The sequence below is a fragment of the Lepidochelys kempii genome, chromosome 8, assembly GCF_965140265.1.
Source record: "Lepidochelys kempii isolate rLepKem1 chromosome 8, rLepKem1.hap2, whole genome shotgun sequence".
NCBI classification, from domain to species: Eukaryota; Metazoa; Chordata; order Testudines; family Cheloniidae; genus Lepidochelys; species Lepidochelys kempii.
Window position 1 is genome coordinate 100,611,831 of NC_133263.1, and position 72,089 is coordinate 100,683,919.

At 41.5% G+C, this 72,089-nt stretch overlaps 1 protein-coding gene across 5 annotated transcripts; it reads left to right on the forward strand.

Annotated features, from left to right (window-relative positions):
* The first annotated feature begins 1,830 nt into the window (after positions 1 to 1,830).
* On the forward strand, positions 1,831 to 59,757 carry SPATA6 (spermatogenesis associated 6). Of its 5 annotated transcripts, XM_073357774.1 has the most exons (14): positions 1,925 to 2,009; positions 3,146 to 3,342; positions 6,728 to 6,865; positions 8,643 to 8,691; positions 10,177 to 10,218; positions 11,493 to 11,617; positions 15,966 to 16,046; positions 21,124 to 21,402; positions 26,414 to 26,501; positions 29,408 to 29,448; positions 32,219 to 32,400; positions 47,573 to 47,672; positions 54,820 to 54,908; positions 58,912 to 59,757. In XM_073357774.1, exons 2-14 carry the CDS (start codon positions 3,340 to 3,342, stop codon positions 59,189 to 59,191), a joined length of 1,497 nt encoding a protein of 498 aa, XP_073213875.1. In that variant the 5' UTR covers positions 1,925 to 2,009; positions 3,146 to 3,339; the 3' UTR covers positions 59,192 to 59,757. The 5 variants fall into 5 exon arrangements, with proteins under 5 accessions (XP_073213872.1, XP_073213873.1, XP_073213875.1 ...); XM_073357771.1 differs by lacking the exon at positions 3,146 to 3,342 and having other exon boundaries at positions 1,831 to 2,009; XM_073357772.1 differs by lacking the exon at positions 3,146 to 3,342 and having other exon boundaries at positions 1,831 to 2,009; positions 58,944 to 59,196.
* The last annotated feature ends 12,332 nt before the right edge of the window (positions 59,758 to 72,089 follow it).

The window sequence follows — 72,089 nt, forward strand, 5'->3', positions numbered from 1 at the left end:
TTTTCACTTTCTCTGTACATTGCCCAAATAGGGGGAGCAGCAGCAGAAGGTGCTTTGGGTTCTTGATCATTTAGATGGAGTTGAGTGTGAAAAATTAATATTATGCAAGGCAGCCACCCAGACATCTTTATTCACCTCCATACAACTGAGTGGAAATAATGCTAAGAGAAGATTTATGTCTGCAGAAGCAAAGGAATTCAGAGTTGAAGGGGCACTTCCACACTAGGGGAAAGCTTATGTCCTTTTAAACCTTGAATCCTTGAAACTAGCATGTGTTTCTTGTACTTCTGGTCACCAGTGTGGCTAATGAGTAAATGTTTGTGCTGATATAGGGGTTTCCTTCCCTAAAAGCCCATCTATTAGAGCTGCTTGGGTCTATAGTACAGTCATTGGACCAGACCATGACTGAAAGATCCAAATGGCTCTCATCCCTCCAACTAAATGGGATGAGGACTCAGATCCCCGTAGGGTATGGCAGTGGGGACTTTACAGGCTGAGACAGGGTTGGAGCAGTGTGCGGGTGCAGGATGGGAATTGCAGCAGCGAGGTGCAGGGTGGTGAGGGGCTGTGTGTGGACTGGAGGTGGGAAGGGGTGTGTGTGGGTAGTGAAGTGCTGCAGGATGGGGATCACAGCTGTGGGGTGCAGGATTGGGAGGGGCGGTTGGTGGGCAGGGAGGTGCAGGCGGGTTGGGGCGCTGTGTGGGTACACGGCGGGGATTGCAGCAGTGAGGTGCAGGGCCGGGGTGAGGGGCTGTGCAGGAACGGAGGGGCAGAGTGCGAGGGGCTCGCAGCACTGGAGCGATGGGTGGGTGGAGGGAGCAGGGAGGGGATGTTAAGAATCAAAAAGCAAACGGGATGTTAGGAATCATTAAAAAAGGGATAGAGAATATCTTATTGCCCTTATATAAATCCGTGGTATGCTCACATCTTGAATACCGCTTACAGATATGGTCCCCTCATCTCAAAAAAGATATACTGGCATTAGAAAAGGTTCAGAAAAGGGCAACTAAAATGATTAGGAGTTTGGAACGGGTCCCATATGAGGAGAGATTAAAGAGGCTAGGGCTTTTCAGCTTGGAAAAGAGGAGACTAAGGGGGGATATGATGGAGGTCTATAAAATCATGAGTGGTGTGGAGAAAGTGAATAAGGAAAAGTTATTTACTTGTTCCCATAATATAAGAACTAGGGAGCCACCAAATGAAATTAATGGGCAGCAGGTTTAAAACAAATAAAAGGAAGTTTTTCTTCACTCAGCGCACAGTCAACCTGTGGAACTCCTTGCCGGAGGAGGTTGTGAAGGCTAGGACTATAACAAGGTTTAAAAGAGAACTGGATAAATTCGTGAAGGTTAAGTCCAATAATGGCTATTAGCCAGGATGGGTCAGGAACGGTGGCCCTCGCCTCTGTTTGGCAGAGGGTGGAGATGAATGGCAGGCGAGCCACCACTGATCACCACCTGTTACGTTCACTCCCTCCGGGGCACCTGGCACGGGCCACTGTCCGCGGCCAGGATACTGGGCTGGCAGGACCTTTGCTCTGACCCATTGTGGCCACTCTTATGTTCTTATCCCGCCAGCGGCACCTGCAGCCAGGGCTGGGTGGCTGGTGCCGGGGGGATGCAGGGAGCGCAGCGTGGCCCCGCCCCCGCTCCACAGAGCTCCGCCCCCTCCTGCTCTGTTCTCTTTGCCCCTCCAGTGAGCGCAGCCGGACTCAGCCTTCCGCGCATGCGCACAGCAGCCGAGGGCGTCGCTCGGGCTAACCCGGCTCATGGCGCTAACGTCATTCCATTAGCCCCGCCCACATGGTAGCGTCCGGAAACGTTCCGGTTGCCACGACGACGGCGTTGTTCCCTGCGGGCGGGGCCGAGCGAGCGCCGCATCCTGTGCGGGCCCGGAGCTGCCCTTCCCCCTCCGGCCAGGGCCCCGGGCAGCCCCCCGCCCGGCCCGGCCCGGCCCCCCCGATGCCGCGGAAGGCGCTGGTCTGCGCCCTGGAGCTGGAGCTCCGCTCGGTGAGTGGCCGGGCCGGGCCGGGCGCCCCCAGCGGGACCCCGCGCTGCCGCCGCCGCCGCCTCCCCCCGGGCTGTGACAGGGCGTGGCGGGCTCCTGGCTTCTCTGTCCCGCTCCCGCCAGCGCTCGGGGAGGAGATCGCTGCCCGGCGGGGAAACTGAGGCACGGGAAGGCCGCGGCCGCACCCGCCGGGAGATGGAGTCCGGCGCCCGCAGCGCTCTGCCCCCCCCCCCCGCCCTGCGGGCAGCCCCTGGGCCGCCGGGTTAAAAGGCCTCGGGTCCCTCTTCTGCCCCGCGGCCAGGGGCTGCGGGGCCGTTACTCTCGGCCTCCTCCGCTGGCCGCGCTCGCCTTGCCCGGCCCCTGCGGGCTGAGCGCAGGGCCCCGGGGTCAGAGCCTTCCTAGGGGGTGAAACCCGCGCGGACAGGGGGGCGGCTGGAGAGCTGGGCACGGGGGGGGGTTAATTAATTTAGTCTGCTGGTAGTTCTCGTGGCTACAGATGGCACGGGGGAGACCAGCGTTTCTCAAATTGCAGGTCCTGGCCCAAAAGGGCATTGCGGGGGGGGGGGGGATCACAAGGTTATTTTAGGGGCTCATGGGATTGCCACCCCTCCTTCTGCGCTGACTTCAAAGCTGGGTGGCTGGAGGTCGGCCTCTGAAGGCAGCGCCCTGCCAGCAGCAGCGGGGAAGTGAGGGGAGCAATACCACAACCGCCCCCCTACAAACACACCCTTCCCCCAACTCCTTTTTGGGTCAGGACCCCTACAGTTTCAACACCATGACAGTTCAGATTTAAATAGCTGAGGTCGTGACATTTATGATTTTTTTAAAAATCCTATGACCGTGAGTTTGGTAGTGCCTTCCTCATGGCAATCATGCAAGAGAAGCGATCAGTTCTTCCTGGCAGAAGTTCCTACCCTGCAGTTTCTCCTTGGGACTAAAATGTTTTAGGTAAAAGAGGAGGAGTGGAGACTGCTATATTTTACCCTAGACTTGCCTGGAGACAAATGTCGGTAGCAGTGTAAATGGTGATGTTTTCACTTTCATCAGCTGCAAATAGTGTCATCTGATTCAATTGTGTGCAGTGCAGGACATGCAAGGGCTGAATACGATTGGAATTGAAACCCATCTATTTTTCCAGGTGACTACTGTGAATTGAAATGTCATGGAAGAGTCACGTGACCTCACCTGTGACCGCTCAAAGTAGCATACCTATATTCTGATTTATTCAACATAACGGTCTCTTCCCACGATCCCCCACCATAATTTTTAGACCTTCGGAGACACCTTGCATGCCAGCTGGCAAAATGAGGTTGGGATTATGGTTGACTTTGCATGGTCAGTGCTCGCTTTGATCTATTGGTTATATTGGCCCACTGGTTCCTGAATGCACTTTGCACAAAGAAAAATCCTGGATGCCATCTAAAATATGAAAATGCATTGTCCTCACATTGCCAGCGAGAGGCTATGATGGAAATGGAGCTGGTGTTTTTGGTTTCTGATTTGTTCCTACTGCTGGTAATTGCACGTTTGCTCTAAAACAGCCACATGACCATGTATTTGTTATGAGATGAAAGATATGGAGGGTACCAGCTTTCCTACAGTTGTTCAGGGATGGCAGCTTGGTAGGTTTCCATATTAGCCTCTATCTATGGCTGTCTGATGAAATATGACCTTCTTCCCCTCTTCTCCCCAAAAAGCCCTTTTTGGCTGCTGGAAAGAAGAACTAGTATTTTCTCTTGGTTCCCCCTTGCACCCCAGGTTTTGGGTGCTGAATGGGGTGTGGGGACAGGTAGCCCCTACTCCCTTGCCTCTGGCGCTGCAATTAGGGATATTTGCTACCCTTCCCACCCTCAAGATTCCAGGTTGCAATCAAAGGAGGCTTTTCAGTTATGTCCACCAGCGTCCGTTCTGAATGCGCCTTCCTAGAGAATAGCTCAAGTGCTTGTCTTTGATGCTGCCTGTACCTCTCACCTGCTTCTTCATTTCACTGCCAGCTAGAGACTTCTTACCTGCAGCAACATGCTGAATGACTAAAACTGTGTGTCTGCAGGCTAAGGAAGTTAGTGTTGCACCTGTTTACATTCCATTTACATTTGAAGGTTACCTTTGCAACCATATTGGCTAACGCCTTATTGTAAGTGAAAACTCTGTAGGAGTTAATGGGCATTGTTTGTCCTTGATACTGAGAGTGTCTTATTTGTTAGCAGAGAGTAGGCAAGTGGATTTTTGAAGCTCCGTGTCTGGAGTTAGTTAAATACACACGCATCACAGGCCTAAAACTGCATGTAAAATCAGACCGTGGGACTCCCCTTGAAAGGAGATCATGGTTCATTATAATATGCTGTCCCCTTATGTGAAATGAGTTTGGTGGGTCTCATTCCTTATTGGATACTTATTACATCACAAGACCACGATGACCACACATTTTTGGGAAGCTTGGATCAGAAGACACAAATTGAATGAGTATGGATGCTGATCCAGTTTGTTACTGTATCTTTACTGTAAGTCCCTTCAGGTCTGTTCTGAGATCAGTTTGGGGATACCACTGTCGCTCCCCTAACTGTACTTGTCTTAGGGATAATATTAACATATTTTTACATAGCACGTAACAAAGCATAGAGCAAAACTGTCCATTGTACTTATCAAATAGGGGCTTCAGCTTAGTTGCCAAAGTCTGTGCAGCTCCATGTGACATTTATGGAAATTATTTAGTGAGTTAAAATTGTATATTTGTAATTCACTGGTATATACCCATAAATTGGCTTTAAAAATTGTAGATTTATGCTTTTGCAGCTCTGCTAAATGAAGCCCTCAGTTTGTCTACAGGGCAGCAGAAGTGCAAACTTCCAGCATACCTGAACCCTGATCTGGGAAGAAGTTCATTTTTCTGGCAAGGCAAAATGGGAAACTGGATGAAACTTGGGTCTGTCGGATTGGAGACTTGCCTTCAGTGACCTCCTTCAAGCTTTCATTTTTCTTATCTGTAAAATGGGGGAATGCTAGCTGCATCCTCTAAGGTAAAGATATGAGGCCTTGGTTATTAAGGGCTGTGAAGTGCACAGAAATATTAACAGCATTCAGTTGAAGAGCTGAGACAAACACATTGTCTCAGTTTGTAGCTCAAAGAATCTTCCCCTAGGTGACAAGGTGCTGCATGGGGAAGTCTCTCTCGCATTCATACTTATGTATGCATGAGTTTCATGCAAAGTGTAATACTTGGCAGGTGTGCTTCAATCTTTAGGACTGTTAACCTGGTGCCTTTCATCAGAGATAATAGCTCTTGGAGGGGGAAACCTTTTGCTTAGTTAATATATGTTTTAACAGACTTTCTTGTTTAGACCACAGGTCCCCATTAAATTCCACAAATCCAGTGCTTAATTTGTGCCAGGGCTGAGTCCTGGCACCTTTAGGGTTGGCCCTTCATAGCCCCAGCACATCTGAGCTTGCTGCATCAGTTATGAATGTAAAATTTTCTTTTTTTTTTTGCTTGAGCCCCGGCACCTTTTTCATTACAAATTGAGCACTGCGCAAATCCATCGGATTTAGGCTCCATAACTTCTTTCATTCAAGGATTATTTTTCTGTGATATATGAAGAATCTTTAGGTCCAGCAGGTATTCCTCATGTTCATCTGAGAGAAGAACTGTAGCAAACGTACCTCACTTAATTCCTGTCACTCTGCTCCCTTTCTCCTCTAGCTGGCAATTGAAAATCTGAGCACTGCTTCTCCTGCAACCTTGTGTTGCAAGAGGCAACCTCACATTTATAATACTGTGATAATATGAGAGCAGCATAAACTGAAGTGAAAGGTGACTGGGAATTCTCTAGCTGGATCACACAGCAGAACCATCAGAATGGGAGAAAATAACATGTAGTTGTGGGGAAGAGATTTGTGTGTGTTCTTAATGTGAGAGAATAGCTGAGAATTGTGTGATGTACATCACAGCTTGAAAAAATGTATGAGATGCTCACTAGCCAGAGGACTAAACCTATGAGTTAGAAATAGATGTGAAAGACAATGCAGTGGCCACCCACCAGCAGTGTCCAGAGTATCACTGTAGTAAAAAAAAGTCCAGTCTCCCTTTGGTACTCCTCTGCAGTACCCAAACTTTGCAACATCAGGAATTGCATTGGCAACTTTCTGGGAACCCAAGAGCTACACCTGATTCCCACATACATTTACATAAACTTTAAAAAAAAAATCCAACCCTAAAACAAATCTACCTTTCTTAGGCAGATTGAATTTGTTCACAAGCAATAAAACCTACCAGTGCATCAGCTGAATCCTCATTGCCGGGAGGCTACGTTTCAGGACGTGGACAGCTTTTGGCTCTTGGGGCATGTTTTGGATATCTCATGAGTCATTGTTTGCTCTGTATAACCCTTAGTGATTAAATGATGTGGATCGTGAACACCAGCAGCTATTATAAAGTGTGACCTTAAGACTGGGGAGTCTGGCTGAAGTTAATGGAGCTGTGACTGCTTACACTAGGGGAGAACTTAGTCCTAAATATTTTAAAACTATAAGTATTTGCCTTACTGTAAGTAAGTATAGCTAGAATTACTTTAGAAAAGGAGGGTTTGCCACTGAGCTATGTTACCATATGGGTCCCCAGCAAACAACTATTTTCATCTTAGTTAATTCTGTTTTTTCTCCCAAATATAACCAATAATTCTAATGCTGAAGCTCAGTTTGTATAATAAATATGTTGTTCTTCCAGATAACTTGCCCTGGAGTGTTGCTGAAAGACAAAAGTGAGCTCTATCTCAGCGCCTGTGTATTTGGACAGTACAAAAGGACTCAATGTGTCCCTGCAGCATTTCCACTCTTCTTAGAAGAGAAACTAGTATTTGAAAAGGTACGATCATAACATCGGACATGAACATGTAAAAAACAAAGAACCAGAATCCCCAAACACAAATGATCACACCGAAAATGGTATTGTTTTACTACTAATTTCTGCAGCTCTTCAACACAAAAGACATTTGTTTTTTCATTATATAGTAATTCAAAAATAAATTTGTGAGCATATGACCAAAGTATATCATGAGGATTTTTAGGTTTTTGTTCTTTCTTCTTTTATGAAATGACCTTTTTTCCCAGTAGCTCCTCTTAGTTCCTGCCAAGTGTTATGCTCCTTAAATATAGGTCAAAATGGAAAATACAAGTAGGGAATAGGGAGAAGAATGAAAATGAAAAATCACAAAGTAAGATTATAAAAACAGTCTGTAGCAAAAAGGTGGAATATGAGCTTGGGCTTTCTGGTGACAGCTCTCTGCTCTTTCCTGGTTTGATGTCGCAAGAGCCCCCTTGATGGCACTATAGCCTTGTATTTTACCGTTGCCTATCACCTCTTCCGTGTCCCTACTAGTTTCATTGTGAGTGCCATAGGAATAATGAAATTCTGTACCTTACAAACATGATTCTGTTTTTTGACTACTCATGAATAACAATACTTTGCACGTCTCTAATGCTTTTCATCCAAGTATCCCAAAGCACTTTCAAAGACTGACTAATTAAGCCTCAACAACACCTTTGTGAGATAGGTAAGACATGAAGAGGGATAATTTCACCCACCACTGAAAGGCAGGGTGGAAATGGAACATAGCAGCTATTTAACAGGGCACAACCAGACTACAAAGCAACTTAGGACCGGAAGTGCTGATTACTGTATTCAACTGAAACTGAGGGAGAAATCTAGGTGCATTTATAGAGTGCAATTTCTTAAGTCGGAATTTAGTCAGAGCACTGGGAAGAACATCCATGCTCTTACAAAGTGTCATTTAATAGCTTGTGGTGTTCAGGCTCTCTACTTTTACATCCTCAAAAGTTTGGTACCTCCAGCAACAGGATGCCTCGCAACATCATGCTGAGGCAGTGGCTCAGTATTGAATCAGAGAGAAGATTACTACACCACTGTCCCCTAGAAATTATAACAACAAACTAGTCAGTATTTCTTCAGGACTTGCAAAAATGTTGTAGAGAGCTGCCCTTTCTGGCTTTACAGCAGTCATTAGTGAATGAACGGTATTCCCAGGTGCTGACATGATCAGTAATAGTTATGCACAAACAAGAACATAATGGAAATGTGCCATGTTATTTTCAGGTCAGTCACAAGTGCCAGAAGAATTATCAACATTATACAAATGGAAATAAGAAAAAACAAAAGGGAGAATAATTCTATTTTCAAATATCTAAAAAGATTGTGGGATCGCTCAGTGTAGAAAACCCAATAATTAAAAAAGGTGCCGACATTGTCCCTTTAATCTTTTTCAGTTACAGATGAAAGATGAATTTTTCTAACAAGATCAGCTATTTGTCTTTTATATTGCTGAAATTTGCATGTTCATGTGATTGGCTCTTTATCTATGGTAGCTCACATAATTTAGATAGAGAGGAAGAATCTTGAAATGGTTAGAAATCAGATGACCAAAAGTGCTGTCTTTCTAAGAAATATATTCTGTCTCGGTGCCAGGTTATAATTTCAGTTTTCTGTTGTTCCCCCCTCACTCCCTCCTTGAGGAATAGTACTGTTTGCAATAATCGGAATCAAAGGGAAACTTTAGTTTTCTTTAAGCACATCTGTATTTCTGATCAAATGTGTCCATTACATTTTTTTAAATCTTTTGTTTTAGGTATTTACTGATGTAGTTGATCCTGGAGAACTTGTTGAGCTACTTGAATGTAGGTTTTGCTTTTTATATACATTATATTGTATGCACCTAGGTCTAGATCCTCAGAAAGAGAGCATAGGCTCAGCTTTGTAGTGCCTAATATGTAGGCATTCTGCTGCCCATGAATTTGGCGCTTAGACTCTGTATACAATGCAGTGGGGAGTTAAATCCCTTCAAAATAGTCATGGGGCAAAAGAAAAAGAGAGAGACTCTGTCTCCTAGTGGTTAGTGCTCTTTCCTGGGAGACTCTGGTCCAGTACCTGCTTCAAGGAATATTTAAGTATTTCATACAAAGTAAAACAGCTTTAACAGAAGAGTTTAATTCCTGCGTGAGCTGGGTTCCGAGCTGCTCAGCGACTTAAACAGTTTTGCTTATGCCCACAGTCACGAATTTAGATGCTTTTCTTTACCAGTGAAAACGTAGGGGTCTGGGTAATTTAGGTTCCTATAGGATTATGTGGCCACTGAGCAGGGGTTTAGAGGCACTAAAGTTTGAAACCTAAGTGCCTAAAGTGGCGTTTAGCACCTGAATCCCTTTGTGGATTTAGCCCTTGGTGGCTAATATCATATTAATAATATGGAATCTAAAGATATTTTTGAGAGTTGAGGGGTTAGATTGGGAACAGGAAAACATTCTTACTATCTCTTTGAAACATTCGTGCCTGAAGAATGATCAGTATTCCATCTGCTAGAAATATGTGTGACCATTAAATGAAATAGTCATTGCTCAAAGAGCGATCCTTCAAATGTGAGCCTAGGAATGTTTTAGAGGATGTGATGGCTTCTTTTGATAGTAATAACTTACCAGGAATACAGATAAATAGGCACTTCCAGAAATCTCTAAATTATACATTTCTTCTAGTGTATTCAATAGAGTGAAATTTAAAACAGTTAAAAACATACCTTGTTCATATACAAAGACTTAATGAACTCAACAAACTGACCACATATAGCAAGCTATTTTCAAATACTTTGAACTTCAGTGAGGGTTTTACTTTGTCAAATGACTGTGATTTTTTTTTAAACAGAGTGACTCCACAATGAACAATGCTGCCATACATTGAGCATGACGAATCCTATTAAAATAGTATTGTGCCTGAACTAAAACTCCAAATTTAGGTCCCCTCAAACATTGTGAGAATTACAGTCCAAAACAGGATCCAAACTTCATGGCTTCTCTGTAGTCTCTTCAAAGGATTGACTCCATCTGCTGCCGAACTTGACAGTGTCCGTTACAAGCTTGAGCCAATAATTTATTATTTGTATTATGGTAGTGCCTGAGGACGCCATTGTGTTAGCCTAGATTTGTAGTATTCATATAAAGTGTTCATAATCTGCTTTTATTATTGGTACATCATAATTGAACTTATTACATTAGCGCATACATTGTTGAGAGGGTTAAATCAGGGAAGGGGTGCTCTTTTACTTTGCATATTAAAATTACTTCTGATCATAGTTTATTTTTTGACTTTTGAAAACTTTTTTTCCTTTCTAGTTGACACAGCAGTGCTTGAACTAATACAGCTTGTTCCTCCAGGTATTGTATCAATCTCTTCATAAATCAGGCAGTTTAATCGGTGAATTTCCATGAGGACACACAATCATTTTTCTCAACATACAAACCATGTAGAAAGCTCTTCAACAAATAGTCCCCTGAATATAAAATGTTAATAGATCAAGAGGATCTCATTTTTGAAAGAGAATAAAGCTAATATTGAAATGTTCTATTCTCAGGCTTACGAAAGTGATAATACTTTAAAAATTGAAAATAAACTGAACTCACACAATGCATACTTATTAAAGGCCTCAAAATTCACTTGTGGTCTGCCTGTGAGGTTTCAAAGTGTATAATCTTGTTCTCAAAATGACACTTTTCTTTTAATGGTGACCGCTGGGGAAAACCCTTATCCACGCTATAAATATTTCTGGTCTCTGGGGAGAGGTGAAGATAATAAATAACGATTTGTCATATTTCTGTTATAGGTTTGTGTGATTATAAAAAAATCTATCTTAATGAAATTCAAATATTCCCATGGATAATATAAATCTGCATTTTATTGGAAATAAAATAGAGTTTGAAGGAGGACTTGATTGAGAACTGTGGAATTAAAAGCATCCATAGTTACAGGTCCTTAATAACACCACAGCAAGCAAGAAAATACCTGTTTCTCTCAGTGGCTTCCTGGGATATTTACACAAAGAAAGAAACTGAGTGTGGATTTTGTTGTTGTGGGAGTGTAGGAGATTTTAGAAGGAGAGAGAGCTTATAGTGGACGCTTGGCAAAGTGACTGTGGTAGAACAACTTGAAAGTTTTATATAATCGATCTTGGTTTTTTTCCTTAAAGAAAATAAAACAAGATTTGAGGATCTTGAAATACTCTTTTTGATTGTACCTAAATTCCTTTCTGACAGCTGACTAAATCTCTGATTAACAACCATAATTGTTCTGTAATACAGAATAACAGATGTGAACTTTGCTACTGTTAGAAAACCATTGGCTGTACATAGGAGAGGAAGAAGGGAAGAAATGTCGTAGGAAAACCTTTTACATGTCTCTTAGTGCAACAAAGGCAGTCTGCTTTACATAAATTTGATAGTTTTCAATAAAAGGTGCTTAAGGGCCCAATCCTGTGCATTCTTACTATCGGGCATAGTCCCACTTTAGTCAGTCGTCTTATGGTCTAGTGTAGTAAGAGTTTACTCTTAATTTTTAAAGGTAAAACATTGTACTCATTTCGGCATAGTCTCGTGCATGTGTGTCTACACTGTACAACTGTTTCCCAATACATTAGTACATATTTCCTTTTTAGTGGGAGAAATTCTAGCCACTTATGAAGAAAATACAAGAGATTTCCTGTTCCCTGACCCTAAGCTTACTCGTGGACACCATGGTTCAGATCGCGAAGTTTTAATGAAGAGGTCTTCTAGTTTTACAGTAAGTGCATATCTGTGTATTGTACTTATGATACAGTATGTTTCACAGGAACAGCTTCGTGAACTATCTCAAGCCAAAAGTGATTACTTTTGACAGATAATTCAATACCTGAAATGGCAAGTACTAATCCAAGGCTGAACTTTGTGAAGATAGAATATGTCTGCTGGAAATGTTATTTTAACTTGATGTGCGAACTGTACTTGTATAATGTGAACAAGTTAGTATCTAGATTGATTTGATATATAGTACCATGGCCTTTATATCTTCTTTTCACCCATCCACTGGGTGTGAAGCTAGATTTACTGCCAACAGGAACCATCAAATTGTACAGCAGTTGAACTATGTAACAGGACAATCTTATTTTTGTAACACTCTCCCACACTTACTCTTTTGGTTGCATTTTGTCTCCAGTTACATCGGAAACCCTCTGGGTCAAGGTCTGTTGATCCATCTGTTTGTACCACACTGTGTGCAGTGCTTCTCCAGCACTCACTGGAGCTTGAGGGAATCTCACATAATAAGAATGAATAATCATCATCATCTGTATTTAAACTTGATTCAGACACCGATAGCTTTGATTTTCCCTTCTAGAACTTGTTTGTCAAACTCTCGTTAGCCTCTGTTCATACTGACTGGCCAAGCCATTTTAGAAACTAGCCACATTTAGGCTTTCAAAAAAGCCATAATTGCTGAGGAGTGATTGGAAAAATGAATAGAATGAATTAGCATTGGTCTTTTGTAGCTGCAGGCTCAAATGTACACTAAATGAAAATAAGTTTGATCTCAGCCTGCACCTTCGTAGGTGTTTAAAGCTGACAATTCTCAGATGGGAACGGGATAGTCCTGAAAGCAACTTTAAAGAAAAAAACACAGTTCCCAAAGGTATTTCCTTAATTTGATATAATTGTATCATTAAAGTGACAGTACACTGAGATTGGGATGATTTGGGACTCAATTACTACTAGATTCCTTAAATTGATGATTAAAGGTCAAAAATGGCTTGCAGCTGGTACACTGTGCCTCAGAAGGGCAACCTGAAAAATCACCCTGTCAGTTACAAGCAGAGGTGCTAATTTGATGGTTAGAGGTAGCATACTTCATTTGAATGACCTGAGTAGCAGAGATGGGCTTATGATGATATGTTTTATTTGAATGAACTTTGTTTAAATGAAAGCTTTGAGTGAGTTGGAATCCAAATACGTTGTGTTTAAGTGATTTCTCCTGTACCACAAAATTGTAACATCATGTGATGCAATTGGAAGCCTGCTTATAACCAATCCAGATCTGGACCAGGAGTGTTTTTATGTCAAAATTCAATACACAGGTGCACCTTCTTTTGGAAGATTCCACAATAACTGCTTTATACAAACCATTTTTTTAGCATCCTATCTGCATGTTATCAAATATATTTAGCCTGATGATAGATACAGTATGATTTATTTTTATATTGTATTAGGTTAACTTCTAATATTAGTAGGAAGGTTTTTCCCCAAATGAAAATGTAGTCCTATTACACATTACAGTTTGGGACTTAAGGTATATATTTGACAGTTGAGGAGTATTAAATATGAAGCTTATTATAATTTTTTTAAATTAAATTTAGAATTCTTTAAATCTGTTGAAAAACTAGTTCATGTCTCCCAAAGTTCTTTATGGTAAATCAAATACATTTGCATTTGAATTCATTCTGAAAGGCTGTCTACCTCTTTGAGATACAAGTGTCCAGATAGTTGGCTTTTTGCAATAATCACTGTAGTAAACCATGGTAGTTCAGCGGTGCTTTAGGGCCTTTCATTCTTGTTGAGGTGTTGAGCAGAGCCAGCTGGGGCATCGGCAAGTGCATAATGAAGCTGTAGCAGCCCTAAAATGACTGGAATGATGGAATGGAAAAAGGTACTCCAGTCTCTCTCATCCCCAGGAAAGTATGTGGAGCAGTTTAGATGGTGAAATCTGTTCCTGCAGAAGCATGTGTGTCTCCTCCCTCCCTCCCAGAAACATGGAATGGCTTAGAAGGGGTAGTGGGTAATGACAGTAGCCCCAGAATAATATAGACAATTTGTGGGGGAGAGAGGGATGTGGAATGGAGGATTTGCAACTCCTTTCTCTAGATCAGTGGTACTCCACGGTGGTCCGTGGATCTGTGCCGGTCCGCGAGCCATGTACATTTTATTGCAAATGGTAAAATGTTAATCATGATCTTGAGAACCAAAACCACTCATCTTATTTCAGCACTGGTCAGTTGAGTTCTTCCCACAAGAAAAGTTATAACAAGCTGCCATAATAAGTATATTTGACTGACAGCTGTGCTACAGTAGTGCTTTGATGCCCAGTAACTTTTTCTTGTGTTAAAACTAAAGGTAGCAAAAGCAAGGTTACTGTTCTGGACTTCAGCTAGGCAGTGACAAGCAGTGTCTGATTAGCACTGCTAATCTGCCAGTTGGAAAGAATTCCAAGATTAGAATATCAGAACTCCTCCAGAAAGCTGGCACTTGGCTGATAATGTCTCTGGCTAAATGTCTTACAAGGCTCACAACACACAATAAGAATATAAGGCATCCTGGAGTTCTCTCAGAACAATTTTATTTCTTTTTTCCTGCTCTGGTGTTGTCCTACTGATGCTTTTGCTGACTCTTCAACATTTCTGTGCAGATCTCACCTCTAAGAACATGATTAACCTGCTCTGATTGTGACAGCTTATATAATGTACAGTCTTCTCTCTCTGTGCAATATTTGCAGCATCACTTAAACAGACCTTTTTTCCCCTCCAGTATCTTTCATTAGAGTCCCAATTAGGGAGCTGTTCGTTTTTTTTTTTTTTTTTAAAACACAGACTCTCAAGAAACTGGTTTCAGAGTAACAGCCGTGTTAGTCTGTATTCGCAAAAAGAAAAGGAGTACTTGTGGCACCTTAGAGACTAACCAATTTTGAAATTGGTTAGTCTCTAAGGTGCCACAAGTACTCCTTTTCTTCTCAAGAAACTGTTTCTCTGTTGAACAAACTTCTAAAGTTTCTGTAATAATTCCTGGTCTCTTTAAGAACAGTAGGCACTCTACTGAGGCTTTTCATAGCAGATGTATTAATTCTAATTTTCTCCTTTTTAGACAGTTGATAATTCATGTAGATAATAAAAATGAGTGCTGATTAAAGAAGGTCAGCTTTAAGATGTGTTTATACCCTGTGGTTTGACTTTTTTACAAAAAATTAACCACTAGATTGAATTTGTCACCATCCGGGGCCCTGATGATTGTCAAGGCTAAAGGTAACGAAAATCATGGTTGGCATTTTTGTCTCTTACACTTCTGATTTTAGTATTCTAGCATGGGGCCAGATCATGCCACCTCATGGGGCGTGGGGAAATCAATGGTGTAGGCGTGGGGAAAGGAGGGGCAGAGAAGGGTCTCCCTCATGGAGTTCCCCCCAGGTGACGGAAGCAGGGTTCACAATGGAAGAAGGCTACCCTGAAATCTCTGATCTTGGAGATCTACTGGAGACATGAGAGCCACTAGTGCGGAGGTCCTTTGCCTCCACACTGAATCCAAAGCCCCTCTGTCTTCTCTACCACTTGTGACAGTGCCCAGGACCCCCAGGCTGTATCAACTGTCCTGCAGAATGTCCCAGCCCTCACCCCTCCTGTCTACCCCTATCCCCTTTTCCATGTTCAGATCCCTAGACCCTAGTGTCCTCTGTGGGTCTAGGGATCTGCACATGGATAGATGTGTGGTGCTTGGAGGGGGTGGGGGATGAGGTTCCCTAGGGATAGCCGACCCCTATCTCTCTTCTGCACATCTGAGAAAGATGCATGTGTAGATGGGTCCCTCTGTTCCTTGATCTGCAGAACATGGTAGGCCCTTAATGCTGTATACTTTTTTCCTAACATTCTACACAATCAGTGAATACCAAAAGTTTACATATAAGTAAATAGAAAAGCATTAGTTTAGCATAAGCTACAGAAACCACAAGCAATAAAGTGTTTATAAACAAGTTTGCAAAGTCAGTAGGAATGAAACTTGCAAAGCTTTACTTGAATTTTTATTGATGCTGTAACATGACTTGAAAAATCTTTAAAACTGCTTTTGACAAAGAAATGTATTGAAATAAAAGTCAGACCTTAATTGTTGTACAAAAGCAATGTAATCATCTGTAATTGAATTGTCAGAAATGCAAATGTTATCTTCTTGACATTTACCATTGCTGTTCTGTCTTTTCTAATTATCTTTATTAAAGGCTGAAATTAACAAAGGAAATGGTTTAAAATTAGGAATGGTTTGTTACGTTAGGTGACATTTATTTCTTTGATACCCTTTATCTTTAGTTGGAGCTTGATGTTCAATTATTGTCTCTCTTCTAGGGAATTGCACCAAAATTGAGATTTTCTACCAGCTCCCTTATTACAGAAAGCCTGTTAAGTTCAGGAAGGATTCATGTACAGGTTAGCATAATTTAACTGTTTGTGATTTAATTTCTAGATTTAAACTGACAGCTGTGCTGTCAAATGTTTGCATGTGCTACTCCCTACAAACTTTTTTCTTCCTTTTGTTTGGGTAAAGCAGTTGTCAGAGGTGCTTGACAACTTGATTAAATTTTTAATCAAGCAGGAGTAAAGAGAAGGCTAGGTGCTTGACAGTAGGTGCTGAGAGTTCCTCGAATACAAAACAATTAACAACTGCCATATCCTGTGATCAGCAGAGGTGCGTGTCCCTGGTGTGTGTGGAGTTGGGAAGATGCCTTCTCATCATTATCTAACAGTAGCTGGGTGAACCTGGAGATGACAAATTATTAAAACCAAACCAATACATAAAGTATAACTGTAATTATCTTGAGAAATTATTTTTGTAATGGATATGAAGACTTCATTTTAAAAGGCAACCATCAACTTGTCAATCAAATATCCACCTGGAAATTATGAAACAATGATTAGTAACACTTTAGATGAACTAACTGAAGGAAACTCTTTTTCTGCCATTTGTTTACTTTGTGTTTGACAGCATTTTGTGTATAGTCAGTTTTACCGTTTTGAGCCTCTGTTGGGCTTCCTGTCCTATACACTTATATGATGACATCACTTTTCCATATTGTTCAAAATGGTGTTTATTAGTAATAGCAACAGCAGAACTGAAAAGGAACAGGCGGCAGGCAGGAATGTGCACAGACAGAGACTGGGTAGCCTGTGAATGTTTGGGGGGTGGTGGTGATGTTGGGTCTATCCTTAAGCAGGGGAGCAAATAAAAAAAGCCTTATCAACATTTTTAAAGGAGGATTTTTTTGTAAAAAGGCACATTCTATTGGAAAACTGAATGTTTCTAAACTGATAAACATTAAAAAAAAAAAAGTTGACATTGTCACTTTAAAGAGATGCAATCATATTGGTGTTTTTCTAAAGTGTACATAGCATGTACTTGAGATTTTTAATGTACTAAAAGGTACCTGAGTAACAGCCGTGTTAGTCTGTATTCGCAAAAAGAAAAGGAGGACTTGTGGCACCTTAGAGACTAACCAATTTATTAGAGCATAAGCTTTCGTGAGCTACAGCTCACTTCCTCAGATGCATATCGTGGAAACTGCAGCAGGCTTTATATATACACAGAGAATATGAAACAATACCTATTCCCACCCCACTGTCCTGCTGGTAATAGCTTATCTAAAGTGATTTCCAGCACAAATCCAAGTTTTCTCACCCTCCACCCCCCCACACAAATTCACTCTCCTGCTGGTGATAGCCCATCCAAAGTGACAACTCTTTACACAATGTGCATGACAATCAAGCTGGGCTATTTCCTGCATAAATCCAGGTTCTTACATCCCCCCCACCCCCATACACACACAAACTCACTCTCCTGCTGGTAATAGCTCATCCAAACTGACCACTCTTCAAGTTAAAATCCAAGTTAAACCAGAACATCTGGGGGGGGGTAGGAAAAAACAAGAGGAAACAGGCTACCTTGCATAATGACTTAGCCACTCCAAGTCTCTATTTAAGCCTAAATTAATAGTATCCAATTTGCAAATGAATTCCAATTCAGCAGTTTCTCGCTGGAGTCTGGATTTGAAGTTTTTTTGTTTTAAGATAGCGACCTTCATGTCTGTGATCGCGTGACCAGAGAGATTGAAGTGTTCTCCGACTGGTTTATGAATGTTATAATTCTTGACATCTGATTTGTGTCCATTTATTCTTTTACGTAGAGACTGTCCAGTTTGACCAATGTACATGGCAGAGGGGCATTGCTGGCACATGATGGCATATATCACATTGGTGGATGTGCAGGTGAACGAGCCTCTGATAGTGTGGCTGATGTTATTAGGCCCTGTGATGGTGTCCCCTGAATAGATATGTGGGCACAGTTGGCAACGGGCTTTGTTGCAAGGATAAGTTCCTGGGTTAGTGGTTCTGTTGTGTGGTATGTGGTTGTTGGTGAGTATTTGCTTCAGGTTGCGGGGCTGTCTGTAGGCAAGGACTGGCCTGTCTCCCAAGATTTGTGAGAGTGTTGGGTCATCCTTTAGGATAGGTTGTAGATCCTTAATAATGCGTTGGAGGGGTTTTAGTTGGGGGCTGAAGGTGACGGCTAGTGGCGTTCTGTTATTTTCTTTGTTAGGCCTGTCCTGTAGTAGGTAACTTCTGGGAACTCTTCTGGCTCTATCAATCTGTTTCTTTACTTCTGCAGGTGGGTATTGTAGTTGTAAGAAAGCTTGACAGAGATCTTGTAGGTGTTTGTCTCTGTCTGAGGGGTTGGAGCAAATGCGGTTGTATCGCAGAGCTTGGCTGTAGACGATGGATCAATATGCGATACAACCGCATTTGCTCCAACCCCTCAGACAGAGACAAACACCTACAAGATCTCTGTCAAGCTTTCTTACAACTACAATACCCACCTGCAGAAGTAAAGAAACAGATTGATAGAGCCAGAAGAGTTCCCAGAAGTTACCTACTACAGGACAGGCCTAACAAAGAAAATAACAGAACGCCACTAGCCGTCACCTTCAGCCCCCAACTAAAACCCCTCCAACGCATTATTAAGGATCTACAACCTATCCTAAAGGATGACCCAACACTCTCACAAATCTTGGGAGACAGGCCAGTCCTTGCCTACAGACAGCCCCGCAACCTGAAGCAAATACTCACCAACAACCACATACCACACAACAGAACCACTAACCCAGGAACTTATCCTTGCAACAAAGCCCGTTGCCAACTGTGCCCACATATCTATTCAGGGGACACCATCACAGGGCCTAATAACATCAGCCACACTATCAGAGGCTCGTTCACCTGCACATCCACCAATGTGATATATGCCATCATGTGCCAGCAATGCCCCTCTGCCATGTACATTGGTCAAACTGGACAGTCTCTACGTAAAAGAATAAATGGACACAAATCAGATGTCAAGAATTATAACATTCATAAACCAGTCGGAGAACACTTCAATCTCTCTGGTCACGCGATCACAGACATGAAGGTCGCTATCTTAAAACAAAAAAACTTCAAATCCAGACTCCAGCGAGAAACTGCTGAATTGGAATTCATTTGCAAATTGGATACTATTAATTTAGGCTTAAATAGAGACTTGGAGTGGCTAAGTCATTATGCAAGGTAGCCTGTTTCCTCTTGTTTTTTCCTACCCCCCCCCCCCCAGATGTTCTGGTTTAACTTGGATTTTAACTTGAAGAGTGGTCAGTTTGGATGAGCTATTACCAGCAGGAGAGTGAGTTTGTGTGTGTATGGGGGTGGGGGGGGTGTAAGAACCTGGATTTATGCAGGAAATAGCCCAGCTTGATTGTCATGCACATTGTGTAAAGAGTTGTCACTTTGGATGGGCTATCACCAGCAGGAGAGTGAATTTGTGTGGGGGGGTGGAGGGTGAGAAAACTTGGATTTGTGCTGGAAATCACTTTAGATAAGCTATTACCAGCAGGACAGTGGGGTGGGAATAGGTATTGTTTCATATTCTCTGTGTATATATAAAGCCTGCTGCAGTTTCCACGATATGCATCTGAGGAAGTGAGCTGTAGCTCACGAAAGCTTATGCTCTAATAAATTGGTTAGTCTCTAAGGTGCCACAAGTCCTCCTTTTCTTTTTTTTAAAAGGTACCTGAGATTCTTAACATACCACTCTGAAACCAGTCTTAAACATGTAACTCACCGTGTGTGCAGATGGAAAGGCAAGCAATAAACAGTGAATACCGCTCAGTTAGTCTGTAGTCCATTTCTGTTTCAGTTCTCATGCACTGATGTAGTGCGGTTGCATTGTATATGCACCAGAATGATGTCTGTCATCTCTTTTTATTTTAAAAGGAAAAGTAATTCCCAAACGAAAGTCATAAAAAATATACAAAATTAAATACCAATAAAAATTAGGTTTAATAAAATGGGAATTTGGAACCAAACTTTACCTGAAATTCCAGTTCATTATACTGTGACATCAAAGCCAAAATGTTCAACTGAGAAAGCGTTCAAAGCATAGCCTTTTTTCTAGCGTGTCACCAACTATAAAGCTTGTAGAGGCAGCTGAAAGATGATTTTGTGCTGAAATTACAGAAGAGTGATAATGTATTTCAAATTAAACTTCAGTACTGAAAGTATTACTCTTGACAGTTGATTTTTAAACTAGTCAGTGAAGAAGTTAATAGTTAGGGCTGGCACTTTTCTTAATAACTGTTAGTTTGGTGTTGCTGGTTACAAAAGAATTGTGGTTTGTTAATATACCATGCGTGTGCACAATGTGGTATTTTTAAAGCTTGTGTCAACTCTGAGCTAGACCCCTATGCTGGCATTTTAAATGGTCTCCAAACTTTGCCTCCAAACCCTGTATTTGTGGATGCAAAAAATGCCATTTTTACAGGCAAATGTTTAGGTTTTGTATTTGCATTATATTATTGGCATAACTTAAGAGGAACATTGGAAAGTGGGTCCTTAAGGTTATATTATTATAGCTTTTTGGTAATAACCTTGTCTTTAAAAAAAATACCCCAGTAAATTTGGTCAGCTTCTAAAATGCACATAATTTAACCATAAACAAGAGTTCAGTCTGTTGCCATCCACTCTTTAAAATAATTTAACCTTACACTCGGAACAGTAAACACTTTAAAAGATTTTACAAAAAAAGATGTTAGCCAGTTGAGCAAATATTTTCAAATCTGTAAACTTTTAATCATATATGCTAGGCAGAGTTGTCATTAAATGAACTAAAGTGACATAATTCAACTTAATTTTATATAGTGTCTTTAGCACCAACTGTGTGAGCAAGCTAATTGGATAAGTATCAGGCACTTAACCTTAAAGTCTGACATTTAACAATGTGCATTTTATTCTCCTCCTGGTTTTAAACGCATTATTTTTTTCTAAATTGCTGCGTGATTATAGTTTTCTTAGGGTAACTTGCACTGACGTACGTCTATTTCTGTAGGAGGTATTGGTTCCCCTTTTGCAGATGATTTTTTTTTTTTTTATCATCACTAGCAATCTTTGCTCGGCATGCTGTCAAACCAGATAATTTCTCTTTTCGCTTTAGGATAATTTGGATTGGGTGCATCATTCAACAGCAAATGGAAGATTACAAACAAGGTCACCAAAGAAAAACACCCCTTCACCTGAGAAAAACAGGCACTGTTTAGCAACAAAGAACTATGAGCAGCCCACAATAGCTTCTAAATCACGATCTCCATCTCCATACACAAAAAGACGAATGTGTGAGCTATCAGAAGAAGCCAGACAACGGCTGGCCCATTTAAACCTGGGGCCTTTTGAATTCAGAAGAGAAACTGATAAACCTCCATTTGTAATTAGACGTGTATGTATTCTCTGCAAAGTGTTTCCAATTTAAGCTCAGCTCAAACATTATTCTTTTGCTAAATATTACTCCCCAAATCCTAGTTTAAATGAAAAACCTTTTTTTCTCCTGAACAGCCTGCTACATAGTGATTTAAATGTAAAATTAACAAGAATAAAAGTCCTTTTGTCAGCACTGGTAACTGACAAGGCTCAAACTCTTTCATGAATACCATATTTAAATTCTGAGTGTCCATTCTTTTTCTTCTAGCACACTGGACAGCATAACAGGTGCATAATTCAAGTTGGAAGTAATTGGTATCAGTATTAAAAGTGGCTGAATAGGATTTGAAAAGAGTGCAGTGACTTTATGAAGAGTCAGAATTCCTCCTTTGTACCTTTCTTTACATTATCACCTTGTCTTTGAAATTGTCCCTTTTCTAAAATATAAACTTAATCCTTCAAGTTCCTGAGCATTCTGACCCCAACCTAGCAAAGCACTTATGCACATGCTTAACTTTAAGTATGTGAGTCATCCTGCTGAAGTCAACAGGACTACTCTTGCTTAAAGCTAAGCATGTTCTTAAGTACTTTGCTGGATTGGGGCCAGAGTGCTTTGCATCTTGGAGGATCATATTGAATCATAGAATCATAGAATATCAGGGTTGGAAGGGACCCCAGAAGGTCATCTAGTCCAACCCCCTGCTCAAAGCAGGACCAATTCCCAGTTAAATCATCCCAGCCAGGGCTTTGTCAAGCCTGACCTTAAAAACCTCTAAGGAAGGAGATTCTACCACCTCCCTAGGTAACGCATTCCAGTGTTTCACCACCCTCTTAGTGAAAAAGTTTTTCCTAATATCCAATCTAAACCTCCCCCACTGCAACTTGAGACCATTACTCCTCGTTCTGTCATCTGCTACCATTGAGAACAGTCTAGAGCCATCCTCTTTGGAACCCCCTTTCAGGTAGTTGAAAGCAGCTATCAAATCCCCCCTCATTCTTCTCTTCTGCAGGCTAAACAATCCCAGCTCCCTCAGCCTCTCCTCATAACTCATGTGTTCCAGTCCCCTAATCATTTTTGTTGCCCTTCGCTGGACTCTCTCCAATTTATCCACATCCTTCTTGTAGTGTGGGGCCCAAAACTGGACACAGTACTCCAGATGAGGCCTCACCAATGTCGAATAGAGGGGAACGATCACGTCCCTCGATCTGCTCGCTATGCCCCTACTTATACATCCCAAAATGCCATTGGCCTTCTTGGCAACAAGGGCACACTGCTGACTCATATCCAGCTTCTCGTCCACTGTCACCCCTAGGTCCTTTTCTGCAGAACTGCTGCCTAGCCATTCGGTCCCTAGTCTGTAGCTGTGCATTGGGTTCTTCCGTCCTAAGTGCAGGACCCTGCACTTATCCTTATTGAACCTCATCAGATTCCTTTTGGCCCAATCTTCCAATTGGTCTAGGTCCTTCTGTATCCTATCCCTCCCCTCCAGCGTATCTACCACTCCTCCCAGTTTAGTATCATCCGCAAATTTGCTGAGAGTGCAATCCACACCATCCTCCAGATCATTTATGAAGATATTGAATAAAACCGGCCCCAGGACCGACCCCTGGGGCACTCCACTTGATACTGGCTGCCAACTAGACATGGAGCCATTGATCACTACCCGTTGAGCCCGACAATTTAGCCAGCTTTCTACCCACCTTATGGTGCATTCATCCAGCCCATACTTCCTTAACTTGCTGACAAGAATACTATGGGAGACCGTGTCAAAAGCTTTGCTAAAGTCAAGAAACAATACATCCACTGCTTTCCCTTCATCCACAGAACCAGTAATCTCATCATAAAAGGCGATTAGATTAGTCAGGCATGACCTTCCCTTGGTGAATCCATGCTGGCTGTTCCTGATCACTTTCCTCTCATGCAAGTGCTTCAGGATTGATTCTTTGAGGACCTGCTCCATGATTTTTCCAGGGACTGAGGTGAGGCTGACTGGCCTGTAGTTCCCAGGATCTTCCTTCTTCCCTTTTTTAAAGATTGGCACTACATTAGCCTTTTTCCAGTCATCCGGGACTTCCCCGGTTCGCCACGAGTTTTCAAAGATAATGGCCAGTGGCTCTGCAATCACAGCCGCCAATTCCTTCAGCACTCTCGGATGCAACTCGTCCGGCCCCATGGACTTGTGCACGTCCAGCTTTTCTAAATAGTCCCTAACCGCCTCTATCTCCACAGAGGGCTGGCCATCTCTTCCGCATTTTGTGATGCCCAGCGCAGCAGTCTGGGAGCTGACCTTGTTAGTGAAAACAGAGGCAAAAAAAGCATTGAGTACATTAGCTTTTTCCACATCCTCTGTCACTAGGTTGCCTCCCTCATTCAGTAAGGGGCCCACACATTCCTTGGCTTTCTTCTTGTTGCCAACATACCTGAAGAAACCCTTCTTGTTACTCTTGACATCTCTGGCTAGCTGCAGCTCCAGGTGCGATTTGGCCCTCCTGATAACATTCCTACATGCCCGAGCAATATTTTTATACTCTTCCCTGGTCATATGTCCAACCTTCCACTTCTTGTAAGCTTCTTTTTTATGTTTAAGATCCGCTAGGATTTCACCATTAAGCCAAGTTGGTCGCCTGCCATATTTACTATTCTTTCGACTCATCGGGATGGTTTGTCCCTGTAACCTCAACAGGGATTCCTTGAAATACAGCCAGCTCTCCTGGACTCCTTTCCCCTTCAAGTTAGTCCCCCAGGGGATCCTGGCCATCCGTTCCCTGAGGGAGTCGAAGTCTGCTTTCCTGAAGTCCAGGGTCCGTATCCTGCTGCTTACCTTTGTTCCCTGCGTCAGGATCCTGAACTCAACCAACTCATGGTCACTGCCTCCCAGATTCCCATCCACTTTTGCTTCCCCCACTAATTCTACCCGGTTTGTGAGCAGCAGGTCAAGAAAAGCACCCCCCCTAGTTGGCTCCTCTAGCACTTGCGCCAGGAAATTGTCCCCTACGCTTTCCAAAAACTTCCTGGATTGTCTATGCACCGCTGTATTGCTCTCCCAGCAGATATCAGGAAAATTAAAGTCACCCATGAGAATCAGGGCATGCGATCTAGTAGCTTCCGTGAGCTGCCGGAAGAAAGCCTCATCCACCTCATCCCCCTGGTCCGGTGGTCTATAGCAGACTCCCACCACTACATCACTCTTGTTGCACACACTTCTAAACTTAATCCAGAGACACTCAGGTTTTTCTGCAGTTTCGTACCGGAGCTCTGAGCAGTCATACTGCTCCCTTACATACAGTGCTACTCCCCCACCTTTTCTGCCCTGCCTGTCCTTCCTGAACAGTTTATAACCATCCATGACAGTACTCCAGTCATATGAGTTATCCCACCAAGTCTCTGTTATTCCGATCACGTCATAGTTCCTTGACATCACCAGGACCTCCAGTTCTCCCTGCTTGTTTCCAAGGCTTTGTGCATTTGTATATAAGCACTTGAGATAACCTGTTGATCGCCCCTCATTGCCATTATGAGGCAGGAGCCCTCCCCTCACAGACATTCCTGCCTGTGCTTCCTCCTGGTATCCCGCTTTCCCACTTACCTCAGGGCTTTGGTCTCCTTCCCCCGGTGAACCTAGTTTAAAGCCCTCCTCACTAGGTTAGCCAGCCTGCTGGCAAAGATGCTCTTCCCTCTCTTCGTAAGATGGAGCCCGTCTCTACCCAGCACTCCTCCTTCATGGAACACCATCCCATGGTCAAAGATTGTTCAATATGTACTTTAATGTTAGTTTTCTTTTTTCTTAATATTTCCCATGATCACTATAAACATCTACCTTCAGAATCCAACCTTGAAAGATTGCAGAGAGAAGGAGAAATGGGGCTCTTTTGTTTCTGTGCTATGATATCAGGCCCTGCGTGCAATTTCAGCGATCTTATCTGCCACGTTACCTGATTATCTTAGTTACTTCTCTGATTATTCCTTTTTTTAGCTGATTACTAATTAATTCATTAGCATATGTTATTAAACTCTGGAATTCACTAACAAGTTTTCTTTTACTCCTAGATACCCTTTAGAAATTCAGATGAGCCTTAAGCAACCATTAATCTTCATCCTACTGCTTATCGTACTCCCATGGATATTATTTTTTCTTTTAACTCAGATTAGTCAATTCTTCTGTTTCTGATCTATAGGTGATGTTCACAGTGTAATTACAGCACCTTTACATGACAATTGCTGACTGATTACTTTGACTACTTTTGTGCCTCTTCTACAAGAAGAAAATGTGTATCTGCTGTATTCTTTTAATGTACCATATCCAGTCTTTCATTGCCTTTCTGATCTTCAGGGTGTCTTTAACGCTGAGGTCTTCTTGGACTGGGAGTACTATGTGTTACATTAAGATCAAAATTTGAACTTGCTAAAACATTATCCTTTAATTAGGAAGAAGAGCAGTGCTTTAAATATCTTGGTGAGATCTGAACTATTTCTGGTAAATATTAGATAACTATTCCGTAGCTTTTCCTTTTTTCCTGTTATGTAACTGGTGCCGTAGTAGACTATGTATAACAAAGCTGTAAGCAGGGCTTTGGAGCTGGGCTCCGGCTCTGCTCTAGCTCCAGGCAAAAACCTGCAGCTCCACTGCTCCGCACTCCAGCTCCGGGCTCCACTCCAAAGCCCTGGCTGTAAGAAGGTTCTAGTGGATCTGCATTAATATATAAGACAATAAGTTACATCTTGTTCTGCTGCTTGTCACCCTCTCGCCTCCTTTCTGGTTTGATTTATAATTTCTAATCTAAGGGTTTTTGTAACTGTTCTTACATTATCGTCTGTGTATACGTAATAATACTATATTTACACAGACAAAATACTGAGAATAGCTTCCTTAACATTATCATCAAAAATCTTAGATTTATAAATTGAACCAGAAAGAAGCAGAGGTGGACTTACAGGAGAAGGAAAGGTAATTTAATTTATTTGTGTGTTTGTGGTCATATAAAAAGTTTATCTCCACACACTAAATGTTTTAACAATGTTTTGGCTCCAGGTTGAACATCCGAGCCCCACTGTTGATGTTCATACTTGGCGTCCCACCAGAGACAGTGGACGAGAAGCTTGGTCCAGGGTATCTTATGGTACGTATTGACTTGTGTATCTCGTTTTAGATACTCCCGTTCCATACAACTGGTTAGGCTTTTTAACCCCTTCGTGTAGAAAGACTGTCCTTTCTTCCGAGGATTTAGGCAGGATGCTGGGATGAATGAACCTACTGTTTTAAAAAAAAAAACAAACAGACAAAAAATGTTGCTTAGGATATTTAATTAGTCCAATGATTGGGTCCTTAGTTCTGTGTCATCTGAAAACAGAGTGTCTCCAAACACAGGTTGGTGCACTGGTAAAGTCAGCCTGTGCTGGCAAGGAGCCAGTGCAGAGACACCTGGTGAGAGAGACTGACTAACCGTGGCCTATTTGGACGAACAAAGATGACACTGGAGAGGGCACTCCAAGCACTAAGCCTGAGGATCCCTGACAACCCAAACAAAAAACCCTATTATTCACTTTGAAATATAACTATTTTAAGACTCTGTACCTAAGATATCTGCAACCTTTCTCTTTCCTGCCAGCCAAAGTAAAATACCCTTTCACTTACCCATGTGTCTGATTGGTTATTGGGGCCCACCAGGGCTAGCCCCTACAAGGCCTAGCTTCTGAAGCCCCTAAAATGCTTGCCTCTGAATTTCAGTACACTTGGCATGCTACTGTTAGCCTACAGGGTTCGTGTACTGAGTTGGGACAATAATTACGTATCTTTATATGAACTGAAAAATACAGGTCTTCCTACAGTGGTTATGCTTTGCCATTTTATTTAGCTTCTGATCTCTTATTTCCCATATGCACGACATGGATTATTTGCTTTGTTACTTCCAGTAATCCATGGATTAAAGTTAGAATCCTTTAGTGGAGAGCTAAATTGAAAACAATCCTTCTCCATATAGTATATTTCCACAGACTTGGAGATTCCCTGTCTGTCTCAGGTAAAATTAGGGAAGGCGGTACTTTAAAACATGGTTTTTCTTCAGTATTCCTCATGTATGATAGTATGAAGTCTAGTGAACTTTGTCAGTATTTATGTGTACTTCTATTCACATTTTATTGTGACTCCTCACTAGTAATACCTTCGCTGCAATTCACCATGAATTAAAGGTACTTTGCAGTTTGCCCATAGTGGAAGGACTGGAGGCTCCAGATGTAGACATTGGGATGCAAAGCCTTTCACCTCAGGGTCATAAACTTGAATCTTTTGCAGTTTGGTAATATCAGAGCCACATTACCACCTGATAGGCATTAAGCACGTATATGAAATGAGTTAGAGGTCTTGGGCCAGTCACTAGGGGTCTGAAATCTACCTCAGAAAAGAGTTGTCACTTCTAACAGTCACAAGATTCATTGGTAGAGAGCCACCCCCCTGCCTATGTTCTGGGGTGTAATGGTTATAAGGATCAGACTTCTGAAAAATACAGGTGTTCTAATCCTAGAAATGACAGCTCAGTACTCTTTCATCCTTCTGGAGGTAGCTTACTGAGTCCATGCAGTTTACTGCATGTATATATTGATCTTTTGGATGAGACTAAAAATATGGAGGTCCTGTCTGCTTTCTGTGGAGAGGATTTACAAATTTGGTTACTTGGTTGCACCCCCAAATTAGATACTAAATTTCATCATTTTGTGCCTGTAAAATCAGAGGCAGTTATTGAAAATTTGACTCTACAGATACTATGGTGCTTTTCATTAAAGAAGGGTTTGCCCCAGTGCTTTAGAGGGAAGCTTTCATCCTGATAGTTCCAAATATATGGCCCCTCTTAGATATAAGCACATTTTATCGAAACTTGGGAGGCATTGATATTGGTGGGATTTCTGTACATGTATCTGTAGATAGAATTGTAGCCCCTGTCTGGTTGCCATGCACTCTGGATATCTACAGTTGCACAGAAGAACTAAGCATTAGATACTATTAGGTGAGCTCACTCTCACCTTGAAGATACTATCCACCAAACTGATTTGAGGCATAGCAGCATAGAGTGAGAATAGTTGAGACATTTCCAGTCCTGTGGATATACAGTGGGCTTCTCTTTTAGGATGGAAATTTGACTTCCTTTACAAAGTGGCTTACTATAGTGTAGTAGATAATATGGTCCATATTCTGGTATAGTTTTACTTTACATTGGTTTAAGCAATGAATAACCATATAAGTCACTTCGGTCCACTCACAAAATTGTACTCATCCTCTGTGATGAGTTCCCGTTCACTTAGACCATGTCTACCCTACCATTTATGTTGGCAAAACTTATGTCACTCGGGGGGGGGGGGTGAAAAACCACCCCTTTGAGCGACATAAATTTCTCCGGCATAAATGGTAGTGTGCACAGCACTATGTCAGCGGGAGAGCTTCTCCCGCTGGCATAGCTACCACCACTCTCTACCGTAGCTACCACTGCAGGTGGTTTAGTTATGTCTACAGGAGAGCTCTCTCCCGTTGGCAGAGAGCAGCTACGTGAGAAATTTTACAGCAGTGCAGCTGCATCTGTACAGCTGTGCCACTGTAAGGTCTCTAGTGTAGACATAACCTTAGTGCTGCAGCCAAACTAAAGTTATTGTTGTCAGATGAAGAAACTGAAACCCTAACGCACTAATGGCCATGACGTTATTGTGAATTACACAATGTATCATGTGTCAGAGGCGTAGTCGTGTTAGTCTGTATCCACAAAAACAATGAGGAGTCCGCTGGCACCTTAAAGACTAACAGATCTATTTGGGCATAAGCTTTCGTGGGTAAAAAACCCACTTCTTCAGATGAATGTAAATTGCATCTGAAGAATGTAAATGTATAACAGTAAATTGCTTTGGCTGCTGTTTTGAAAGGTGAGTTGTAAGTGATTTTTGGGAAAGACTTTTTTTTAAAATGCCCTAAACTGCATGTGGATTCTAGACTTATAGTCTCAAAACTTGTTTAAAAATTCTGTTGGGGTACATTTTTTTCCAGATCCTTCTCTTCTTGGCAGCTATAGACCCAAGCATACTAAAGTAAGTAATGCAAATAAAATTGCATGTAAATTTTCCTATGTTTTGGAGTATGTGGAATAGAAAAGCATGTGGGATTTTTGTTGAAGGTGCCTGAGTGAAATCAAGTATACAACTTCTTCATCTTGTTGTTTGATGCTGTATATGCACTGTTACCTGAATATAGATATTGTTTTATTGTACTATAAAGCGTTCTCAAAACATTCTGCGGACACAAACTGTTAACACTATGGACATAAACTCATAGTGAATAATCCTATTCTGCAGTTACAGAACCTAATTTTTATTTACAGTAAAGTAACTTTCACTTTATGATGCCAGGGTGAGTAAAGGCACCTTAAAGTGGGTGTGAAATTACATTTACAGCCACTTCAAGAGGATCTCTTGTATCACCAGAGCATTGGTGTAAATGACAGCTGGATCCACAGTGTTTTATTTTTGTTTTGTTTTTTTAAATTGCTGCTCATTACTTCAAATGTTTGGCTCTTGTGATTATTCTCAAGTTTTGTCTTTCCTTCCTCAGCTAGCTGCTTTTCATATGTTCTTGGTTGGGATGGAGAGCCTTGTTTATCTCACCAACCTGATAGACGTGTGAAATGAGATGTCACTTCTTTGTTTATCCTTTTTTTCCTAATTTTTGTCTTTCCTGAAATACACTGGAAATTTTACTAGCAGACTGTAGACCGTTATTTATTGTGTGTGTGCCCTATTAGATTTCCTAACGGCTGGCAAGAGAGATGATGCAAGGAGGGACAAGGAAAGTGAATTAAAAGGATAAACCTTTGGTTCAGGCCAAACATTCTTGTCAGCTTCTTAACTTTCACTGTGTAGGATTGCAGTTTTATGTGGCATGTAAGTCTAATATATTGTGCTGCCTCTGGATTGCTCCATAGTGATAAGTGATAAACTGTACTGAGAACTTCTAAATATGCTTTTATGATGGATGTTTTAATTCAAATCCATTTTTCTCAAATGGGGAAGAAGATATTAGCGGCAGTCATTGTTTGGAGCACATAGATAACAAAGATACAGATTAAATTCATCACTCTCCTGATGCCCTTAAGCATTCCTGGTTTCAACAAAAAAATAAAGGCAAAAAGGAATATACCTTTTCTGTTGCCAAAAATAATAGTATAGCTCTGAACTAGATGTTGTTAATATTGTGTAGAGTGAGAGGGCCTGAGAATTACTATTGGTGTAAAGTGGCTGTTAAGGGGAAATCAATGTTAAATTTAATAAAGCAGATTATATTTGGGCATGCTGTTTGTCTGTGTGTTTAATCTGAAGATTACATTTGAATGGGATTCTAATTCTATAGCCAACATCAACTACATCTTTTAAAATTGTTAGGTGAATTAGCTCATGGGGCCAAAATGTTTGGACTTTCCTGGCTTTTATTTGTTAATTTAGGTCTTTTGTGTGGCATGACTAGGGTATTCAACTTTGGTTAAAGTTCACCTAAAAATAGTGTATTGTGCGATGGGGACAGATACAGTCCTGCCTTTCAGAGGGTTTCCTGGCTAGCAAGGAGAATTCCATGGAATATTATTGAGTTCCTCTATGTGTGTGGTGTAAAATAACAAAACAAATTCCTTTCTCCCACAGGGCACAAGAATCTTTAAAGGGCCAATGGGGTAAAGCTTTTGTCAAGGTTACGTTTGAATAACGCTCTGATGAATCTCTTTGTAGGAATATATGGGAACAGATCGAATCTTGATCTAAAAATGCTATTTCTACATAAGTGGGCATGGCAAACCAGATGAGACATGGCCTGGTCCCCTAAGCTTACAAGCTAAGCTGGAAAACATGTATCCTTATCCCACCCCACATCTTTGTCATGGAGCTGTTCTGGCAGCTCTACAGTGTCCAAGGATCTCCCTTATGTGGCTGCAGCAGTATCTAGAGATCAAGAATTTGGCCCTAGCTGATGGGGCCAGCAGGAAGTGAGATGCTGGATCAAGATGGTGGAATACTAAAGGTTCATCACAGTGGGACACCTTTCTGTGAAATTTAAGGAATATAGCAACCCTTCTAAGCCCTTTGCACTGCTTGCACATTTTTCATTAGCAGCAAACTCCATCACTCAAGCGTGCAAGGTGTAGCTTTCCTTAGCACTTTACAAGCTTACAGAGAAAACCCATGCAAAATGAACTGTACGGGTGTAGTATTCAGTTTTTAAAGGGTCATAACTTGGGCAAATAGAGAACACTTTCAGTGGAAATCTTCAAGGTCTCTTTTCACTAGAAACCTGCAAGGCACTTTCTTCAGTGAGGGCTGTTTCAGATTTTTACCTCTAACTTTTTTCAGCTCTGTAGCGGCTCCAAAAAAATTGCAAAAATTTCTTTATAATTGGGAAAAATGTTGTCTCCCTCCCCCTCCCCATTATCCCCACTATCTTGTTTGATAATCCAATATGGCTGAAGAGCTTTTGCTGAGACTAAAAAGTCCCTGTTCAGAAACCAATCCTAGAAAATTTTCATCCGGAAAGGTGAAATCTTCAAAAAGATATCAGTGACTGAAAACAGGGGTTAACCTGGAATGCAATCTTAATTATGGGGGGTGCTGCTGCTCCCACTCCAATGTTATATGCAAACCTCTGTAAATCATCACGTTATGTGTATCACTTAATGCAGACAAGTTGAATTTTTAACTTTGTTTGACACACAGAGCAGGTGGAAAGTGTACATCTCTGCTCCGTTAGCTGGTGCACAGGCATAGCCAGGGCACATTTTACATATTGTTTGAAGTTTTCCTGCTGTTTTCTCTCTGACAGATGATCAAGTCTCATTATGGGAAAGACTTAGATGGCTCTTCCGACAGCTGCGATGAGCACCCGATCTCGGGTACTGTTAGTAGGCATTTTCATTCTACTAGTTCATTAATACGTTCAGCACCCTCCTCATTGCAGAAACATTCCTCAAGTCCTGTACTAAACCGTTCTTCGCTTAGAGAAAGGTAAAGGCTTGTTTTCATTTGTTGTCTGTGAAACTTTGGGATAATTGGCAATTGTGAATCACAGTAATGTTTGCATAACTGTAGGTTGTAAGGGTAACACAGGCTAAAATGACTGTGGATTTCCTGTTACTTTATGTAGTCATTTGAACTGTCATCAAAGGACCACATGTATAAAAGTTAGGGTGTCCATCTTCTCTCAACTGCATTTGTACAGCCCAACTGACATGGGTCCCAAAATCATGGCAATAAAATTCTCTTCTCCAATTGCATGTTTTGAATATTTGGTACAACTTAGTCCGGGTTTTGGCTCTGAATGTCTATTATATATCTCAAGCAACAATTGGTCAGTATCTTGGAAAATGCTAATATTCCAAACACTGATTTCAATGTCAGGAACTTAAATGTGGTGATTACATTAGTAAAATATTCTGAAGGTGTTTTGAACTTCTGATTGTTTTTCAACCCCAGTATTTGTTAATTTATATCTAATCCAATTAAAGGTTCTTTTCATAAATAGAAACTTTACTTTAGGGTTTTCTTTAAAAATATGTAGAAATATAGTTTTAGTGGGGCATATGTGGGCTGGCTTTTAAATCCTAGTGAGAGTTTAAGGTGGTGTCCCCTTACCATCGCCCTCTGCCTGACACTATTCCAGCATTCTGACGACTATAACTGAGAGTTTCATGTGTATTGTGTATTGATGTTTCTCTTTTTTTCTCCTTGTTTGTGTATTTGATAACTGTGTGTGTGTAGTTAAGGTCACTATGCTACCCGAATAGATTTACCCCCTTTTCTTTTGTGTGGATCTTTCACAGGCAGTAGACAGGAGAGAACAACACTTTGAAAACAACCTTTTAACTCTTTTTTGCATGGTACTCATCTTTGCCTGTCCAGCTCAAAATCAGGTCAACATTCTTGCTGTTTCACGTCACAGGTCTCTCCCCAGCAGATTCAGAATTTTGTCCAATGACGTCATGTTCCCTTCCTATCAGTAGGGGGACACCAATGTTGTTAATAAATACCCACAGTTTCCTTACTTGAGGTCCAAGACTTTTTAAAAAGAATGTAAATGTTTAAAAGAAATCTTTTGGCAGAAGCAAAATCATAAAATAAGAAAGCAAAGAGGCAGGAGCAATGAAAACGTAGTCTGAATCTGACCTTAATATTAGTACTGCTCAGCTTACTAAGGTTTTAACCGAATATATGCCGAAAGTTACATTTGAAGCTGGCAAACATGTAGCCAGGGTCAGCTTTTGGAAATGTATTAAAATATTTTTGTTCAAATCACCTAACTGTGCAGAATATCAGTATTGCTGAAAGCATAACAAAATACATGTATATCTAGATGAGTATAAGAGCCCAATCTTGTGGTGATTTGATAAATACTGCCTCCAATCTATTTTGAACCTAGCGTACAGAGAGCACTGAGCTTCTAGGCTACATAATGCTAGTCAGCACACAGCAACAAGAAAACTTGACCTCTTTGCTAAATAGGTGTGAAGTGAGTGTCCATGACATTATTTCCTCAGAGCCCCACTGGTGGTGTTACTTGCATAACTATGCACTCCCAGAACCTTTTTGAGCAATGTATGGAAGGGGGGGAGAAGGTTTGCATAATTCCCATGAATCCTGCATCACATAGCCCAAGGGTATAAATATTGTGCCCTTTCTAATAGTCCCTCGGCGCCTGCCTGCCTGCTAGCCAGTGGTTGTAAAACTTCTCCCTTTTTCTTTAGTGTTTGATAAATAAATCAAATAGTAAATAGTTAGATTGTTAGGCTAAGGCTGAAAAGTTTGCTTTGTTGTTTTAAATTTTTGTCTGTTTTAATTTCCTCAAATTCTACGTCACTTTGTGTCATTGTCTTAGAGACCAGTCTAAGACAATGGGTTTAAGAGGTGGTCTTTCCCCATACCTGCTTTATATAGATGTGTAACGTGCCCTTTATACCTTGGGGAAGTGCATTCCGCTAAGCAGGGATTGACCATTATTTTTTGTCAAGGTCCAAATTTTTTGGTCAAGGTACAGTGAAGGTCCAGACTCCAGAGCAAATAATAAAAAAATAAAAATAAGTAAACAAATAGATTTTTGGGGTCCATTCAGAAGTACCTGGCAGTCCGGATTTGGCCCGTGGTCTGCCTATTGACTCTCAAAAAGGGCCCAAAAGCGTTGTAAGACTTTGGTCCAGAACTTGCTTTTGGAAGAGGCTCCAGTAGCATGCAAGTCCTGGTGATTTTCTGCTACGAAAGTACCCCCCAAGCACAAGTAATTTGGCAGCTAAATCTTGCTAGATGACAACGCCTGATGCAAAATCTCAAGCTGAAATCATCCTCTTGTTTGAGATTCCTTTACAAGCATTGAAATGGGTTCCACCAGCTAAAAAGATTGAAATTCTTTGGTTGGCTCTGAAAAGAGAATGCACAGTCATGATACTTGGTCATTTCTGGTGTGCTGAGAGGCAAATCGGGCTTTGAGAATCATGCATCCAGTTTGAAGTAATCCTTTCCATTCTGCACCTGGCAGGTGTAAAAACTCCCTAGCTGCTGATTTCAGTCTGAAAGGTGTGGAACATCATGAGTGGTCACTCCTGCCCTCAGGTGCTTGTGTGATTTCTGCCAGATGGGATCGTTGGAACACGGATTTATCCGCTAAAAGTCAGAACAACAAACCACAATCAGGTTTGCTTGAGAACAGTCAGGGATCCACGTTTAGGACTCCTTTCTTTGCATTGGCAAGAGAGTCTCCTTTTACTCCTTTCTTCTGTTTTCTCTCATTCCCAGAGTACTGGGAAAGTTTTGGCAGCATAGTGTTGGGTGATCTTAGTTAATCCAACATGAGTCCAGTTGACCATGTGTGTCCTGGCTCTACTGAAGTCTATGGAAGTTTTGCCTTTGACTTCAGTGGAGTCATGATTTCATCCCAGGTTCTTGACTTCTAGTTTTGTCCCAAGGTTGTTTGTTCATTCTCTCCCTGAGTCAAGATCTCCTGTCCCAGCAGAGTAATGCATCCAGACTTCAAGGTTCTTTGTCTCATGTTATAGAGATTGGCTTTCTAGGGCAAGATGTCTTAAAATGGAGTCCAGAAAACCATCCACTAGAAAACAGAATGCTGGTAAATAGAACTGTTTTTAAAAGTTTGATCACTGTAAAGGCTGTGACCCAGTTTCTGTCCAGTTCCAATTGGTTTAGACTTTCTTCTGTCTCTGTTATCAAAGCTGTTCTTAGGTAAGCACCTGCAGTTTCCATCTGCTATTACTGCTTATGCTGACCCTGAACCTGGCCCTGTGAAAAGGTGCTCTGGCTTTGTCTGTTCCCCAGTGAAACAATTCTGTAAAAGTCATACAAACTTATACATGCCTGTTCAGGAACCTATTCAACTTTGGGACTTGAACTTGGTATTAAATAAACTCATGGGAGGGTGTTTGAGCTTTTAGGGTCCTGCTCTCTGCATTGCTTCTCAGTGAAGATTATCATATTTTGTCACCGTTAACTTGGCCAGGAGGGTTTGAGTGGCAGGCCTTGATGATCTGTCACCTTATACTGTATTCCACAAAGATCAGTGGCTACTTCACCCCAATCTAGACCAATTTATATCTGACTTTTCATCTCAATTACTGATATCTCTGCCCGTCTCTTTCACAACGCCCCATAATTATGCTGAGGAGGTGAAGTTGAACACCCTGGATGTCAAGAGCACTGGCTTCTACTTAAACAGGACTAAGCCATTTCAGAAGTTAGACAATTTATGGCCTCTGGAGAGGAATTTGAGTGTCAACCACTTGAGCTCAAAGACTGTCAAAATGGATAAGAAAATGCATCCAGTTATGATATATACCAGGTGTGCCTGAATTCTTAAGGGTTTGATCAACAAGGGCATTGCAAAATTGATGGTATCTACATGCAATGTACCCTTATGTGAAATTTGTAGGGCTGCTACCTAGAGGTGAGTTCACACCTACGAATCACTATTTTCTCGACACTACATCCAGAGCAAATGGTGGTATTAAAGGACATTGTTTAAGACCAACCTCCTTAGAAGGTGATTGGCTAGCCTTCATGCTTTAAATTAAATGAGTTTACTTATCAGCAAGCACTTGTTCTCTGTGTGCCTCCATAGAGCTACCTCTTTTCTGCTTCAGAGCCCAGCTCTATACAGGGCTTCGGGGGGGTGAAAAGGAACTGAGTGACCATTAGAAGGGATGATGCGTTTCCTATCTACAGAATTTAGCACTCAGAGGAACTGAGTGCACCCACCAGCTACTGCTCAAAACAACTATTTACTGCCATAGTATGACTCTTGTCTACGCTTAAAAAACAAAGTGGTGGTTGTAGCTATTCCTTCACAGTTAAAGCAGCAAAATCCCACGGGATGGGAGCAGTTATATCAGTATAAAGGTGCTTATACCAGTATAGCTTCTTGTGATTTGGAAACTGAAATAAGCTATAAACTATAAACCGTATAGCTATATCTACAGGAGGGCTTTTACTGTCCTCATCATGTCGGCAAAAAAAAATCACACCTCTTACTGACATAATTATGCCAGTAAAACCAACTCTTACAGCATCTCTCTGTGTTGGCAATATATGCGGAGAACAAGTTGTTTTTTGTAAATAGCCACTTCCTAGCCTTTAACTGGAAATAAAGTTACTTCTTCTGGTTACCATGAGTACTGCAGAGATACAAAGTATCCAAGTTCTATCCATTTTGGAATTAAGTGTTCCTGTATTTGGCTTTTCTGGATGATCTCTCATGTTACATGGGTAGTTTCTGAAAGATTCTTTTAGCTGTTTGTCTGGTTATATTTATCTAAGTAGTTATTTCTTTTTTCTTTTCTTTTTCTGTCTTGCAATAGAGCTCTCCAATTGTGAACCTGCTACTACAGTTCTTTATTGATTTCTGTCCTGTGATAGTTTGTCCTTGTATGTAGTTTCTTCTCAGCATGAAGTGTCTGCTTTGAAGTTGATAAATTCTTCATGGAGGCCACATACACACATTTACACACACTGTTGGAAGGTTTGCTGATGGGGAAGGGGTTATACCTGATGCAAACGTTTTGCAGTAAGCTTTTGCATTAACTCTGCTATCCAAGACGGTGTAGGATTTCTTACTGATAGGTGATATTAGCATTTCTTGCTATGTTCAAATGAATGATTGGACTGTCTGACTTTGAAAATACCTATTTATTATAAAGTTGAGAGTTGTAAGCTGGTATTTAAATAGTATACACACATCTATTTGAATTTTTGATAGTCTGTTCCATCCTAGTGGATGTCTGAGAATTATATTAATCTGTATTATAACATCCAGACTTGATTCTTTTTTTGCACTAAGGTAAATGTTGTCTGTTTACATGACTTCAAAAAAAATCCTCATCTCATAAAAGAAAATAAATGTCTTTAGTTACATTCCAAGGGAAAATAGTTTTGTACCTTAGATCGTACTTGACATAACGTCTTTGAAATGAATGATAACTTCTCTGATCTGGCTTTTTCTAGGTCACTGAACTATACTTCCAAAGTGTTTATACAATCTATTGGAATCAATAAACAATTTAAACTGATGTAACTGCAGAATGTTTGCAAGTCCCAAGAAAAATTGGAAGTATGACAAAATACAGCTATAGAAGTTTATCAGGGCAAACGGCCATTGAAATGAAATGACTTTTTTCCTCCAACATTGCAATAGAATACTGACATCTTAATCACATAAATAAGTAGCTAGTGGTTTTTAAAATGCATAATTAGTGGTTTTGGGCAACTGAAATTCCTTTATTTATAATTTAAGAAGCTGTGCTCTGAAAGCCATTTATAAAATATCTCCAATAGGAGTTATCACATCATTAGATGGTTTCAATTTAGATTATGGGTGTTACATTTTCTAGCATCATTTTATTTTCGGATGAGTTTTGATTTGGTGTAAATATTAACACTGACTTAAAATGTGGATTAGGCTTTATAGTTATTACGAAAATTAGACAGTTAAGATACTGGCAAAACTAATTAAAAAGGAGCTGATACTGTTTTTAATCATACTTAAGGTTTTGATTTTTGTAATTTAAGTTCAGGGCCTATGTGATCAACAAACATTTCTTATACCACAGTGCACACTAGTGGATTGTTCAGTAATGCTACTGAAGAAATGCATATAGCTTTTGCATTAAATACTTAATTTTCTGCTGTGGTACATGGATACATCTCATATGAGTGAATAAAATAGCAACTATGGTTTTTATATTTTTTCAAGATAGAGCATCTGACTCCTAATGACAGGTTTCAGAGTAGCAGCCGTGTTAGTCTGTATCCGCAAAAAGAAAAGGAGGACTTGTGGCACCTTAGAGACTAACCAATTTATCTGAGCATAAGCTTTCGTGAGCTACAGCTCACTTGACTCCTAATGGATATTTATAAACATGAGATCGGTAACCGTGCTTTGAAATCCTCCGAACAAACCGTAGCCGCTTTATTTCCTGTTTCAAAAAAGCAAATACTGTAAACTACAGCCACCTGTCTGACCTCTCTTTCCAGTATTAAACAACACAAGCAAATCTGACAAATTGAAATTGCTGTATACATGAGACAAAGTGCCCCACTCTCATGGACTAAGTTTCATTTGTGGAAATAGGAACTGGCATACTTGAATTGCTTACAAATATACTGGTTTCAGAGTAGCAGCCGTGTTAGTCTGTATTCGCAAAAAGAAAAGGAGGACTTGTGGCACCTTAGAGACTAACCAATTTATTTGAGCATGAGCTTTCGTGAGCTACAGCTCACTTCATCGGATGCATACCGTGTGCTCACGAAAGCTCATGCTCAAATAAATTGGTTAGTCTCTAAGGTGCCACAAGTCCTCCTGTTCTTTTTGCAAATATACTGTTTTACATGCACAAGTTCAGCAGCAATTTCTCTAGTGCTAGGGTTTGGAACTAGTGACAGGAAGTTGGAAGATCACATTACTAACCCTGCTCTTCCTTTTTTTCTTTTCTTTTTTTTTTGGGGGGGGGAGGTTATTTCTCTCTTACCTGCTCTATTTCATTCTGTGTCTGAGCATTTCAGCAGAGCTGCAGGTTTCTAGCAATTTATTGGATAAGAATATAATGTATTCCTTGTAATGTTCAGCCTTAGTTCAGTTATATGATGAAAATGCAGAATCCAGCCTTCTAACTCATAATTTCTTTTATATCAGATCAATTAAGAAAAGTCAGCAAATCACTCTGCCTTTTTCTAAGATTTCTTAAAATCTGTTACTCTGACAAGATTTTGTTTTGTTTTGTTTTTTTAGGTTCTACCTCGAGAAGAAAAGAATAATTTGAACTGCTCATATACACTGCTAGGTTCTAAATTAACTGTAACCATTCCAGAAAAAAAACATTGTCTGACTCAATGAAAAAATCTGCACAGTGATGGTCAAAGAGCAAACAAAATCTTAAACTATATAAGGAATCTGAAAATATGCCGATATATAAATCAGTGTTAACCCTCACCTGGATGACTGTCAGTTCTACGCATCCTCTCTCCAAAGGGAGATAGTAGAAACAGGAGGGGTTCAAAAACGGATGACAAATGATTAGATGCATGGAAATATTCTGTAGGAGGATAGGTTGAAAAGATTGGGACTGTTTACAGGGAAGACAAGGAGGCATACTAAATAATGAATAATTTAGAACAGGTAAAATGGATACAGAAAAATGGAGGAAAGAACAGGAATCTCGAAGTAGAACACTTACGGAATAACCTGCCCATATTTGGAGTTGCTCAGTTAGAAGTTGGTTACTCTCTGAAGCATGAGAATTTAGATCACATTGAAACCTTTGGGTTATCATTGTCATCTTTCTTGCGACTTCCCTTTTGGGGGTCGATGACTTCTATAGTCTTCTTCCAAAACTCATGATCATACACGAGGCTGTTGCGCAGATTGGCCTTTCTGAGGTCTATTGATATCTGGTCAATGTGCCGTGTCTTTGGTCTTCCCCTAGGTCATCTTCTGTCCACAATCATGGAAAAGCCATCCTACTGATATAGCTGTCTGATCTCCGCTTGATATGCCCATACCAATGTAGATTAGCCTCCCTCAACTTGTCTTCACTTGGAGAAACCCACATAAAGCCCCTTACAACCTCATTTTGTTTCCTATCATAGAATGTCCAACCATTTGACCATCTCAGCGTCTTAGTTTCTGCGATGGAGAGCATACTGATTTCCTTTCTGGTGGCTGGCCAAGTCTCTGTTCCATATGTTAAGATAGATAGATAGAATTACAGTTTTAAATACTCTGCCTTTTAACATTATTAAGGTCAGCTCCTACCATCTGCACCACAAAGCTTTAGAGTAATGCCAGGCATCACTCGGGGCGAATCATCCTAAGAATGACCATACTGGGTCAGACCAATGGTCCATCTAGCCCACTGTCCTGTCTTCCATCAGTGGCCAATGCCAGGTGCTTCAGAGGGAATGAGCAGAGCTCTCAATCATTGAGTGTTCCATCCCGTTTTCCACTCCCAGCATCTGGGAGTCAGAGGCTAGGGACACCCAGAGCATGGGGTTGCCTCCCTGACCATCTTGGCAAATAGCCATTGATGGACTTATCCTCCAGGAACTTATCTAATTATTTTTTGAACCCTGTTATAGTTTTAGCCTTCACAACAACCCCGGGCAACGAGCGCCACAGCTTGAGTCTGCGTTGTGTGAAGAATTACTTCCTTTAGTTGGTTTTAAACCTGCTGCCTATTAATTTCATGGGGTGACCCCTGGTTTTTGTGTTATCATGAACCATTGATACTAAATATTTAATCACTTTCACTCTTCTAAGCTCTCTGCGTATGATATCCTTTCTGGTGAGTCCTCTTCCCTCAGGTATCCTAGCCTTGATCTTACCAACATTCACTTGAAGTGCACGTCTCAAAACTATGTTGCCAGAGTTCAAAGTCGGGTTGCAAAGTCTCTCAATCTTTCACATATATCACTACGTCATCAGCAAACAGCAGGTTCCAAGGCACCTCCCTTCGTATATTCTCACTTAGCACAACCTTGACAACCACAAACATAAAGGGCCTCAAAACTGACCTGTGACACAGGCCAACATTTACTGGAAAATCTCTACTATGGCCCCGTTAAGTTTGACTATGATAATCACTCTATCATACATATCCTAGGATATCCATAGGATACAGAGGGCCCTCGACAAATTAGAGGATTGGACCAAAAGAAATCTGATGAGGTTCAACAAGGACAAGTGCAGAGCCCTGCACTTAGGACAGAAGAATCCAGTGCACCGCTACAGACTAGGGACCAAATGGCTAGGCAGCAGTTCTGCAGAAAAGGACCTAGGGGTTACAGTGAACGAGAAGCTGGATATGAATCAACAGTGTGCCGTTGTTGCCAAGAAGGCCAATGGCATTTTGGGATGTATAAGTAGGGGCATTGCCAGCAGATCGAGGGACGTGATCGTTCCCCTCTGTTTGACATTGGTGAGGCCTCATCTGGAGTACTGTGTCCAGTTTTGGGCCCCACACTACAAGAAGGATGTGGAAAAATTGGAAAGTGTCCAGCGGAGGGCAACAAAAATTATTAGGGGACTGGAACACATGAGTTATGAGGAGAGGCTGTGGGAACTGGGATTGTTTAGTTTGCGGAAGATTTGATAGGGGGAAGAGGGGGGATTTGATAGCTGCTTTCAACTACCTGAAAGGGGGTTCCAAAAAGGATGCATCTAGACTGTTCTCAGTGGTAGCAGATGACAGAACGAGGAGTAATGGTCTCAAGTTGCAGTGGGGGAGGTTTAGGTTGGGAACACTTTAGGAAACACTTTTTCACTAGGAGGGTGGTTAAACACTGGAATGCGTATTCTAGGGAGCTGGTGGAATCTCCTTCCTTAGAAGTTTTTAAGGTCAGGCTTGACAAAGCCCTGGCTGGGATGATTTAGTTGGGGATTGGTCCTGATTTGAGCAGGGGGTTGGACTCAATGACCTCCTGAGGTCCCTTCCAACCCTGATATTCTATGATTCTATAATCCTGGAGAAGACGGGGTATCCTTCTGGAACACCCTTCTGTTACACACTATACCATGTTTCATGGTCTCTGTATGTATATAATGTCTTCTGCAGTTTCCACGGTATGCATCTGATGAAGTGAGCTGTAGCTCACGAAAGCTCATGCTCAAATAAATTGGTTAGTCTCGAAGGTGCCACAAGTACTCCTTTTCTTTTTGCAAAGACAGACTAACACGGCTGTTACTCTGAACACTATACCAAACTATTTCTTACGGTACACAATTGTACGCCAAGACCATACTCAATTGCCATCTTTTTTCTCTGAACTTTTCCATGGGGATTCATAGTGCACGTATGGCATCAATTGTGCTCCTTGGCATGAATCCAGCCTGATCCTTCCAAATTTCAACCATTCCACACGGACACTTTTCAATAATCTTCTTCCATACTTTCACAGCAGGTGATATCAGCTTAATTGGTTGATAATTAGCACACATTATAATATCTCTTTCTTGTTTAAAAATAGGCACCACAAAGCTTTCACGCCATTTATCCAACATTTTCCCTTTCTTAAGAATATAATTAAACAAACTTATAAGATACTTAAAGCTTTCCATTCCCAGTGATTTAATTTCACCCACTAGTACTTCATCTGGCCCAAGTACTTTCCCCTTTTTAATTTTCTTAAGTGCCTCTGCAGCCTCTTCCTTCTGTATGCAATCTATCAGGCCCCAGTTCAGCTTACATGTTCTTAATTCCTCCTTTGGGTTCTCCTCATTCATCACTCTTTCAAAGTTATCACTCCAAACTTTGTTGATTAATTCTCCATTTATTTGCAATATTCCATATTCATTTATAGCATAAGCAAACTTGTTCATGTTCTCTCTTGCCCTGGCAAGTCTTTTGATGGTCTTCTCTCCCTCATGTCCTCTTCGTTAGTTATATAGCACATCACAGGCCACACTTTTAGCCCTCACAACACTTGTTTTGGCTGCTTTTTTTGCCTCCATGTATGCCATCTTATCTCTCCTCAAGCCACTGACCTGCTGTTTTTTTTATGAAGGTTACCATTTTTCACCCCCAACAGATTCTTTAACTTGAGGAGCCCACCACCCAAGTCTCCCTTCTTATCCTTTTTGTTGTTGGTTTAATCATTCCTAGGACTTCATGTGCCATTTCTAACAGTTTACTTTAATTTGAATCAGTTGTCCTCCACCCATCCCTGTGTGTAGTCAGGAAGTCTACACATTACTCTTTGTTTGAAGGTTTTCTCATTCCCATCTTTAAGTTGCCATCACTTAAGCCTCGCTGGTGCCCAGGGGCTCAGATGTTTCTGAGGTCTCTGCATTCTGAAGTTCATAAGGAGAAGTCTGTGCTGTCCCACAGTGCGCTCTCTGGGTATTCCCTTACAACTGATTATTTGTGATCTGTCTAAGAAATCCGTTTGGGACTTGTCCTCCACTGGCACAAGTTATGAGGTGGCTTCCCTTCTTCTGCAAGTGCAGTCACCAATCCCAATGCCAGACAAGTCTGTAGAACCATCTTCCCCCTCAAAATTTTCTGGTTCCAGTGCCTTATGACCTGCTTCATATCCAGCCTTATCAGTTCCACTGCGTACATTTTAGATCTGTTCCGATAAATGTCTTCTCATTGGATGGTATGTTTCTCGTAAGGCACAGCAACTCATTGAAAAACTTCTCTTTTGATCCTCTCCTAACTGTGGTGCACATCAACTTATTATATGGATAGTGAAATCTTGCCAACACAATTTAACATCCATTAGTCGGTCCAACCTTCTGGTAATCTCTCTCATATGCCTGTGCATAGTTTCATTTGGAATAGCTTCCAACATTATTTCAGGCAGTTGAACTCCCTGAGTAATAGATTTTGTAATCCTCCACCAGTTGGCTCTGCAACTTTCCCTATGATCTCTTGTATAAGTGCCATATTTACTCTTCGCCTCATTTTAAGACCTCGCATAGTTCCAGACTTCCTCCAGTGAATGTTCTACATTGCAACTTCCATATGTCCGCTTACTCACTTGCTTCTTTAACTTTAGCGGACTTTTCCCAGTTACAGTAGTCAAACAAGGCTGCTGTACCTTGCTTGCAGGGAACATCTTAGCTCTCTGAGGTACTTGACATAGACGTCAGTTCACATGAGCATGTCTGCTGGATGAGCGTTATAGGTCAGCCATCCAAACATGCGACCTTTGGTTTGAAATTGGAGTTTCCCTTTTCCTAGGTGAGCTGCCTACCAAGGGTGACAAGCTCCATCTGTCCTGACAATACCTTTGGTTTTTTTTAATAAACCTCTTTAATCATCATCAGTTTAGCGTTCCTTCTTCGCAAACTCCTGGTCAGCAAAAAAACATCCTTTTTTCCCTTTTATCTAGCAACTGTGCCCAACAATCAATAATTATTATAGACGGGGCTCGTAGCCCTGCCTATTATTAAGGTTGCCCAACATTTCCCATAAGACCCTATTTTCAGTAGCTTATAATTTTACCAGACTATTTGGGCTGAAATTTTCCATGCTGGGTGTCTGCCTCAGGCAGATCTTGGTTTTGAAAATTTCAGCCAGAATGATTCCCTCAGCTCTGAGGAAGAGGCTAGTGAAAGGTACATTTTGTCCATGTTTAAGAATTTGAGTGCCCTTTTCTTTAAACAGCTCTAGCATCTCCATGCTTTTGAGCAGGGACTTGAAATTTGTCGGGGGATGGCTCTGCGTTGTCCACATGAAAATCGCCCCGTATTTGGCCAAATTGTAAACCACTGAAAAATTGCAGTTCACACATGCTCAGTAGAGACTTCTTAAACTGGGACTTGCTGGACAAACAGACTGGAGCTAGGAACCAGTGGGCGGATACTGGGAAAAGTAAAGGGGGAGAGGTATGGGGGAGACAGATGGGATGAGGACCCTGAGAGTAAAGAGTGGGAGCTACTGTGGGGGGAGCAAAGACAGAGATCAGATGTGGAGCTGGAAAGGGGGAAGTGGAACTGGCTGGGCATCATGACAGGGCTTGTGGGAAGAGATCTGTGAAACCTACTGGCAAAGGTCCCATACCACTCTACTGCTGGTCCACGCTGAGGTTGACAATCTGCTATTGCTATCAGTTACTCCGTTAGCTTAAGTAGCAGAGGACTATGTGGTGGATCTAAAGGTTCCTTCCTTGCTAATATGATGCAACATGGTAGAGATCCTATTTTTTCAGTTGGCTATTTTAAAAATTGAGGGAATTACACACAGAAAAACTGTGTTAAAAACATTTTTAAGGTTGCAAAGTCAAACACTCAAAATTTATGAAATGCCAGAATTAAAATTCCCTGTGCAACCTTAATTTATCTCCCTTGTGCATATGCATCGTCATAGTCTTTAATTGCATGATCATATGCTGTTAGTGACTTCCTCAGCATCACAAAGGAACACTGTGGCAGCAGGAGGAATAGAAACCCATCCTCCAGGCAGCATTCAACTGCCTTAACCATAAGACCATCCTTTCTCTTCCTGCAGTCCTCAGCCTCATTCACTACATGCCTTCCAAATTCTGCAACAAATGAGACAGGGGTCATACAGACAACAGCCTCCTTTACTACACAGTCCTGTTTTATCTTCAGAAGAAATCCACTGCACCGATTGAGGCAGAGGTCTTGTGGGGAAAAAACAGTACTTGATCATGTAATGAGACTGCATCGTAATGCATAGACGTAAGGGGGCTGAATTAAATTTGCACAGGGAACCTTAATTCTGGCATCTCCTAACTTCGGAGTGCTGGACTTCGCAACCTGAATAATAATATTCTAACATAGTAAAGAGTTGGGGGGGAGGGGGAGAGAGAGACAGACAGACCACAAATGTGTAGGTCAGCAATGAAGAACATGTAAAAAGAGGCGATCCCCAAATCTTTTTTTTCTCCATGAACTCTTTTAGATTAACTCCTATTCTGAAAAGTTAAATGCATGGGGAAAGGTAAAACTGAAATCTTTTTAAAATGACTTTTTCAAGTAAAATGAAATAAACAGGGTGCATGTCATGAAAGAGTAAAATCCATCCGTTTGTTTTGCATGAACAGATGGAGGTTCTTGTTTGATATGAGCGTCTTTTAAAAAATTTAAGACTTAGAACTTTGCTATGTCTTGTAAGATGGAAACTGAACTTGCAGTTTCAGAAAACTGTTTTGTGACTTTCAGGAATTTTTTAGTGGTTTGGGGCTTGTTCTCCTGTTTCATTTTGGTGGAGGGAATTTCATGAATCTAATTCTTCTTGTAAGAAGAGAAAATGGGACTTCATTGCTGGGGATGAAATAATTGTTTAGCTTTTCTATACCATAGCAGTAGTACAGATATGACACAAACTGTACAGTTACAAATCCATGCATATAAAATATGGACAATGCTTGCACATAATTGAAATTGTGGCTATATTTTCCCAATGCACCTCTTTGAAAGGTTTTTTTAGCTCAGTGATACTCAGACTGAGGCTCAGGAGCTGCAAGCGGCTCTTTAATATGTCTCTTTGCAGCGCATGAAATGAAAACACTGTGTGATTTAATTATTAACCCATCAGGATGCTTTTGCTATGTTAACTAATTGTAGTTGATAATTTTTATATATAATATAAATAATATAATATAATAATATAAATAATTTTTATATATATATGTATGTATGTAAGCTAAGTATTTCCGCTGTTGTCAGGGCCGGCAGCAGCGTTCCAAGCAGGTGCTTGGGGCGGCAATGTTTCCGCGGTAGTGGCAATTGGGTGGCAGCTTCTCTGTTCTGCCGGCCACGGCGGCAATTCGGCGAGAGTTTCTCTCTTCTGCTGTCTGTGGCGGCAATTTGGTGGCAACAGTTTTTTTCACTGTTTGGGGCGGCAAAAATGATCGAGATGGCCCTGCCTGTTGTACTGCTTAAATATGAATATATAGTAAATTAAACAATGAATTCACACTACTATGGCTCTTTTGGGTAATGCCGGTTGCTAATTTAGCTCGTGAACACCACTGAGGTCCGAGGATCACTGCTTTAGCTCTATCCCAGAGGAGAAAGAGAGGATTGAACTTTAACTTTCTATACATTCCAAATAGAAAGTAATAATTTGTGTTTCTTAATTTAAAAAGCTTCACAGCAAAAAGTGTCGGCCTTCTTTAAACTAAGAATATTTCTTCTATTTTCCCCCCTCTCTTATAGGTTTAACACTGGTTGGTCTACACCAGTAAATGGAGAAGAGATCCATAAACGAGTGAAAAATATTTTAAGGACACACAGTGCTAGGCAAAGGCTGACATTTGTAAGTTTTATGTTTTCAAGCTAAACACATTAATTTGTCACAAAATATTTAAGGGGAAAAATTGTCCTTCCTACAGATTTTGTGTAATAAAAGGTTTCTTTTCTGTGAAAGTCATGGACAGTGTGGCAGGCACTATGTAGCCTTTATGGACAGGGCTTGTGGGTAACTCCCTCACAGAGTGTCAAGGGATAGTGACATTATGTTCATCTTTACATTTCTCTCTCCTGCTCCAATTTAAAATAAACTTAATAGAAATGTGTTATGTGGATTGAGAGAGCTTAATTCCCAAATACCTGAATGTCACCCAGTCAGGGATACTGTATTCAGCTGTTTTGTACAGGTATCTTTAATCCTCAGAGGCATGTTATTTTTTCTTCATTACCTGACCTTCTATGAATGGTGGAGGAAGAGCGTGTTCTGTACGTAAGTAAGGAGTTTATGCCCTAGATCAGCGTATTCCATTCTTCTCTCAGTGAGAACTTTAAGGGCATTTGTAGTCAGATAAGTGAACCCATATCCTAGTGTGTCTGAGTCCTAGAAATACAGGCCAAGATTTTTTAAAAAGTTAAGCTTCTCCATCCATAAAAGCCATTCTGCTCTGGAAAATGATTTTGTAAAATTGGCATAATGAGATTCCGTTTTTATGTCTCGGTGACTCTAGGTCAAATCAATTTACAAGTAAAAAGGTTTTATTATAACTGCCTAACTCAACCTGGAATCTGAAAGTCTATGTGTTCATTCTGGCTCATGCTCCCCCAACAATAATTCTGTAGTTGAAATGCAATTAACAGTGCTGCTGATCTGTAAGCTAGGCTGGAATCCAAGTCACTCTCCTATAGCTGTGTCGGCGAGTCAGAGGTAATGAGAGTAAAAACACTAGTAAAATTCAAATTGGAGCAGATCTACACAGTAGTGATAATACTTAAGAGTTTTCATCCATGGAATTTAAAGGGTTTACAAAAGAGAGCTAGCGTTAGTGATGGGGAACCTGAGGTGCAGAACAGTGAAGTGACTTGCCAAGGTCACCCAATAGGTCAGTGGCACAGCTGGGAATAGAAACTGGTCTCCTGACTTGCAGTGCTACCCTATCCAAAGACAAGAAGGGATTGTCTCTTTTTTTTTTTATAACACTCTTCAGAGTACAACTGCGCTTAAAAAAATCAAATCTATGTAGCCAGAAATCTCTTTAGTCTGAACCTATTTCCTGAAGTTTCAAGTTGCTGAACTTAATCTGTCCTTTGTGCTTTGTTGACATACTAAACAGTATGACAGTCTGTTAAATGCTTTTGTGATGTTCCATTTAGGGCATGGCTACACTTGCAGATGTAGAACTCTATGAGTTAAACCAGCCCTCGGGGACCGCAGTAGGGAAAGCGCTGCAGTGTGTCCACACTGTCCAATTCAAGTGCACTGGTGTGGCCACATTAGCAGCTCGTGCAATGGCCACAGAGGGTAGTGCATTGTGGTAGCTATCCCAGCATGCAAGTGGCTGCAATGTGCTTTTCAAATTGGGGGGAGGGGGGAGTGTGACAGGGAGTATGTTGTATGTTGGGGGAGAGTGAGTGGGTTTTTGGGGGGGCTGATAGCATGTCAGCATGCTGTCTTGTAAGTTCAGACAGCAGCAGACCCCCTTTTCCCCTGCCTCTCAAGCAACATTCCACACTAATGGTTGCTTTGTCCTGCAGCAGATAAGCAGCCGGCTGTCAGAAACGGAGCTTTGAAAGGGCATATCCGCATTCCTACAGCTGATTCCAAACAATGACAAGAGTGGCCACTTCCAGGGATTATGGGAAGTTTCTGGAGGCCAATCGCAGAGCAGTAGCGCAACACCTCATTCACACTGAAGCTGGGGCGTTTCAGCCAAGACGCAGCGAGCATTCTGCTTCTCGGGGAGGTGGATTACCAGGAGCGCTCCAGCTGCAGAGTCCAGGCACTCTTAAGTGCCTTGCCAGTGTGGATGGGTCATGAGTTAGGGCACCCAGGGCTGCTTTAATGCACTCTAACTTGCAAGTGTAGCCAAGCCTACAGTCTGATAATTCCCCTCTTGAAGCTCTACCATTGTATTGGGGTGAATAGTGTTGAGAAATTTCCCTTCGCAAGATCTCTTATCTCCAAAGCACAGACTTCTCTTGTCACTCCACCTGTGCGTGCAACATAGCTGAGGGTGAGCAAAACATTTTATATGCCATAACAGCTTACTGCAGCACTGAGTGTCTTAAGCCATTCTTTATTGAGAACTTCATGAATACAAACTCCTACATCTTCAGCTCTCTGGCACAAATAGCAATTACGCCTGCACTCAGGTTTCACTGCGACAGATTAATGGAGTATGGAAAGTCCGTTTTGGTCAAAGGTTGATTTGAGATGTTGGTGCTATCACGTTTTTTGTCACTGGACATGAAGGAAGGAAGGAGGCTTGGTCTCATCTTTATCCTCAACATTCTCTTAATATTAAAACATTCTCGTTTTTCTCCCATCATGAAAATCTTACTGATTCCCAGCTACTGTATCATACTTTCCCTCCCCTCTTGATCATATGGACAATTCCTTCCTACCAACTCTCTCTTTGACACCTTGTAGACTAGCTTTCTGTAGAGTCAAGTGGCAAAACTGCTCTTACTAAAGAAACCCATATGACAATATCTTGGCAGGATCTAATGGCTTGAGCTCTCTCTCTTCACATTTGAAAGGACTGATAATGCCTCCTTGTCCCCAGTCTTCCAATTCAATGTACTGTGTCTTGGTTTTTCTCCTTCCTTTTTAACTAGCTCTATAGTACTTTTTTTTTATCTTCTCCTTCTCTCCCTCTCTGTCAGAGTTCCTGGGACTCCATTCTTGACTCTGTCCTCCCACTCTCTCTGGGTCATCTCATCCATAACTATCTTTACAGTAGTAGTTACCCATAAATCTACTTCTCTGCTTCTTGTTGTTACTTCCAATTCTACATCTTGCTGCTACCTCAGATTCACGATAGTGAACCCAGGCTTGGCTATTCCCCTACCCCCATTTATCTCTGCTTTTTCCTGAATTGGTTCATACCATCACCATTTTTCCTGTATTACAGGCTCTCATGCCTAGGGTCATTTCTGATTAGTCTTTGATTCTTCTGTCCTGTCCAAGCCATTGCCCAAACTTGTCATTTCCTTTTTTCACAACTCTTTCAAAATTAATCTCTTCTTTTCACACCCGCTGCCAAGGTGATAATCCATGCTCTAGTAATTTCCTTCCTAGGCTACTGTAACCTCTTCCTCATTGGCCTTCTCCTCTTCTCTTCTTCCCATTTTAGTGCATCCAAAATATATCTGCTAAGATCCACATGTTGTCAGAGCTCTCCAATAGCTCCACTCTGCTTTTATACTTTCCCTCATCTACACCCCTAACCCAGCCTCCTCACTATGTTCTGCCATACTTCCTGTTTAACTCTCCCGTGTCTCTTTTGCCCACTCTTAAATTTCATGTCTCCTTTCATGCTCCCCCACTTCACACTCCAAGTTCCATGCAGCCTCTCTGGGTATGCTCCACTGCTACCTGGCCTGTGCCTGCGGGGCTTGGGATAATGGGATAATGATTAATTAATAATCATTAATTTGTGTTGCACTATCCTCTGAACCACCAGTCGAGGATCAGGGTCCCATAATTCAGGGTGCTGTATAACATCTGGTAGAAAGACACTTCTTGTCCTAGAGAGCTCAAAATCTAGGTTGTGATAGGAGGCAACAGGTAGGTGAGGCAGATGAGGAGGGGAGGACAAGGTAATAATACAGCAAACAAATTAGCATACAGGAAACAGAGGTCTTGGCTCAGGTCTCCACTCCTGTCCAAATTTGTTATACTTACGGAAGAGTCTCTAATTCCTGTTATTCCAGAGAGCATGGGCCTAATGTCTCTAACCTTTACAAATAACCACAGACCTTGAGATCAAGTGCAACATCAGCCAACTGGGTTTTGCTAGTTTTTATATCTGTAGTGCCTTCTGAAAATACTGTGACCAAAACTCTGGAGACTATTCCAAAGGGGGCCACTACTGCTCCAATTATAATGTGTGGAAAACTAGAACTGGGCAAAATATTTCATCTGAAACTCTTTCACCAAAAAATGCAGATTTGGGTTGACCAAAATGTTTTGTGGATTTGTTGATTTTGGCAAATGGTTTCAGGTTCAGAACAAGAAAAAAACAGGAAATGTTGAAATGAACTATTTTGCCTTAATTTAAATGAAATATTTTGATTTTTTTGGGCTGGCTTCACCAGGAGATGTAGGTATCATTCACAAAATGGAAGCGAAGGTGATGGCAGTGCCCCACTTATGCGGAGTAGCTCAGTGGTTAGAGCACCCACCTAGGGAGACTCTGGTTCAAATCCCCCACTCTGGAACAAGGACTCAGGTCTCCCGCCTCCCAGGTGAAAGTCCTAATCACCAGGCTATCAAGTATTCTGGGTGGCGCTCGCCATCATCTCCGGTTGAAGCTGTTCCACATAGTATATCCACTGGGCCAGAGAAAGTGAGAACAACTCTATACTATAATCCTAGTGGTTATGGCGCTGACCTGGACTTCAGTCCCTGCTCCTATGAATATTTATTTGATTTATTTTTGTTTTTTGGACCTGCTAGCAAACCAAAAACTCTGTTATTCAGACAGCTCTATGGACAGCATCTTCCTGTTTACATTTGATGCATCTTCTTATGCCTTCCAAAATTTAATTTGCTTCTGGCAAACATTTCCGGGTTTATCACTGCAGCTGATTCCTTCTGCTTGGTGCTTTGTAGTGTGTGACTGCTGAGGGCAGAGTCAGATTTCCTGTTTACACATGCACCCTCATTACCTTCTATTTCTCTATGATAAATAGCGTTAGCCTTTCCACTGTCCTAGGCCATTCAGTTTGCTCTCCATTTTATTTCTTTTTTTCCTTATATTCACTGTCCTGTTTCCCAGTTTTGTGTTCTCAACCAGTTTGATTATATTAACGGCATATGTGAAAAGTAATTTGTTCACTAATCCTTGCAACAGTTGGCTTCTGCTGAAAACATCCTTTAGCTTCAACTCTGTATAGTCCTTTATTCTATATCTGCACAGTAAGTGTGGGTAAGTAAAGGAAGGGTGTGACACTACACCCCCATATTCTTCATAGAGATATTGTTATGATATGATTATGGCATAACAATGATGTATTTTATACAAGATAGATTATGTGATGTATCATTGAAAAGGTTATGATTTACTGAATAAGATTATCCTATCTGTATACATTTTTGTTTCTGAAGTTAGGAATATTGTCTATGCATCTATTACAAATGTGTTTACACCTGGAGAATGCCCATTAGGCAGAATGCAATCAGTCTAGATGTCTGGTTGGGAAGGGCCATTAGGGGGAGCAATAGGTTTTAGAAGATGCTAATCTCCCGCCAGGGGAGCCTTGCTGAGGATGCTGCAAACAGCCTCTGAGTCATGGCTGCGGTGGCCCTACAGGGACATGTGACCCAGTCACCTGATATTGGACTCCATGATAATACTAGTGTTTTTCCGCTGACCGGGGCACGGGAATCAAACTGGGACACAAAGGGTTCCCACCATATGTAAAACTATTTAAGGCAGGGGAGTGACATCATCGTGGTTGGTTCTTCGCTGGCTCCCTGCCCAAGATGACTGCTGTAAGAACACCTAAGAAACAAAAAGACTGAGCTGGGGGAGAAGGGCTGAACCCAGGCTAAAGGGTTATCTAGCCTGAGAAAGGAATAGCTGGAATTTTAAGCTGCAAATCAAGTGCAGCTTGCCTTCAAGATTCTCTGCAATTTGCCTAAAACAACATTTAGGGTGAGAATTTGCTACACATCTCCAATTTCTTTAATAAATTAAACTTAGATTGTGTGTTTGTTTTGTTTACTAGGTAATCTGCTTTGATCCGTTTGCTTTCCCTTATAATCACTTACAATCTATCTTTTGTAGTTAATAAACTTGTTTTGTTTTGTCTAAGACCAGTGTGTGGAAAACATAACTGTGGGGCAGAAAGCTGTGTATATTCCTCTCCACATTGAGGGAGGGGGTGAATTTTGTGAGCTTATGCTATACAAATCTCTGTGCAGTGCAAGACGGTATAATTTTGGGTTTACCTGCTGGAGGGGGGTGTGCACATGAGTACTGGTCAATTCCTTCGCTGAGCTTTCCCATGCAGAGCTGATCTCAGCATCTATGTGAAGCTGCAGCTGGGTGTGTCCCTACCTGTAAGTATGCTGGTAAAGTTGAGTCTGACGCCTGAGGAAGGGCTTGGCAGGCTGCACAACAATACAGCGGAGAGGAAACCCAGACTGGTGGGTCAGACGGGCCAGTGGTACTCCAGTTTCAAGTGGCACCCTGGCGGGGGGGAACCCATCGCAAAGGGATTCCTACCTTCTAGTCTTGGTTGTTCTACTGACTTTCAGTGGGTAATATGCTACTTACCTTTCGCACAGGGGACCAATTCTTTAATGTTTGTTAAGCACTCAGACGATGAAGAATCCTAAGTAGTTTTTAAGACTATCTCTGCAGAGTCAGTAAATATATCATAGTTACCTTAAAGTCTGGTAAACTAAGTACATACCCTTCTCAGCCCCACATACCTGATTTAGTTGGGGATTAGGTCCTGCTTTAAGCAGGGGGTTGGACTAGATGACCTCCTGAAGTCCTTTCCAACCCTGATATTCTATGATTCTCCCTGGAATGAACATTTTTTGTCCTCTAGAATGCCACTAACTGTTTAAAATGCATTACCTGTCTGACAGTGACCTATTATAATGAGCTAATGAATCTTTATGATTCCATTTTCCCCTTATGCAAGATACAAATGCAGTGCTGCTACCAGCATGCGTCCTAGCACTCAACCCTGTGTGTGTATAGTAGGCATGAGTGACTGCCATCGTCTGCTCAGGCCCTTGGATGGACAGATCCCAGAAATTCTTTCCACTTTATTACCTGAAAATTATTAGCTGAGTTCCAGTGATTTTAATTAAAACTGATCATAAGTAGGATTTGGTTCATTACACCTTTTCCTTTCTCTCCCTCAAGAAATGTAAGCAGTTTAATAGTCATTTACTAAATGGAAGGAAACTATTTTTAAATGAAACTATTGTAATCAGAACCCGGGCTAATGAGAATTTGATTTCTGTTTTTTAGGATGAGAGTAACTCATCAAAAGGAGACTCAAGTAAGACCAGAGAAGTTTCATGTAAAGACTCATTATGTGGCAGTGAACTACAGAGCAGGTATGAAGTTTGGTTATGTGGTCCTATCTGGTAATTGGTATAGAAACAACATGTACACCACATGGCTAACATCTAGCTGCAAAATGGATACTTAAAGAATTCATTTTCTATTTTAAATTATGCTGTAAAATGGCCAGATGGTTCTCTGAGTTAGGCTTACTAAGATTTTTTTTTACTTAAAAGCAAAAATACACTTAATTATCATTGTGTCTTCCATGCTGCTCTGACTGACACTGTGTCAGTGTAACCTTCATTAATCCCTATTTTCAGGATTCAGAGTAGCAGCCGTGTTAGTCTGTATTCGCAAAAAGAAAAGGAGGACTTGTGGCACCTTAGAGACTAACCAATTTATTTGAGCATAAGCTTTCGTGAGCTACAGCTCACTTCATCGGATGCATCTGATGAATTTGGATTTTATCATCTCAGCCAGAGAGCAAATTTTCTATTTTTAAAAAGTATTTCGTTATCTTTTAAATTACAAAAATGTGAAAATTGATGCTTAGTAGCTAGACAGCTTTTCCCAGGCATGTAACTGAGAGAGGATTTTTATTTTTAAATTTAAGATCAAGTGTTGTACTCTATGCTTCATCTGTGATAGGGTGGACTAAACATAGTACTAGACAGTTTAGTGTATGTATTTCAGATGAGACTTCAAACACTGAAGTCCTGTCTGATTTATATAGGCCTAGTATCTTCGGGCACTCTTCATCTGAAGAGATACTTGCTCCAGCGTTCTTAATCATAGTGCATTGGTTCAGTGCCATCCTGTACCCTAGAGATGCTTGAAACTCGGGGTGGGGCTGGGAGGAGGGCTTGAGAAAAGGTCCGTTGGTGGTAGTTTGTGAAACACTTCGGGATTTCTGAAGATGAAAGGCACTATATACATCTAAAACATTATTAGGTCTATGTACCTTTGCTTTTTGTTTTTAAAAAAGCCCTCCAGAATTGCAGTGCTAAATCTAGGTGGATTTGACCTAAAATAGCTATGTTTTGACACTTAAATGTGATGCAAACTTTCACAATGATTGCCAAGTCATCATTGTATATGCAGACAGGAAGAACATTCATACTGTGCAGTGTAGTGAATGTGTAACTTTTAGTGGTTTGCTATTAGCATCGTTTAAAAAACCCTACATTTTAATTTCTGCAGTTAGGGTGTAACTAAGGGTTACGATAACAATCATTCTCTCTTCTGTCAAAGAGCACTTACTTTTCTCTTTATCAAGTTTTAAAGCAATTACTAGGTAAGTTGTTGGTAACACTTCTATACTTACTGCCACCGCTTTATCATAAGTGTATCCCTTATGATCCCTTACCCTGCCAGTTGAAGCAAACAAAGTATCTGTATGTCTATGTACACGCGTCTCTATATTGAGACAGCTTTGGGACTTTGATGTTGAAACGTCAAGCCTTGGGGGAAAAAAAAAAAAACAAATCCCAGTACTACAGTATTAAGAAATGACGGGATATGAAATGGGGCACTCAAGTTGGGAAAGTACTGCATCTTGGAGTTAGACACTGGCAACACTAATTCCACTCCACAGAAGGCAAAGAGACATAAGAACTCAAGGATAATCTGACAGCTCAGGGTTTGCACAGTTTTTGTCAACAGGATACAAGGACAGAGACAAAGTTCAGAGGAGGACATGGTACTGCCGACCAAATGTTTGCAGTAAAGTAGATGATTGAAAACCACTGGGAGTATGGAAAAGGTCCATCTTGTGTGAAATATTTAGTGTATGACTCACTCTGAAAAGAACTTCTGGGACTCCTAAAGGAGATGTATGAGGGAATAAAAGCACATGATAGGTATTTCAGAGTGGGCAGTTGTGTGCAGAAATCCTGCTGTTAATGATTTGTGTGTGTAATTCCCAGATCACTTTGCTCAGATGGTCAGGATGGTTTCCAGTTAAGACAAGAGACTGGCTTTTCTGTAACATGGCTGTCTTTGTCCATACCAATGCTGCATATCTCATGAGCAAGCAGTGACTAATGGAAATACACCAAAAATAGACAGCCCTTAAGCTTTAAGGCTTTGTCATGACCTTGATATGGAATTTGCTGACTTTACTCTCATTCTTGATGAGTCAGCCATGTTTGCCACTGTGATGGTTTTTGAATGGAAGCACATGAGGAACTTTAGTTTTTCTGGCCCAAATTACGTTTTAGTAGAAGAAAGTGAAAATACAGACTCTAGGAAGCACTTTGTCTAAATAAGAAAGTAGAACTGTTCGTTGAGTTGTATATATGAAGGAGGATGCATTGTCCTAGTAGGATATTTATTTGCTGGACTGAGGTCTGTGGCTTCTCTTCTGGAGGACAGGTAGTAGCATGGGCTGTGCAAAAGAAAATACTAATCTGGTATCTTGACCTAGCCCCAATTCCTGGAGGCCTCCAATTCTACAGAACTGCCCAAATTCAATGTGGGACTATGAGGATCTCTTGCTGATTTGACATTCCCTGTGTGTTGGTTTCTTATGTGTCAAAGTTGTAAAGTGCAGTTCTACCTGGCTGGTAAGGAAAGCTATGTTTAATTTACTGCAAATAGTCAATTGATTTAAAATGCCAGGGCCTGTTTTTGGCGAGGGGGTTAAATGTCAAGATGGCCTTTATGCATTTTCAGCCTTGTGTCCACAATTGTGGGCACAGGTGATGCCATTTTTACCCAACTCCCTGTTTATATAGCATGTAGACTGGCTTCCAAATTACATTGTTTGTGCCCCAGCATGTAATTGTAAGTGGAAGATTATACCTTCTGTTTATCATGTGCTATAAGAGAGGCCAGGGTTTAGAGATCTGGCCCTAAATCTCTATCCTTCCCCACCCAATTCCCGTTGTTTTAAGTGCACCTTTCAGTGGAAATCTCATTACAAGATGCTGTAGCTAGCTAAAAATACACTCATGAATAATTTCACATATGTTGGTTAACTCATTTATCCCCTTGTTTAATACATATTAACTTCAAGACAGAATATTAAGACCTGGAAATTCTGTCACCCTGCTGGAGTGGTGTGACTTGACTTGATCAACATATTCATAAGCCACACAATTTTGAAATTTACCTGTAAAATCAAATCTTACTTCTATTTTCTAGACAAAAATGGACACCAGTAAACTTCACGTAGACAGTAGGGTTGTGATCTGAACCTTTAGAGAAGGGGGTAAACATTTCAAAAACACCAAGTCATTTAGGTGTGTTTGGAAACTTTACCCCAGAACTGATTTTTACCTTTTTAATTTTTGATGATTTTTACCTTTTTAACTTTTGATGATCTAATTTCAAATATAATAACATAAAATCTGACTGGCTGGTTTTATTATAATGCAACCATTTATTTCAAAGCTTCTAACAGAAAGCAAACAATCCATGGAGCTTAGATATATGAATGCATTAAAATTTGTCAGTGCTTGGTAATGAAGACTTTCAGAGGATAAATTCTACTCGATGGTTCTAGGAAAATGAATTATGGAAGCTACTGGTATATGAAAATCTTTTCTTACAAATATTAAAACACTGACAATAATGGGAAGAAACAAGTAACATTCCATTGCCATTATATCATAATGTATTTGGTAAAATATATTTTTAACCTGAGATGGTGAGGACAGAACACATTATAGCTGCAACTGCAGTCATTTAATTTACCTTGAGTAGATTGTCTTCATATTGAAATAGCTGCTCATGGTTACATTTTGACCTTCAAAGGACACAAATCCTATGTAGCTGCTGCATACAAGGCTCAATGCCTAGTCATACTGCCAATCAAAATACAGTAAAGCAACCACATTCTGTTCCAAAACAAATTCTGCCTCTATTTCGGAGGTATTTATAAAGGGTACTTGGTTACATGAACGAAGACTTCTGTATTTCAGTAACATGGGCTTCTGTTTCTTAGAATAATTGGGGTATAATTATATTTCTACTTGTAAAATGTCACTGTTGCTCAGCACTGTATCTGGGTTCACATTGCATTTACAGACTCATGTTTCCTCTTCCCCTCAGATTGATCATTTTGGCTTTGCTTATGTTAACAGTTCATCAGTTCAGCAGAACACCACCGTTCACTTGGATAATGGTGAATATTGGTCCAACCGTGCAGCTGCGTATAAAGGAAAACCCCACAGAGCTATCTTTGAAGACAGCCTGGAGAAAATATACAGAAACATGTACAAAAAAGCTTCTGGCACCATTTCAAAAAGAAAAATACACTCCTGATAGCAATACAACCAGAAATGTACAGTGCACAAGGTTACTATTTTTAATGAGAAATATTTTTGTGTAACAAATATTTGTACTCTTATTTTTTAACATGTACTCTTCACTGGGACGAACTCTTATGGGCTAGTGGGGCTTTGAGGCTGGGACCCCAAAAGCAAAATGTTAAAATAAAAAGAAAATCCGAAACAATTGAAGGTAAGCAGGCGCATTGTTCCCTTAAGAAGCTAGGATGGTGCTCTTTCACCCACCCCCTCGTCGTCTGTTTCAGTTCTGAAGCAGGTGCTGAGTAAGCTGGATGTTCCTATCAGTCATCAGTGCAGGCTTTGATTGTAGCCAACTCTATTTCAGTTATTAGCAATTTAATTTAAGTGGTTGAAAGCGACACCTGCCCCGGTGTTTAAAGAGCTAGTGAGATGATCATAGTACAATACTATCTGTTTAGAGGGATTTTTTTAGAAGGATAATGTCTGCTCATTCCAGGTCTGGAAATGGAGAAGGGAAAAATTCTGAGAATAACCCTGTAGCTGTGTTGAAAGTATTTCCCAGCACTTTCAGCCATGAACTTTCTATTAATGTCAAGCTCTTCTGAAAATAACTATCTCTATATTGCAAAAAGAAAAGGAGTACTTGTGGCACCTTAGAGACTAACCAATTTATTTGAGCATAAGCTTTCGTGAGCTACAGCTTACTTCATCGGATGCATACCGTGGAAACTGCAGAAGACATTATATACACAGAGACCATGAAACAATACCTCCTCCCACCCCACTCTCCTGCTAGTAATAGCTTATCTAAAGTGATCACTCTCCTTAAAATGTGTATGATGATCAAGTTGGGCCATTTCCAGCACAAATCCAGGTTTTCTCACCCTCCGCCCCCCCCCCCCCCACACAAACTCACTCTCCTGCTGGTAATAGCCCATCCAAAGTGACCCCTCTCCTTACAATGTGTATGATAATCAAGGTGGGCCATTTCCAGCATAAATCCAAGTTTAACCAGAACGTCGGGGGGGGGGGTAGGAAAAAACAAGGGGAAATAGGCTACCACCACTTTCTACAAGCCATTACCCTCTGATCCCACTGAGAGTTACCAAAAGAAACTACAGCATTTGCTCAAGAAACTTCCTGAAAAAGCACAAGATCAAATCCGCACAGACACACCCCTGGAACCCTGACCTGGGATATTCTATCTACTACCCAAGATCCATAAACCTGGAAATCCTGGGCGCCCCATCATCTCAGGCATTGGCACCCTGACAGCAGGATTGTCTGGCTATGTAGACTCCCTCCTCAGGCCCTACGCTACCAGCACTCCCAGCTACCTTCGAGACACCACCGACTTCCTGAGGAAACTACAATCAATTGGTGATCTTCCTGATAACACCATCCTGGCCACTATGTAGAAGCCCTCTACACCAATATGCCACACAAAGATGGACTACAAGCCGTCAAGAACACTATCCCTGATAATGTCACGGCTAACCTGGTGGCTGAACTTCGTGACTTTGTCCTTACCCATAACTATTTTACATTTGGGGACAATGTATACCTTCAGATCAGCGGCACTGCTATGGGTACCCTCATGGCCCCAAAGTATGCCAACATTTTTATGGCTGATTTAGAACAACGCTTCCTCAGCTCTCATCCCCTAACGCCCCTACTCTACTTGCACTATATTGATGACATCTTCATCATCTGGACCCATGGAAAAGAAGCCCTTGAGGAATTCCACCACGATTTCAACAATTTCCATCCCACCATCAACCTCAGCCTGGTCCAGTCCACACAAGAGATCCACTTCCTGGACACTACAGTGCTCATAAACAATGGTCACATAAACACCACCCTATACCGGAAACCTACTGACCACCATTCCTACCTACATGCCTCCAGCTTTCACCCTGACCACACCACACGATCCATCGTCTACAGCCAAGCTCTGTGATACAACCGCATTTGCTCCAACCCCTCAGACAGAGACAAACACCTACAAGATCTCTATCAAGCATTCTTACAACTACAGTACCCACCTGCGGAAGTGAAGAAACAGATTGATAGAGCCAGAAGAGTTCCCAGAAGTCACCTACTGCAGGACAGGCCTAACAAAGAAAATAACAGAACGCCACTAGCCGTCACCTTCAGCCCCCAACTAAAACCCCTCCAACGCATTATTAAGGATCTACAACCTATCCTGAAGGATGACCCAACACTCTCACAAATCTTGGGAGTCAGGCCAGTCCTTGCCTACAGACAGCCCCCCAACCTGAAGCAAATACTCACCAACAACCACATACCACACAACAGAACCACTAACCCAGGAACCTATCCTTGCAACAAAGCCCGTTGCCAACTGTGCCCACATATCTATACAGGGGACACCATCATAGGGCCTAATAACATCAGCCACACTATCAGAGGCTTGTTCACCTGCACATCCACCAATGTGATATATGCCATCATGTGCCAGCAATGCCCCTCTGCCATGTACATTGGTCAAACTGGACAGTCTCTACCTAAAAGAATAAATGGACACAAATCAGATGTCAAGAATTATAACATTCATAAACCAGTCGGAGAACACTTCAATCTCTCTGGTCACGCAATCACAGACATGAAGGTCGCTATCTTACAATAAAAAAAACTTCAAATCCAGACTCCAGCGAGAAACTGCTGAATTGGAATTCATTTGCAAATTGGATACTATTAATTTAGGCTTAAATAGAGACTGGGAGTGGCTAAGTCATTATGCAAGGTAGCCTATTTCCCCTTGTTTTTTCCTACCCCCCCCCCCCCCCCGACGTTCTGGTTAAACTTGGATTTATGCTGGAAATGGCCCACCTTGATTATCATACACATTGTAAGGAGAGGGGTCAGTTTGGATGAGCTATTACCAGCAGCAGAGTGAGTTTGTGTGTGGGGGAGTGGAGGGTGAGAAAACCTGGATTTGTGCTGGAAATGGCCCAACTTGATTATCATAGACATTGTAAGGAGAGTGATCACTTTAGATAAGCTATTACCAGCAGGAGAGTGGGGTGGGAGGAGGTATTGTTTTATGGTCTCTGTGTATATAATGTCTTCTGCAGTTTCCACAGTATGCATCCGATGAAGTGAGCTGTAGCTCACGAAAGCTTATGCTCAAATAAATTGGTTAGTCTCTAAGGTGCCACAAGTACTCCTGTTCTTTTTGCAAATACAGACTAACACGGCTGTTACTCTGAAACCTATCTCTATATTGTAAGAAAACATCTCTTCTTCATGCATCCCAATGTAACAATGTCTAAAAGTTTCCAGGATCACTTTCAGAGCTCGTCGGCGAGAGCCAGATGCTCCATGCATGCATTATGAAGTCCCTGCATCACAATCCCACCAAATTTGGAGCCTGTCCTTACTATCCTGCTGGGGATGTATTGGCAGAAATTGCATCTTTTCATTAAAGGCCACCAAATGTTCGGCAGTAGTTAGATGCTTTCCCAGGAGAGGGAACCTTTTCAGCCTCACATTGAACAGCTCTCACATTAACAGACCAGGGCAAGCTGCCCATCTGAGTGATTTAAAAGGGCAGGCATGTCCATCTCCTGCTCTTTTCTCCCATTTCAAAAGGAAATATGTATCCTGGTGCATTCGCTACAGAAGCAGGTAGCTGGGACAGATTCAGTTACACTAGTGCCATCTTTTATATCTTGCTTTTGGACAAAGGATAAAACTAGCTGTACAGATGGCAGAAATCTAGGACTATAACCTGCCAACATACAGGGATAGAGTAAATGTTGGCCTACTCCTATCTGGGCTTTCTTACTAAGATAACCTAATTGATTTAAGGAAGCAGCCGGTGAACGAGTAAGTCAGGTGGAGAGCACATTGAAAGGCTGTGCATTGCAGCTTTAGGAAAGGGGGCTTTTGGAGGAAGTGTACTGAATACAGACATTTCTGCTCCCGGTAACAGCTAAGCCAGTCACTGGATTAACAGCTCCACGTTCCTGGCCTTGATCATACTTGGCCCTTGCAGTGCTTTAGCTTTTCAAACTGCAAAACAAAGATTAACCAGTTATTTAATTCTCACAGCCTCCTATAATGTAGAGAAGCATTATTAAGTCTCTTTTTAGAGATGGAAATGTACAGCACAGACTTATCCAAAGTCAGGGGCTCACCGGCACAGCAGGGTTTAGAATGTGCAAGTTTCTGGATCCATTAAACTGGGCTGCTTTTCTTTGGCTCCAGTCCTTATTGGTCTGTACTACAGTAGTTTCTTAATCGATAAAATTGGCCAATGAAAAGATGGCAGGAAGAAACTATGAAGACCACTTATGCATCACGAAAAGCTAAGGCAGGATTTGATTGGTTCTCTGCCAGCACGTGACCTAGAGTTACCCAACCGACATCTACATTGCAAGTGCAGGTTGAAATGATTTCCTGAGTGTGAATGAGCACTCAGCCATGAGTCCTGTCTTCCTGCCCATGCAGTCAACCCCTCTTTGTTCAGGACTCCCTCCTGGCCTGACCCCCGATGTCATAGCTGAGTGCAAACTGTAAGCATGCATGTACATTACTATTGTTCATGTAACCAGAGCAACGCTGGTGTATACCCTAGGCATGCTAGACCTGCAGGATATGAAGTGTGTACTGTGTATGCACACACTCTGTGTGCCTCACCTTGACTGCTTCCGGTTGTCTAAAAAGTTTTAGCAGCCGCAAGCATCCTTCATAGTCTCAGCAGGACAGGTGTAATTGTGGTGTATGGACTAAGAATATTTTGGATATCACCTACTGTTCTTTGTTTTGCACTTTGGCCCATTCTTTCTCCGTGGTATAGGAGTGCTACTCGCTGCCACCCATCTCTGATGGTTCAGCCAATTAGTTACTAATTTCAGCCCCATTAGTTCAATGCGTGGGAGGTGTTGAACATACAGAGGTGCCATCTCCTTGCATGTGAGACTGGAGACCCCAGCCCCACATGCGCAGCCAGAAAATCGAGGGATGGGGAAGACAGGGGAGAGAGATCCACCATGAGTTGGAGGATGGAAAGAAAGGGTGGGCTAAAGGGGCAGGAGTTTGGTGGGAAAGATGAGGCTGTAATTTAAGTTCCATTTTAGCCTAATTGAAAGGTGGCAATCCTGGTTCTTTAAATTTTGGGGGAACCTACAGGCTTAGTCTGGGCTTCCTTTAGGAAGAATTGGAGAGGAAAAGAAGCGTTCATATCTGAATTTTGCTGGATAGGAATATTCTCCCTTTGAAGTTTTGCTATATAACATCACTTGTGCAATAAATTGAATGGCTACCCTTTGGTCCTACTCCTATCATGTGTGTAGATGTTTTGCCTCTTAGAATCAGCTAGTATCATCAGTATCAGCTAACCACCTCTGTGATGGCAGGATTGTGCTTGTATTATGTACACCAGGGTATAGCTAAGGGTTTTTTTCCAAACCCTGTCTTGGAATCCATTTCTGTTGTTGGGGGAAACTTGTATATGAAATGGGACTTAAGAGTCAAGGTACACAGCTCTATCCATTTGAAATCTGCAAGCCGCTTTTAACACAAGTTAAAGAGGCCCCCCTCTCCTGCTTGTGTGCTTGGCTAACCTTCTATTAATACACCTCTAGCTCAAGTGCAGAGAAGACTGATTCTCCTCCGCTACTGCCGTGTGCGATAAGTATAGACTCAGGCAGTGAACCAACAGAGTAATAAACTGTGATTGTTTAGTGCACCTTGCCTTCTAATACAATTTAAATCCCTTCTATCAAAGGCAAATTTCTAGGTTCCTGAGCTGAGCTTTAAATAGCATTTTCTTGCTCAGTCCTTATCTTTTGCCATCCACAAAGTGGTGTGTTAGTGACAGCAGGATGGCATAATTCCACCACCACCATTTTACCTCCTAAAGGAAAACTGCCTACTCAAATCGAGAAATAATGGGATAGATTAAGAGAGAATTAGCGTTTATTGCATCAGTCTTTTTATTTCTTTTTTTCCTCCCCTGGGCTGTCATAGCTCATGAGTAGTCTAACCAGACATTATTTGCCTTTTTGGTATTGTATGTGACACAAAATGTAATCAGCTTAATATTTTAATCACTTTTTTGGGAGTCAAACTGAGGCTACTTTTGTCTCAGCTCCCACTGGGGCAGAAATTTAGTTTGTGCAAACACAAACTGTACAAACAGTGGGGCTCAATCGTAAGTCAGGCTCTTTGCTAAATAGCAGTCACTTTAAAAATCCCTCAGCATTGCCCTGCAGTGATTAAGGGGTGGAAGTGTCAAGCTCTTTAAGGATCAGCATTATCTAGCTTCCCAGGTAGCAGGATAGAAGCCTCAGCTTGGTCCCTTGAGAATGTCAGATGGAGCGGATGATGTGGAATCCCTTGGGTAATGAAGACACTGAGAATTTTTAGGCTCAAATTTTGAACTGCTTTAAACTCATTTGATGAGGAAAGTGCTCCAGGTTCTATGTACTGTGTGTGTTTTGGGTTTTTATACACTAGCTCTCCAAGATTTCTTCACCTGCAGTTTTCAGTGAGTCACCAGAAAACTAAGAAATCTCTTAGAAGAAGCAAGAAGCTGGTCTTCTTTGAGTTGTGTCCCTGTGGGTGCACATGCATCCTGTGGCTCTGATTGGAGATTTTTGGTAGCCGTGCCCATTCAGACGTAGCATGCACCCTACACATCTGCATGCCCCATTTGAGGCTACATAGAGTTGTGTGGGTGCAGCACCTGCAGTTCTTTCTCACCCACCTTCCCTTCACAAGCTCCTGGCCATATTGCAGACTTCTACTTCAGCAAAGGTGGCATGGCCAGTTAATGAAGCTCTCCTTGAGCCAGCCCAGACCGTCTGGAAAACTCCCGCAGTGGCACCCCCTACATGCAAGTGTGCCAATAAAAAATACTATGTCCCCAGCCAGGGATTTTGAGTTTTTGTTTTCACATCCAGCACCCAATTCTCTAGTCGTGGACACAGTGAACGCAAGGGGGTGTCATTTCTAAAGCTACCCCGTATAACAAGGACCAGAAGTGGCTGGAGCTTTTTGGTCATAAAAGCTACTCTTTGGCAACATTACAGTTTGAGATTGTGACTTACCAAGCACTGATGTTGAAATGTAACTACCTGAATTAAGAGATGTTTAATGCATTCATTGACCATTTACTGAGATCCGTATAGATCAAGTAAAGCCTGCAAGGATATCTTTCTTGATGTGGGCTGCACAGCAGCCAGGTCTGTTTCCACTGCAGTAGTGATGTGCGGACTCCACAGGCACCTCAATTCATTCCCTAAATGACTAGGTCTACACTTAGGTTCCTGGAGATATACATGCCTGGAAATAAAAAGAAATTCAGCAGGTCTCAATTAGTGCAAAGATCCCATTCTGCTTAATTTTCCACCCTCCGTAGACCATCTGAATTGCCGGCTAAGAGGTCAAGATTTTCTAAAATGGAGCCAGTGACTAACTTGAATACTTCATCCCAGCCGATTTACATTTCCCAAACATCATTTTTGAGGGTTTGGTCGGGAGTTTGAACCACCTGATAGGGTTTCGCGGCTACACTATTCCACCCCTTTCCCTTAATTTGGACACCGTCTCTCGCTATACCATCAGGTTTCTGTCTCCCATGCATCAGACAAATGGGTATCAGTGACTGTTACTTCTGGTTATATGATCCAATTTAACTCCATCCTGCCCTTCCACCCCCCTTTTCCTTCTCCCTTCAAGGACCTTCTCAGCTTCTTACTTCCCAGGTATATAAAACACCATGGCAAACGACTTCAGCAGACATTTTATCCTAAATTGTGAGTGGGAGTTGGACTTGTGAGTCTCTATAAAATATTCGTAACTTGGGGGTTTCCAGAGATTGACTTTTGCACCACTGCAGCCAACACGGAGTGCAAAAAAGTCTGCTCCAGCAGAGGACTCAAGCCTTTATCTCTAGCAGCCACCTTTCTCATTACATGAACAAAGGGTCTTATTTATGCTTATCCGCTGATTCCACGGCTTTTAAAGGCTTTCAACAAGATCAAGCAGGACCAAGCCAGGGTCATTTTGGTTGCACCAACTTGGCCAAGGCAGGTTTGGCTTCCTAACCTCATCGAACTCACCTCTTGCCCTCAATTCTCAGCTATTGTCTCAGAATGCAGGTCAAACACTTCACTCCAATCTGAATGTACTGCAACGCCAGGCACAGTTCCTCAATGATTCTTGGGACTAGAGGTATCCTGTTCATCAGGAGTACAACCTGTACTGTTAAATAGCAGGAAAAAATCTACAAGATACTTACTTCCAAAAATGGAGAAGAGATCATCTTTGATGTAACCACTGTCATCACTCACCTATCCAGTCGTCTCTTTCCACAGTCTTGTATTTACCTGTTGGAACTGAAGATATCCGATCTATCTGAGAGTTCCATCAAGGTTCACTTAGAATTAATAACTTTCCACTCACCAGTAGAAGGTTCCTCAATTTTCACACTCCTAACCATAAGGAGGTTCCTGAAAGCTCTTATGAAACTTTTTCTGTAAATTAGAGATCTGTTCTGCTTTGGGATCAGTCTTGTCCTTAACTGTCTCATGAAACAGCCATTTGAGCCACTAACTACATGTTCTCTGTTACATTTGCCAATGAAGATGGCCTTTTTGGTGGCCATCACTTTTGCTCAAAGGGTTGGGGAGATTGGGGCTCTAATGGCAGGCCCTCCATTTACTGTGTTCTCCAAGGAGAAGGTATCATTACAACCCCATCCAAAACTTTTACCTAAGGTTTCTTCTGAGTTTCACATTAACCAGACTATTCACCTTCCAGTTTTCTTTCCTAAGCTTCATAAGACAATACCCAAAACCACCTTCCATACACCAGATGTTAAAAGGGCATTGACCTTTTACATGGACAAAACTGAACCAGGAACCATTCAGGAAGTCCCATAGACTTTTGCTACTATTGCAGACAGGGCTGGTGGATCCACCATCTCCATGCAGCGACTCTCTGGATGTATTATTACCTGTTACAGTTTGGCTGATTTTCAGTCTCCCCTAAAAGTGACTGCACATTCTACTCAATCACAGTCTATAACTGTAGCCCTACTTGAGGACATTCTAGTTGTGGAAATCTGCAGCGCTGCAGTGTGGACCTCAGTACTTGCTTTTCCCAACCATTATGCTTTGGCTCATGCTGCAAGATCAGACGCTACAGTGGACAACACAGCCCTTTCTTCAGTGCTGGACTCTCTTACTAACCTTCTGCTTCCTTAAGAGGTTATGGCTTGGAAGTCACCTGAAGTGGAGCACCCGTAAGACACTACTCGATGAAGGAGGAGAAGTTACTCACCATGTGCAGTAACTAGAGTTCTTTGAGATGTGTGTCCCTGTGGGAGCACCACTAACCGCCCTCCTGCTTCAGAGTTTCCTTTGTGGGACTTTGTAGTTCAGAAGGAACTGAGGGCGGTTTTCCCACTTAGCCCTATATAGCCTCGGTCACAGGACGCATGCATAGGATGAATGGGCACTTCTCCGATAAAGGCATAGGGTGCATGCGGACCTGAAATGGAGCACCTCAGGGACGCATCTCAAAGAACTCCAGATGCTGTACAAGGTGAGTAACTTCTCCTTGTGGTTAGGTTACAGAACTAGGAGCAAGAAGACTTGGGAAGTCTGTGGTGAATCACTGTGCCTCTTTGTGCCTTTGTTATCCTATCTATAAAATAGGGAGACTATAGCTCTCTAACACAGGGAAAAGTGCTTTGAGATCCTGAGACAGAATTTGTTACAGAAGCGATTTATTACAAAATAAATAACTTCACCAAGTCCCATTTCCTATTCAATCAAAAGGGCTTTACTGTAGATTTCCCAATTTCTTACTTTTTTTAATCATGTAACGGTCTAAATTAAACAAGCACTATTGTTGAGATGGGAGTCTGATGTTAAAACTGACAGAGTCCATTGAGAAAGAGAATATACAACTCTGACAGCTTGTGGCTCAGAGTCTAATCATTATAATAAAAATCCTAGCCAACCTCATTGGTTTAGGTCTTCATCCTGCATGTCTAATCCTGCATTGTTCCTACTGGAGTCTATTCTACTCTATACCAGTTCTTATACATCTTCTGTGTGTGTATATATATATATGCATACATATGCTGTGCTGTTCATTTATCTTAGCAGAGTCAAGGTCAAAACGTGCCTTGCACTTAGAGTGGAAGGTGGTGAGTCATTCTATCACTGTATAATCTCCGTCCTCCTAAATCCTAAACTTGATGTTATTTTAGCAACATTTTTGAACTGTGCAAAGCAAAATTTTGCCAGTGGCCTCTCAGTATATAAATACGGTCATTTAATGGAGAGTCTTTTGGATCATGAGAAGTCTAACAACTGTCTTAATTATGACAGTGTGAGTTTATTTGCCCAGTTAAGAGAACGATAAAATTTATCAGAGATTATTATTGAGAAGTTTTAGAAGTTGGAATTAGCTGTGGAGTGTGACAAGGACTTTGGAGCTTTTTTTTCCTCTAAAAGGTTTGAGGAGAAACCTTAAACTTTAGAAGTCAGTAACCAAGCTAGTCTACAGCAACAAAACCATTAGAAGCCAGCCTTTGGGGATGACTTGAATTAACTACCTCATTGATGGAGATGATGCAGTAAAGAGGGAAGTCTTTTTAGATCAAGTCCTGTGTCCCATAACAAACGAATTGGTATTCTAGGAAAAGATCACTGTCTTCCAATAATTTCTATTTCTGTCATATAGTGGGGTCAAACACATAGACCATCATCAGTGGTCACCACTAGAACATCCAGTGGTATTTAAATATCTTGATCCCAATCTTTTAAAAAAGAAGAGGGGGCAGATTGTGGCTATGAAAGTGTTGACTCATGTCACCACTGATTGAAAAAAGAGACAAGGAAACCCTTGTTCTCTCCCCTTTCCTTTCGCCGCGCCCCATCACCTATCACCCTTGTAGTTTCATGTGCTTGCTTTGTGAGGAAAAACTATTCTGAAATCCAGGATAATTTTCTGGATGAAAACCTGTAGGAAATTTTAAACTTTACCTTTGGCATATCCCCTTCAGAGGTCATGCAAGCTTTCTGCTGTGGATTCCCATCCAGTCAGGGTGGTTGGTTTTGATCTAACAGAGCTGTGGGACCTAGCCATCTGAGACCACTTTCCCCATGATGCTCCATTATGACGGCTGCTATCAGCTGAGCTACTCTTGTTGATGGTCCCTGGCTTTGAAAGCTTTTAGGCCTAGAGGCCGACATGTTTTGGTGGAGAGTCTTTGATTGTAGAACTTTCTCTCTTTGTTCCTCAGAGTTTACCATCTTTCAGGGCATAGCGTGCGGTCCTGTTCTTTGGTCAGGCTTTTACTTAATTCTTTGGAATTGCTTGGGAGGTTTCTCTTAGGATGGGTTGGGGTGACACAAAAGAAGGAGATCTTTGTTCAGTCTGTTGGGGGCAGTTTAATGTGTTGCTTTCCATATGCATCAACGCACCCAGATGCCACGGATGAAGGGTTTATAAAATAGCCATTTAAATAAATCGTTTGAAAGTAACACAGGCAATATCCACTTCCCCGAACATCTGTAGATTGGACGCTTATGTTTATATCATTAAACCAACTGGAATTTTTGGACTTTGAGCTGAATGTGTTCTTTCAAAGGCGACAGCTCTGTGAACTGGTTCATGCAGCACTCCAGTAATAAACACTTGACAGAAGGTTGCTTTCCCTGCCTGCCTTATTTTCACCACAATCATGGAGTGTTTACATACATTTTAGCCTCTGTGCCATTTTTGAAGGCTTTATTTGTCTCATTTACATTTTTGGTTTGGATAATACTTAAATATGAAATCCATCTGTGAAGCATATTGTATATACATGTTGAAGGGTAAAACCAGTTTTTAATTAAAATTTTATACAGCGCTTGTATTTCACTTTGTCCTGTTTTATTATGAAACACTTCAATCTTCTTCCTAAAACACATATGTCTCGTACGTTTCAAGATGTTCCGTGTTGCTCATGCAGAACCAGTTTCTGAGCTCTGTCAGCAGAGCGCCATATGTTCTGGGGTTCATTTAGCATCTCTCTCTGGCATTTGTGTAGGCAGCATCTTGGATGTAGTGCAACTAAGCTATATTCCATTCTTCTCTTTTGTAAAACTTGTCAGGAGATAAAATAGCCGGGGAAAGAAAACACTGAATTATACTCTAGTAACTTGCATTATAAATAATTTATGGTAACCTGGCCAATCAAGATAAGATTTTTTGGTATGAGGATTTCATTTAATTGTTGCTTGTGCAGAGTATATAAAATGTACAAATGTTCCCGTGCAGCCCAGTGTTGCAGCAGAAATGAAATGCTGGAGATGAAGATACTTACTCGTACCCACAAAATGACACTTGTCATTGAATCACGATGTAAAAATACAAAAGCTGAGTTCTGCAGCACATGGGTAAAGGTATGAGGTTTTGCTTTGGTGTCTTCTGTCTTCATGAAAGCTACATTCCCCCGTTTAAATGTCCGCAACTGGAGAGCGGTCCTTCATCCCCATGGGCTCGATTGTCTCGTCCTATAAGAAAACCTTCATCTTCCACTTTATAAGCAATCCATTCCCACCATACAACCTTGGCTTACCACTCTTACAGGTTATGAATCCATAAATTACATCCACTGATGAGCTCTCTCGCTCTATTCCATTTAATTCTGGCCTTTAGAAATTGACCCAAGCATTTGTTTGCCAGGACTTCTCTGGTGACATTTTAGCTTCTGAATTAGCTTCTCATATTTGGCTCCTCTTATCAGATAAGAGGAGCCAAATATCAAGCCCCAACTCCCAAGATGCAGTGATGTTACAAAGCAGCAGCATTAGCTTTGAAAAAGTGCTTCCCCTCTGTTCAGATGGTTTAAAGGGGGGCGGCAGTGGAAGCCCACGCTGATTCTGATCTTGTTCACATTGGTACAAGTCAGGACTAATTCCATTGAAGCCCATGGCATTACACCTG

Coding starts and splice junctions, on each gene's coding strand:
- SPATA6 (XM_073357773.1), top strand. CDS start 3,472: ATGATGGAAATGGAGCTGGTGTTTTTGGTTTCTGATTTGTTCCTACTG. Junction 6,866..8,642: donor AGAAACTAGTATTTGAAAAG/GTACGATCATAA, acceptor CTTTTGTTTTAG/GTATTTACTGATGTAGTTGA. Junction 21,403..26,413: donor CTCCATTTGTAATTAGACGT/GTATGTATTCTC, acceptor TTTTGGCTCCAG/GTTGAACATCCGAGCCCCAC.